At 43.7% G+C, this 61,238-nt stretch overlaps 1 protein-coding gene across 1 annotated transcript; it reads right to left on the bottom strand.

The window, feature by feature from the left end:
* Positions 1-8,407: 8,407 nt before the first annotated feature.
* On the bottom strand, positions 8,408-59,585 carry ERCC3 (ERCC excision repair 3, TFIIH core complex helicase subunit). The gene is made up of 15 exons (XM_065413259.1): positions 59,528-59,585; positions 55,659-55,864; positions 51,391-51,627; positions 44,423-44,472; positions 42,650-42,785; positions 42,300-42,458; positions 40,287-40,491; positions 37,560-37,874; positions 34,869-35,053; positions 29,480-29,682; positions 25,709-25,805; positions 25,397-25,514; positions 19,562-19,680; positions 10,197-10,349; positions 8,408-8,964 (listed from the first exon to the last, which is right to left on the bottom strand). Exons 1-15 carry the CDS (start codon positions 59,544-59,546, stop codon positions 8,830-8,832), a joined length of 2,337 nt encoding a protein of 778 aa, XP_065269331.1. The 5' UTR covers positions 59,547-59,585; the 3' UTR covers positions 8,408-8,829.
* Positions 59,586-61,238: the final 1,653 nt, after the last annotated feature.

Below are 61,238 nucleotides of genomic sequence, written 5' to 3'. Positions count from 1 at the left end.
CCACCAGTGTTCTGCAGCCCCATATGGTGAATTGCTGAGAGAGATATCTGATGCTGAATGCACTAATTCCATAATTGTGAGCTGTTTCTTGGCACAGAGGAGATAGAGTCCCTCCTTAAGGGTTTGTACAAAACATGGCAGTTGTGTTGTCTGTCATTAACTGAATAGACAGTCCATGTATTGGAGGTAAGGGCTCCATGAAAGCTTTACACACTACGGAGTTCTTGAATATTGAGTCTCCATTTGCCTTGTACCTGATTTGTGATCCAAGTGGGGTTCCTCTACCCAGTAACGAAGCATCAATCACTATGGTCTTGGTTGGGATAGGTGGGAGAAAGGGACTCCCATTCATACCTTGTTATGGTTCTTCTACAACAAAGAGAGTAGAGAATGTCTTGTGGCACCATCAGAGGTATGTCTAAGTTGTGCTAGCTCAGAATGTGCACTGATTTCAGCCAGTCCTGCATGCAACAAAAGTGCAGTCTAGCATGCAGCATGACAAAATGCAGGAGGCCATGTGACCCAGCAGATTTAGACAAGTTCTTAGTATGGTTTGAGGATTTGTCTGAAGCTGGGAGACAAGCATGGCCATAGTCTGGAACCTGCTGTAGGTTAAGCTCTGGCTGTCTTGGGTCTATAATGGTCCCTATAAATTCTTGCATTGGTGTAATAATGGCCTAAAAGTCAACAGAGAAGTCCAAGGGATATGAATAGCTAAAATATGCTTTGGATGGAGCTCTATACCTCTGATGAGCCGGTCATCCAGGTATAGAGAGACACTTATTCTCTGTCTCCTTAGGTGTACTGCTACTACTGCTAAGACTTTTGTACATACCCTTGGTGCTATAGAAAGGCCAAAGAGAACTCTATATTGGTAGTGGTTTTGATGTAACATATCTCAGGAATTTCTTGTGACCCGATGTATGGCGATATGAAAATAGATGTCCTGCAGGTTGAGAGCCGCAAACCAATTTCCTTCATCTGGAGATGGTATTATGCAGGCAAAGGTGTCCATTCTGAACTTTATTCAGTGGATAAAGATTTTAAGTGCTCTCAAATCCAGAATTGGCCCTTATCTCCCTTTCTTCTGGGTATGAGGATATAGTTTGATTAGACACCTTTCCCTCGGTTGTATAGGAATCTCTTCTATTGCTCCGAGAGACAGGAATGAATCTACTTTCTGGAGTAACAATCTCTCATGAAAGAGGTCTCTGAATAGGGATGGGGAAAGTGGAGAGGAGGCAGGTGTAGAATGATACAGGAATCCCTAAGTGTGAAAAGCATCATCTGTTTTCGTTCTGAACAAATCTGAACCCTCAAACAGAAAATTCTCCACTGTTGATTGCACTTCTCTTGGTATCCTGGAACTTTTCCCAGCATAGATGCATGCAAAACATCCAGTAACTTACGAAGAGCGCTCTGTACCTTCTCAAGCAGAATCTGAAGCGATTGGACTACTCTCATCATCTGTTTCTGGAAGCTTTTATAGTCATCCAGATGAGACTGCGCTAAAGGGATCACTGTCTCATCCAGAGACAAAGAAGAGTGGTTACTGGTGCCTGAATATCCTAATTTCTAGGCTGTTGTTCTTCCTCGAGATGCTGAGTATCATGAGGGGATGCTTGAGGTTGTACTGTTTCTTGCCTCTGAGTAGCTCTCTGAGACAGTACATGTGAGGTATGCCCATAATAAGGACCCCAGTGGTTCCAATATGGCCATACAGTAGCCAGAGTTGAAATGCTCAGATCCAATAGCTTTATCTCTACCCAAGAGGAGCCAGCAGCCAGTTCTGACATAGGTGGTACTGCACACACCTCAGTAGTCTCTGTATTTATTCAGACATACCTTCAATTAATGGTATTGGTCAGTAGTACACTCCCTTGAAGACCCTCTGGTACTCAACTCAGGCTGTGAAATCTCCTTGGATTGAGAATGAAGGGATTATTTTGATCTCTTCTTTACAGAGCTCTCTTGAGAAGAACTGCCTCTACTCCTTTCCATCTCAGTACTCAACAGGGACAGTCCTACCCAAATCCATGGAAGTCAAAGGAGCCCTGCAGCTAACGGATATTGAGCTCCCAGGGGCACATCTCTTTACCACAAACTGATGTACCAGGTACAAAGGCTGACCCAGGTCTGAGTCAGGCCACATGGAGAAGTTTAGAAGAAACATTTTAAGCCTTGCTCCTCTGGCTTTTAAAGTCCTTTTAGAAAAAGGGCTTGTGGACAATGCATTTACTGGGGATATGGGACTCCCCCAAACAAAACAACAACAAAAAGATACCTTGTGTGCCCATCAGTGTGACATGTCCTGGTAGCGGGAAGGTTCTGGTCAAAAATATATACAAGGGAAGGAAAGAATTTAAAACTTTCCAAAATCTAACTAAAGCTCATCAAAAAGGGGAGTGCCAATGGGCAACTACTAAATCTAAATAACTAAACTAGAAATTAGTGTATCCAGTGAGAGTGTAGCATGGACACTTGGAGCTTTGTCTCAAACCTGAAGGTGGGGAGAAAGAACTGTGTGGCGGTTGGTCCCGCACCACCTTTTATGCCCTTGGGATGGAGCATGAGGGCACTCAGGGCATGTCTGCACAGACCCAATGGACACTGCTGACCAAAAGATGCAATCTCAAGCTCATAGGGTGCATGTGTGCCGAGATTGGAAGGACTATATATATACACACACACACACACACACACACAAGATATATATAGTCCATATATATATGGACAAGCACTCGAAGAGCTGAATGTTTCTTCAACAGAGGCTGAAGAATTATTTTTCTATAGAAAATTCCACGAAGATTCAAAATGGCTGCTATCTCCCATTAATAGGACTGAAGCAACCACGGAGGAAGAAAACGGACATCCTTCTACTTTACAGACCTTTGGACACCAGAGGCTTCCTGTAAGAGAGAGTCTCTAATTAGGATTGAGCACTATCTGATTGTGGTAATGGAGTTCAGAAGAGTTTAGAGTTCACAAGACATCATCAGTTTGGGAGACTCCAACGTTAACACAGATCACAATATAAAACCTCCTGCCCTCTTCACTTTTGGTTTCACACAAGCAATGGACACACCCACCGACACAGGGGGACAAACCCAGGACTGGATATAGATATTAGCAATGCAAGAACTATCCTTCCTTCTTCAGGCAGAGATCAGTATTTCCCCCAGCACATAACAGGAAGCTATCATACCATCAGGTTTCAGAGTAGCAGCCGTGTTAGTCTGTATCCGCAAAAAGAACAGGAGTACTTGTGGCACCTTAGAGACTAACAAATTTATTAGAGCATAAGCTTTCGTGGGCTACAACCCACTTCTTCGGATGCATATAGAGTGAAACATATATTGAGGAGATATAAATACACACATACAGAGAGCATGAACAGGTGGGAGTTGTCTTACCAACTCTGAGAGGCCAATTAAGTAAGAGAAAAAAAAACTTTTGAAGTGATAATCAAGATAGCTCAGTACAGACAGTTTGATAAGAAGCAAGTGTGAAAATACTTACAAGGGGAGATAGATTCAATGTTTGTAATGGCTCAGCCATTCCCAGTCCTTATTTAATCCTGAGTTGATTGTGTCTAGTTTGCATATCAATTCCAGCTCAGCAGTCTCTCGTTGGAGTCTGTTTTTGAAGTTTTTCTGTTTTAAGATAGCCACCCGCAGGTCTGTCATAGAATGGCCAGACAGGTTAAAGTGTTCTCCCACTGGTTTTTGAGTATTATGATTCCTGATGTCAGATTTGTGTCCATTAATTCTTTTGCGTAGAGACTGTCCGGTTTGGCCAATGTACATGGCAGAGGGGCATTGCTGGCACATGATGGCATATATCACATTGGTAGATGTGCAGGTGAACGAGCCCCTGATGGTATGGCTGATGTGATTAGGCCCTATGATGATGTCACTTGAATAGATATGTGGACAGAGTTGGCATCGGGCTTTGTTACAAGGATAGGTTCCTGGGTCAGTGTTTTTGTTCAGTGATGTGTGGTTGCTGGTGAGTATTTGCTTTAGGTTGGGGGGTTGTCTGTAAGCGAGGACAGGTCTGTCTCCCAAGATCTGTGAGAGTAAAGGATCATCTTTCAGGATAGGTTGTAGATCTCTGATGATGCGCTGGAGAGGTTTTAGTTGGGGGCTGAAGGTGACAGCTAGTGGTGTTCTGTTATTTTCTTTGTTGGCCCTGTCTTGTAGGAGGTGACTTCTGGGTACTCGTCTGGCTCTGTCAATCTGTTTTTTCACTTCAGCAGGTGGGTATTGTAGTTTTAAGAATGCTTGATAGAGATCTTGTAGGTGCTTATCTCTATCTGAGGGATTGGAGCAAATGCGGTTATATCTTAGAGCTTGGCTGTAGACAATGGATCGTGTGGTGTGTCCTGGATGGAAGCTGGAGGCATGTAGGTAAGTGTAGTGGTCAGTAGGTTTCCGGTATAGGGTGGTATTTATGTGACCATCGCTTATTAGCACAGTAGTGTCCAGGAAATGGACCGCTTGTGTGGATTGATCTAGGCTGAGGTTGATGGTGGGATGGAAATTATTGTCCTCACCCACAACTATTTCACATTTGGGGACAATATATACCTTCAAGTCAGCGGCACTGCTATGGGTACCCGCATGGTCCCACAGTATGCCAACATTTTTATGGCTGACTTAGAACAACGCTTCCTTAGCTCTCGTCCCCTAACGCCCCTACTCTACTTGCGCTACATTGATGACATCTTCATCATCTGGACCCATGGAAAAGAAGCCCTTGAGGAATTCCACCATGATTTCAATAATTTCCATCTACAACCTATCCTGAAAGATGATCCTTTACTCTCACAGATCTTGGGAGACAGACCTGTCCTCACTTACAGACAACCCCCCAACCTAAAGCAAATACTCACCAGCAACCACACATCACTGAACAAAAACACTGACCCAGGAACCTATCCTTGTAACAAAGCCCGATGCCAACTCTGTCCACATATCTATTCAAGTGACATCATCATAGGGCCTAATCACATCAGCCATACCATCAGGGGCTCGTTCACCTGCACATCTACCAATGTGATATATGCCATCATGTGCCAGCAATGCCCCTCTGCCATGTACATTGGCCAAACTGGACAGTCTCTACGCAAAAGAATTAATGGACACAAATCTGACATCAGGAATCATAATACTCAAAAACCAGTGGGAGAACACTTTAACCTGTTTGGCCATTCTATGACAGACCTGCGGGTGGCTATCTTAAAACAGAAAAACTTCAAAAACAGACTCCAACGAGAGACTGCTGAGCTGGAATTGATATGCAAACTAGACACAATCAACTCAGGATTAAATAAGGACTGGGAATGGCTGAGCCATTACAAACATTGAATCTATCTCCCCTTGTAAGTATTTTCACACTTTCTTCTTATCAAACTGTCTGTACTGAGCTATCTTGATTATCACTTCAAAAGTTTTTTTTTCTCTTACTTAATTGGCCTCTCAGAGTTGGTAAGACAACTCCCACCTGTTCATGCTCTCTGTATGTGTGTATTTATATATCTCCTCAATATATGTTTCACTCTATATGCATCCAAAGAAGTGGGTTGTAGCCCACGAAAGCTTATGCTCTAATAAATTTGTTAGTCTCTAAAGTGCCACAAGTACTCCTGTTCTTTTATCATACCATCGCTCACCATTGGAAACTTGGGGCCCTGCTAAATTCCAAAAATTGCTCACAGAAAATTATTCAATTAAGAGCCTTGGGAGAATTAGTAAAACACTGCAACCAAATCCCTGAAAAGAGTCTTGGGCATCAAAGCAACCTTCCCACCACATTGCCCCTAAACATCTATCCACCCAGATTCTTATATTGACATCCATCACCTTAGTATCTGAGTTGAGTACGCCACTGACGTGTGATTTAAGGGTATTCTGCACCTTACAGGATGGGCGCAGAGCTGAAGCAATTCCACTGTTCCTTTCCAATCTTCTCAAATGAACTGAGCGTTTGGGTGCATGGCAGAGAAAACAGGAAAAAATTAAGATTATCTCCAACTATAGCAGAGATCATTATTCAAGAGCTGTTCATCATGCAGGTCAGCTGAACATCTGCATCAATAAACCAGGTACAGTACAGTCCAACCAGCCTTTGGTAACTACCCTATGGACCAGAAAAAGTAGGTTACACAATAAAAGCTGTCTTAAAGGATGAAGGAAATTACACTAGAAACTGCATGGGGATACTTTGAAGTGTTCACTTTAAAGATGTGGAAGAGTCACTTGAAGGTGATCTTTTAGTGAAGGTTTTTCTGTATATCAGTAAGTGACCTATGAATAGGCATTCTTCAGACTGTTCGTAACAAGAATTTTGAAAACTTGAAAGATTTGAGTAATCAGATTTGTGGAACATTAGCAGGCTATGATCCAGATACAGTTATGCGTAACTTTAAACAAGGGAACCTATTGTTTATTTTAAAACGTAGCAATGTTCTCTCTAAGCATAGTAGAATACACACTAGCTGTTCACCTCCGAAGACCTAGATTCTACTCTTGAAATGAGTGGCAGCGGTTTGCTTAATTCTTACCACACATGCAGTTGTGAGTACTATTTCTGTGCCGAGAACAGTCTGAACAGCAGAGATCTCCATGCATAGTGTCGTAGCAGGAGGGCTAGATGTCAGGACCAACATACATTATCAAAGCTGCAGAGCACATCTTTTGCTCTAGCCAGTGCTATAAATGCGTCATGAGGATTAATTTAGCTAGTAAATTATAGCCATCTTCACATCTGGCATATTACAGCTTTTTCAAAGTTTGTAACAGCAGAAAGTGGTTCTGAAGTGAGCATTAAAACTTGGCAGAGATAAGTGTCCCACTAGGAACATTGACAACATTGTCTGTTTAATGATCACATCATCCCACTTCGTCATTCTGTTCTGCTAAACAGATAATTCAACAGACTGCTTTGCGTAAGGCCCAAGACAAAGAGAGCAGATATGAGGAATGGGCAAATGTTCCAGTGCTGTGCCCTTGCTTATTGTCTAAGGAATTCAAAGGGGGAAAGGAATGAGCATTAAGATAGTACACACATTATTCCTATATAGATATCTTAACTCAAGCTACCCAAGAACCACCTTGACTGGTTCCAGGCTTGCCACGTGGAAGGAAGACACAGCAAAGGGGAGGGAGAATTGAGCATTGTGAGATGAAGTTGAGAGGACTAACAATGAAACAATTTGAATTGAACCTGTTGGGTTCAATTCTCAGATCTGTCTGGATCTGGTACAGTTATACAGATCCTGGGAATATTTGTGAAACATTAGAAGCATTTGTGTGAATGTGAACAGTTTGCATTCCAAGCACATTAACCAAAAATGGAAACACCAGCATTCACCGGGCTTTGGTGTTTATTTCCCGTAAGGAAATAAGTCCATCTCTTTGTTTTATTTCCTCAAAAGAGCCCCCTGCCCTGTAGCTACCTGAAGACTTAGCCCCTAATATACATCCCCATCCAGCATAGTAAGGCTAATCCTAGCCTTAATTTATGGAGATATGCCTATCTCATAGAACTGGAAGGGACCCCCAAAGGGTCACTGAGACCAGCCCCCTGCCTTCACTAGCAGGACCAAGTACTGATTTTTGCCTCAGATTCCTAAGTGGCCCCCTCAAGGATTGAACTCACAACACTGGGTTTAGCAGGCCAATGCTCAAACCACTGAGCTATCTCTCCCCCCTAGATCTGTGAACTGGTGGATCAAGGGCAGCATTACATTATAGGTTGTTTACAAAAATCCTACTCCTACTCACAGAAAGGAGCTAATAAATGCAATATCAAAAGTTTTGGTCTTATATCATTAATGGGCTGTTTGGTGGGTTTGTATTTAAAACAAATCTCAGGAGTTTCATGATTACATTTATTTTGACAGGCATTTTCGCAGTGGTAAAAGCAAATCCATCGTTGAATCAAATTAACAAGATTTCTTTGCCAGTATTGCCAATCAAAAATACCTGTGTTTTAAAAAAGGGCTTTCTCCATTGCAACCCAGCTTCCACCTCTCCCTGCAGCAAGTCAAAATGCTACCTTTTTATGCAAAACTAATTTCCATGGTAATATGCCAATGTTAAAGAGAGGATTATTTATGGGTGCAGTGTATGATGTATACAACAGAAGATAAACTGTAGTAAGAACCCCAAAAATACAGTTAAATGGATTGCTCATTAACTTCTAAATGTTTTTCCCAGGTTTACTCCAGTGACAAAGTCCCACTTCAGGTTTTTTCTCTTGAAGCTTCATGACATGTTGAGCTAGTTTGTTATAAATTTAAACTAGGTTAAATTAGGAGTACAAATTACTCAATTCTCCATATGTAAAAAATAAACATCATAAAATGTGTACAATAAATGATTTTTATTCAAGTTTTATTTAAGCTTTTCCTTCAAGCATTTTAGACTTGACTATTTTGTTTCAACTAGAATATTTATGATATAAATAAAATTTTAAACATTGGTACAAACTTGATATACAAAAAAAGATCACGTTTGCAGCATTTGCTTAAAAAGTGGTCTTTAAATTCACTTGATAAAAATAAAGGTTTTATTACCTTGGGAACACCACACAGGCATAACCAGGGTTCAGTCCTTCTATAACATCTTTCACTGTGGTCAGAGATAGTTCCTTCACTTTTTCAGCCTCACCCATTAGCATAGATATATTTCTAACTATTTATATATCTATATAGCCACACATTAAAGAGTCCTTTAAGGGTCTATAAGATATTTAGGCTCCATATTCCGCTGTATGGAAGGATAAATAAGTCCACAATTTGACAAAATGCTTCCATATATTACATCATTTCCTGAAACGTTTGAAAAGTGGATGGACATGTTTATTTGAAGATGCCTTGCTCCGTGAAGTGTGATATTCCATATAAACTGCATCATCTGCTCCAGACATAGAGCTCATTGTGCCAAAACGACGGGACACCTAGATTAAGAGAAATCGCAATTGTTCAGTTTAACTATATACATAATCTCCTTAACCCACTGATGCCAGAGTAGCTAGATACAATGCTGAATGATCAAATTAATATAGATATTATTAGGTTATATATATTTTAAATTAAATACTAAAACACTGGACACTTAGTGGATGATCAAGAATTCTGTATACCTAAGTGCATAGGTAAGTATACCCCTACTCCTGCACCAGGGATGCTCCTCAACCAAAGCACCTCACAACACACTACAAGAGTAATGTGCATCTCTAGTTAAAGTTGGTATAACAAAAGCAAAGAATCTATAGAAGAGATACCTCAACAGATTCAGAATTCAAAGGGCGTTCCAGCCCAATGCCACCACAGTTAATGGTCAAGCCTGAAGTCTGAGCTACAGTCCTATGATGTCCCCTTAACTCAATGTATTAGCAAGCCTTAGGATTGTCAATGCAGGGACGCTAAGGAAAATTAATCCATATTAATTTTGAAAGTGGATTAGTAAAACCGTATTAAATGCCTGTGGGAACACCCTCATTCAGACTAAAGTGGCCTTAATTCAGTTTAGCTTAATTAACTTCACAAGTGAATAACCAAATAAAGGCCACTTGAATTCTGAGTGAGGGTGTTCACACAGGGATTTAATGTGGTTTAACTAATCCACTAAAATTCACACGTTTGGTTAATTCATATTAATTTTCCTAGATCTCCCTATGTAGAAAAGCCTTTAGTTTCTAGTGTTTATTTTTAGGGAAACCATGTTTTATTTTCTATGAGTAAAAATAAAATAGCATACACAAAGATTGAATATCCTTAACAGTCAGCCCTATTTGAAGTACTATACTCTGGGGATGAAGTCCTGGAGCATGAAACCTTTCAATCAGTGTGACACTACAAATAAATTAACTGCACTAGGATATTTTTAATGTGTATTTCATAAAACTGATCTCTATAAAAGAAATTCGCCATCTGCTACCAATGTCCTAAAACATAAAAGGATACTGTAGCGGTCACACCTGTTCAAGTGTCTCATTTCTCTCTAGTACCTAAGCGAGCAGTTACTCTCATCATTAACTAGGTGTTATAGGAGCTGAAAGTAAAGAATTCTATTTTTCAACGTTCTGTGTATTGGCACTGTTATGCAGAAGCAAGACTAAGAAGTAAGGGTCCAGTTCTGTAGCATTTGTAGTCCACAGTTACCAGAAGCTAAGCGTTCTTCATTTACCTGAGTTGACTTTGAGCCATACTCTCCTGCTACCACCTCTTCCTCAGCATCCAGGTCAGATGCTTGCAGGACCTTCTGAAGAAGCTGCTGCTGCTCTTCTTTGGATGAAAATGAAAGTTGTTCTTCTTCCATTCCTGCAAGCTTTGTGATCACCTAGGAAGCAGAATGTGGTGGAGGATGCATTTTCTCAGTGTTCAGTTTAGTTTTTTTAAAATTAGCATCTCCCCATTTCCCAAGAAAATCAACTATGACCCTCCCCCCTCCCCCCCTCCCCCCAATGGGACCTTACTGCATTTATAGCGTATTAGCAGTCCATCACCTTTGGTTCACAGCTACCACAAATATACGTAGGCTTGGAAAGATTACATTTTTAAATTAGTGAATGTCGGTAAACTTCGATTCACCGCACACACAAACTGACATGCGTCTGAGGAAGTGGGCATTCACCCACGAAAGCTTATGACAGATCCAGACTAACACAGCTACCCCTCTGATACTAGACACCATGCAAGGCACTGCATTTAGCCGTATGGAATGGTAATCTATCAACCTCATGAAGCTCCAATACATCTATTAGTCTTAAAGGTGCCACAGGGGGAAAAAAAAAACTGACAGAAATATTTCCATCAATGATAATCGAAATTTACAGATGGGCAAGGGAAAAAAATGACGTTTCAGAATGTAGATTTAAGAATTTTGATTTAAGAATTTTACTTTGTATATTTTGACACGTGATGTTGACAGTTTGTGTTTTAACAGTTATAAAGCTTCTAATTTTTGACTCTCAACATCTACTGTCATTAAATTATTGTCTGACCCCTCCCCCCAATTTTATACAACTGAGAAAATTTAAATTGATAAAAATAGGGGGGGAAAAAGCTTAGAAATAAACCGATAACATCCATCAAAATTATTTAAAAAAAAATCGAATTCTGCCAAGTCTAAATACACAATACAAGGTGAATGATACCACACACCTGCCTTGTTACATTCTGTGCTAAAGGAACCGAATATAAAATGTCATTTAGATAAGAGGCTAGAACAAAAGCACATAGCTAAGGATGAAGGCAGGCTTATTTCAGAATGTTCAGCCAAACGCTTAACGTACCACATTGACAAGGAAATTGAGCAAAGCACATTTAGCTTAGTAATTATATTTGAGTTAATAATAAAGAGGGCAGAAAACTGCTTTTTTAGATTACAGTTTCTTCTTATGGACTGACCCACTTTTGTTTATTCCTCTAGCTTTCTTCACTATTCTACATTTTCATGAGGCACAATCCACCAGCTCTCACTATGAGAATTCTGACACGTGCATCCCACCCTTATTTGCCTTTACCACCAAGGATACAAGTACAGTTTAGCACATATTTTAGTCTCCTATTTAGTCAGATATCTGGGCAAGTATAGTAAATGTGCTATCTGCTGGTAATATATCACCACTCTACTTCAAAGTCCTCCTTTCCTAGAGAACTCCAAAGTCTCCCAGCTTCTGCTTCTTAGGGCTGGTCTACCCTGGGGGGGGGGGGGGGGGGAAATCGATCTAAGATACGCTATGAGAATAGCGTAGCTGAAGTAGATGTATCTTAGATCGACTTACCTCCTGTCCTCACGGCACGGGATCGACAGCCACAGCTCCCTCGTCGACTCCGCTTCCGCCTCTCGCTCTGGTGGAGTTCCGGAGTCGACAGGGAGCACGTTCGGGGATCGATTTATCACGTCTAGACGAGACGCGATAAATCGATCCCCGATAGATCGATCGCTACCCGCCAATCCGGTGGGTAGTGTGGACGTACCCTTAGTCTTAGTGAAAAAAGAATGTTTACAATATACGACCATTCACTGTAAATTCAGTTTCTTTCACAATCACTGAAACATCTCTCCCCTCAGTAGGGCTATCAGACTCAAAAACAATCTCTGTTTAAATCCAGAGTAGAAAGGAATCGACATTTTCCCCCCCATTTTGATTACTGATCCAAGTTGACTGCTTTAAAAAATTATGCTAGTCCTGAGTGCACTTATGACTTCCCAGTGTTTCCAGCCATGGCAGGTTTCAAGACAGACATTCAAACTGGGTCATACGGATTTATCATCTGGCTTTTTCCTCTCCCATTTCAATCTAGATATCCTCTGAACACCTGAGTTCTCTTGAACGTCAACAGTTAAGAGGTTAATGCTTGATACCATTGAGAAGCTAGGACACCAAACTGTGATCATATTTTATAAAGCTTTGGTTTATATAGCTGTTTAGAATATATAATTAATGCCAGTCACCATAGTTTATGGAAAATAGATCTTGTCAAACAATATTATATATACATATTTATGAAATTACAAAGGTATAGTGTTCATGTAATATATTTAGACTTCTATAAAGCATTTTGAATAAGAAACTGGAATGATAGAATATCAACATGGAACAAAAATGGATTAAAGACTGGCTAACAGACATGTCTCAAAATGTAAACAGAAATGGGGAATCATTATCAAGGGAGTGTATGTTTCTACTGAGGTTCCACAGGGATCGGTTTTTGGCACAGTCGACAAATACTTACACAGGGAACAAAACTTTGATAATGGGTTCTTCAATCTAGCAGACAAGGGTATAACAAGGGCCAATGGCTAGAAACTAGACAAATTCACACTAGAAATAAGGTGCACATTTTTAACAGTGAGGGTAATTAACCACTGCACAACTTACCAACAGTTGCAGTTGATTCTCCCTTACAGGAGGTTTTTTAAATCAAGATTGAATACTGGAGTGTATCTTTTAGAAAAACACCTAAACAGAAATTAATTCAAGGAAGTCCCTATGGCCTCTGTTACACAGGCCTACCTAGATCACAATTGTCCTTTCTGGTCTTACAATCTGTGAATCTATGAAAAATAGTATATGCTAAGATTGTGTCCAGCTTCTAACAGGAAAAAGTGTAGAAAGAAGAAAAATGATTTTAAGGTGTATTAAACTGTCCCTTGCGATGGTTTAAAAACAAAACGATGTGTACAACTAAAGAGAGACTCTTTGCTTTTCAACAGAATACAATACTTGTTTCAAGTTGGCCTGGATCAAGAAGTGTCAAATTTAGAAGTTATCACCGATTCTTTGGTACAGCAGGTTTTTCTGCCTTTGGTCCAAGATTTAATATAAAAGTCTTAGATTTGTAGAGCAATATTTTTCAAAGGGAATATACTTTAATAAGATAAAACATGAGACAATTACAGTTAACTCACTGGGTTCTGAGCAAGGAATCATGACAAGAGGGCTCTATTTAAAAAGCAACTGCACTACACAAAATAGCAAAAAGATGAAAAAAGCCACATTTTTTATCCATACAGACAGATATAACACATGGAACTATTTAATAAATGGCACATAAAACTATCCATACATAGCAAGTGTTTCCAGAAAACTAATTTTTTTTTTATTTTATTTCCCACGGTACCAGCCTTAAGTTTGGCACCAACCATTTGGCACTCATACTGTCCTAGTTATAATGCCAATTTAAGGCTCCTAAAACTAAGGATTACTTGCAAAAGGAAATCTCTCTGTTTTGGCCTTTTTTAATTAGTTCCATAATCCAAAGCATTCAAATACAAGTAAAGCAATTTCTTTGAGTCTTTTTGGCTATAACCACGTAGGCCTGTTCGCTATTAGATCAACACTAATCTGCAACTATTTGGGCAAACTTGATATGCCACAAAAAAGGCTTTCATATATAAAGACTGCAGTGAAATTATTTCAGTTGTGAGACCTGTTCTGAAGCAGTCCTCTTAACTGGCCATAGACTATGAAAAAAATGATTCTTCTAGATGTTTTATCCATGTAGATCCCACTCCAGATTGTGCATATACCTCATGTGTGCAAGGTCGGAATCTTTCAATAGTAGCGTCCATTGGGCTACACCTACTTCCCTCACCCGAGGACAAAGGGCAGAGCAGCCACAACCATCCCACAGTTCCCTCAATTCTTAATATCAATTAAAGACTCTGAAAAAGCAGGGATGGAGGGCGGATCATGGGCAAAACGCTGAAGAACCAGAGTTATTGTAAGACAAATATCAGGGGGTAGCCGTGTTAGTCTGTATCCACAAAAACAATGAGGAGTCTGGTGGCACCTTAAAGACTAACAGATTTATTTGGGCATAAGCTTTTGTGGGTAAAAAACCCACTTCTTCAGATGCATGTAACACAAATAATCATTTTTTCTCTGAGTATTTGATCCCATTTTAGGGCTCTGCTTATCAGTCACCATCTGGAAGGTGGGACCGAGGAGTCCGAGCTGCCACTAAATCAGGATAACACTCCCCCCCCCCTACCATATTTGGCACCTGATCTTTCCAACAAGTTGAGGGCATAATATTTAACCAACAGTAAAGGGGTTCTACAAGTGGCTGCCAGGCATATCTCATATGGAGAGGTTTGTAAAACAAGCTTGCGCTCTAGTGGAATGAGCTTTGACGTCTGGAGGAAGTATACCAGCCATGTGATAGCAGGCTGAAATACCCAAAATAGATAACTCAGTATATGTCTATGTTGCAATTCAGAAGTGTGAATATCCAAGCTAGATCAAAGATAACTAGAATAGCAGTATTAGAGAAGATGCAGCACCATGGGTGGTGGCCGCTTGAGTAGGTACCTCGAGTCCTGGGTGGGCAGGACTTCACTATTGTTACTTGAGCTAGCTATGATCTAACTACATCAAAGTTAGCTCAGGTATGTCTACAACCGCTGCAATTGCACCTCCCAATTGCAGTGTAGACATACACACAGATGTTCTCTGGAAAGAAGCCATTTGCCTCTTAGAAGCACTATTTATGGCAACAGTTTGGGAGTCTGTCTGAAGGGCTTTGTCCTATTAAGATACTACAGTAAGACCCTAGAAACATTTAAGGTGTTAAGTTTCTTTACCCCTGGAGAGAAATGGGGTTTTGGAAAGAAAATGGGGAGATAAATATTGTTTTAAATGAAAGTCTGACAACTTTGGGGATAAATGTGGGATGAGCTCTCAATGGAATGTTGTTTAAGGAGGGTCGCCCATTAGAGTTTGGAGTTTGCTGACCCTTCTGGCTGATGTCAAAAAGGTGATGGGGAAAAGCCACCATGAGGCTTGAAAGGACAATATTAAGATCCCACATTGCAGGGATTCCTTAATTGGTGGGGAAATATGGAGTAACCCCTTTCAAAATCTAGATACAGTGGGGTAAGAAAACTGACCGTGACTGGAAGAGGGTGTTGTCATGCCAAAAGCACTGCACGGTGGACCATAAAGGAACTGAATGAAAGTTCAAACTATTTCAAATGTAGCATATAATCAAGGATTTTAGGTATGGGGCCTCCAAAAGGTCACGGTTGTGCTGGGCTGCCCAAACAATTTTTTTTCCACTTTGTGGAATAAGTATGCCTTGTCAGAGCTTTCTGCTCTGCAGTAGAATTTCTCATATTTGCAGTGAGAAATTTCTGCTAATGGCATTCAATCAGTCAACATTCAGGCTGTAAGGTGCAGTGGTTTTTGGTGGGCCTGGGTGTAATATTTGCCCTTGGTTCGGTGTTGTGTCTAGACAGTCTGGAAGTGCTATCAGAGACTGAGTAGACATTCCGAGCTCTGTTAACCAGAGCTGTCTGGGCAAAGATAGAGCTATCAGAATCAATGGGGCTGTACCCCACGTATTTTTCCATATCATCCTGAGTATTAGTAAGATCCGTTGAAATGCCTAAGTGAGACATTGATCCCACAGTATAAAACGATGTCTTGTAAGGATCCCAGGGTCACATCTCCTCTAGAGCAAAAGACTGGACAGTATGTTTTCTTTTTGATAGGAAGCAAACCTATAATGGGATTTCCCCGCTGGTGAAATATCTGAGAAGGGAAGTCTTCAGGGACCGTTTGTGGTTGGTAATGGATTGTCCTCTTAGGAAGCCATCACTGCTGGCTCCTAGGAAATGAAAAGCTACTGGGGTTATTCCATGGAGTTGACATTATGTCCATAACTTGATTGCCTTCTACCACAGGGGTGATGAGCAGATACCGCCCTTGCTTGCTTACATAATACATTGCAGGTGTGTTGCCTGAGAGAATCCATACTATGGAATTTTTGAACAGGTTGGAATGCTATGGAAGCTAGTGAGATGACTTGTAATTCTAGAGCTATGTAAGGATTCATGTCCTTTTGGGACCATACCCCTATTCTATTCTATCTAGATTTGAATACCACATTCATCCCCACAGCATCTGAGCACCTTCCAATAGCAGATTAAGCAACATGAATACACATATCTCATGTGTTTGTTCTCTTATCCCATCCCCAGAGTGGGAAAGTCCCTGTATCTCAAGGTGGTCCAGGTTTGCACCCAGCCTGTTCCTGACTGATGTCTTATCGGTCTTTGTAGGAGGGGATGGAGAAGGATACCCCTCTTCTGAACTCTCTTGATGTAACTGAACTGGTGGTCAGATAACAGGATGTAAGCTAGAACCACAACGTGTGTGGTCATCTGATGTCTTGTGGGGTGATAAACTGACTTTAGCCAGCATTGCAACGGACATAGGTGAAATTTGACTAGTGGTGTCAGGTAGGTGCATGCTGACATGTGGCCGCTAAATCTGAGGCAAGTTCTGATTATGGCTGATGAGTTCACTTTGAAGTTGGTGATAACTGTCTAGAGAGAGTGAAATGTGTCCTTGGGAAAGTACGCTTTGGGTAACTTGGAATCAATTAGGGCTCCTATGAACTCTGTGATGGGTTGGGAGTTTTTCCCCATGAAGCCCTGCTGTCTACATAGGTGAAGGACACAGTTCTAGGCTGTGGTGACTTCTTGATGAGACCAGCCAATTGTCTAAATATGTATAGATGGGAAAGGTTTGTCTCCTTAGTTATGCTGCCGCAACAAGTAGGCATTTTGTGAAGACTACTGGTGCTGTGGAGAGAGACTGAACAGCAGTCTCTTGTATTGGATCATAATATTGAAGCGATGTCTTGGAGATCGACAGCCACAAACCAATCTTGAGCTAAAGGGAAGGGATGATGGCTGCAATCATTTTCAGCTTGAACCTGAAATGGCATAGATAGTTGTTCAGTCTGCTCAGGTCTAGGATAGGACAAAGATGCCCTTTTGTCTTCAGAATAAGGATATTTTGGGATCTGAAGCCTCTTGGCCTAAACTCCGCAGATAGTTTCTCAAGGACCCCTAGATGAAGCAGGGAAACTACTTCTTTTAGTTGGTTTTCCTGAGAAGGATCCCTGAAGAGGGATAGGAAGGGATTTGGGGGAGAGAGGGAGGATTTAAATAGGTTCTAGTATTCAGTGGAGACAACTTCCAGCACCCATTTGTCAATTGTTATTCCAGTTGGGCTTGGTAGAAAAGAGAAAGATGGCACCTGAAGGTGGAGTTTGGGGAGGACTCTCATCCAGTTTCAGTGTGGTTCTCAACTCCTGCGTTAAATCTGGTATCTGGCAGCTGGTGTAGTCTGAATAGTGAGTACCCTAGGTGGGTACTCAGAAGGCCGTTGTTGAGAGTAGCTGGGTGTCTTCTGTCTAGTTTGCCTTTTGTATCTGAATAGCTTGCAGTTTGGGGCTGAATGCCCACTGACCATAGTGTGACTCTGGAGTCTTTTAAGGGCATGTAAAGCATCATCATCAGGACATCATAGTAATAAATCTGTACCCAAAACTGAGAAGTCTACTGTATTCTGAGTCTCCCTAGGAATACCAGAGGCATGATGCTCTTTTACATAGTAACTGCAGTGGCCCTATGTCTAGCCATCGTGTCTGATGCATCCATGGCTGCCTGTAACTTCTTTGCCATTAGGTTTTTTTTTTTTTTAGTCATAATAGTTTTTAACTCCACTCTATAGAGTTTGGACAGAAAGAAAGATGTCCCAGGTTACATCATTCAATTTCGCAAACAAAGCTTTAGTTCACTATTTGTAGCTGAAGTGATGCTGATGAATAAGCCTTCCTCCCAAAGAGATCTATTTTCTTTAGGTTTTTTTCTCCTTTCAGGTACTCTTAGACCGTTTCATTTTTTCATGAACTGCAGAGTCCACTAAAGAATCCAATGTTGGGAGGGTGCATAATCGCTCAAAACCCTTTTGGCTACTTGGTAGCTTTTTTTCCTGCTCTTTTAGCTGTCAGCGGTAACGTTGCTTGCATTCGCCATAGAATTTTTGCTGTTCTAAAATGCCCTTGTTAATGGGCAATGCTATTATAGCAGAACCGAAAGAATATATTATGTCAAATAAATTTCCTTAGTCAATGAGGTCTCTATTTCTGGTTCATCAACAATCCAGGCAAAAAACTTCTGGAAGGGTCTAAAGTCATCAGGAGACAGTATAAGTGCCAAGACAACTGCCTTGTTGGGAGAAGATGATGAGTCTTGGGGACAGGATGAAGGATGTTGGTCAGGTGGTTCAAGATCTGTCTGTTGAATGGTGGGGAGAAGGTTCTCTTCTGAAAGATGGAGTAGACGTCTTCCAGTGGTGGTGCTAATCTTTGAGGCGATGTTGACACCAACCTGTTTTGGTTGGGAGAGTTATTGATAACTATGCCAGTCCTACTGGTGCCACTGGTCCAATGATAAGGAATCAGAACTGCTTCATTTACAAATTTTTGAGAGCTATCTTTGATAGTAAGGACTCAGAGATATTATTCTAAGTGTGGATGCTGAAAACAAGTCCTGAGAGAAAAGATACCAACCACTGAACCATTAATTTGGGCAATATGGTTTCAGGAATAAAGGCTGTTCAAACTGCAATTCAATTATGAAGCCTTTCATGACAGCATCAAGCAGAACTGATGAAGTGGAGGGAAGGAAAAGGTCACAAATGAAGAGGAAAAAAAAAAAAGAGAGTAGTGTTCTTAAGATATAACCAGAGGAAGTAAAATATACCAAGATATTCACTGGACTCTGATGTACACTATATACAATATCACCTACAGCAATGAGGACTTTGACCAACTGGGGACACAAAGCTAGTTTACTTGAGTCTCTATTCTCCACGCTCTCAAATGGGAGGGCTTCCAAAACTTACATGTTAAGGCCATCCCATTTTTGTGGAATCAGCCAATTTTTCCCATAAGTGTTGTTTCTCTGGCCCCACTCCCCAGTTGTTGCCTGCTATAAAGTCAGAATGCTTTGCCTTGTCAGATGCTGTAATTAATGCTACCTTAACCTGTCCTCTACACCAGTACAGGCACCACAATATAGTAATGTTACAGCAACAATAGTTGCCTGTAAGCACCAACTGATTAACCAATTGCACCTCTCATTATCTTCAGGAAGTATATGAGGTACATTAAGACTCCAAGATGTGCAAATCTGACATTAGACGCACAAGTCATCAGTGTTCCACATTAAAGGGACAAAATTACCTTGAAGCTGTAACCTTGATCTACCAGAAATCTTTGTCGTTTGGTTGAATATGCCATTTCCTGAGTATCTTGAGATACAAGGGAATAAAAGAAGGCATTGTATTCCTCTGCAACCGTCCCTAGGAGACAAGAGGTATTAGACAATTAGCCTATATGAGTAAATTGAAGGATAAAAAGAAAACATCCAGAGCAGGAATGTAAAGTTATTTTTTTAAAATTGCTTTTCTGAACATACTTTAAGTAAGTGATCATCTACATAGCATGGAAATTCTTGCTGAGAACTATTGATAGCTTGAAAAGAATATGGGAAGAGGCAACGGGAGATATTGGAGACCTAACTCTTGGAGGAAAATAGTGCTTGTTGAATTGTGTATTCCAAACAAGGGGAGAACAAAAAATTCCCAAGGGTGCTATGCAGGATAATCTTAAGAACAACTTAAATTGTGCTTGCGATACAAGTCAGGAAATAGGACAGCAGCAAGATACCAGAGGAAAAGTTTTATAAATGTAAATGTAGAGATTTACACTGACATGGCACAAAACCAGATGAGACAATAAGATATTTAGCTAGGAATTAGTAAGGCTATTCAAAATTCTGAATAACCTAGGCTATATAGTTGTATATGGATAATAGATTTTATGACTCAAACAGCACAAAGCAACTATGCGATAATCCAGCCCCTCTCCTCGCCACCAGCTAGTACAATAGTGCAAATGTTACATCTATTTCAGACATTTTCAAATCCATACTGTTCCATCGTGCAATCTAAGCAACAAGGAATCAAATTCTGAGTATGCACTAAGGGCTGCACTTTCTAATTTCAAACAGAAACAGTGCTCCAGGTAACTACTGTCTAAATACAAGGCAATTTAGGTATTTTTTCAAAAGCACTTAAGCACTGAGGAACACAAGTTCTGTTTTCAAAAGCAACCTAGGCACTTAGTCAATGGGACTTAGATGGTTTAAAAAATTAGATATGTGCATTTAGAGCAATGCTACAATAATTTATTTGTGGTATATTTTTACTAGGATTATCGGTCAGGAGAGCATTGAGGAACGAAAATGAATTAGAGGGAACTTTACTTGTAGATAAAAATGTGTATTACTTGGAGTCCACTTGGAAATTAGATACTGATTCTAATAGGGATTACCCAAATGAAAAGTAGCACAAATACATGCAGTATATTTCTTCTAATTTATAAAAATATATGCACCTATCCTATGCTTTGGGTGCCTAGACCATGAACTGAAGGGCACCTGATATAAAAGGAATACCCATAAATATGCAACTTGCCCATTTCTCCTCAGTAGCTGGAGGGGATGGGAGCTTTACAGCATGCCAGAAAGGATAAAAAACCACACTCTGCAGTCCGGTGTCCGGGAGTGAGATTCCAAGTCACTGACCTTCACAGAGAATGCCCTGACAGCACCTACTGTTCAACCACTACCAGTGACTTAACTGTGGTGGCCGGGCAAGGGAAGACAGGGATCTCAAGTAAGGAGGTCTCAAATTATTTAGGGCCTTACAAGGTACAACCAGCTCCTTGAATTCCACCTGGAAGCTTACTGCAAGCCCTGCAGATCCCAGGGCACTGATCTGACATGTTCCCCATGTGCAATTCCATTCACCGGAAAGGACTCAGCATTTTGCACTAGCTTCAGCCTCTAACTAGTCCCAAGATGTAGACCCACACCGAGTGCATTACAGCAATCTAGTTTCCAGGTGATAAAGGCATGGATAATTGTGGCGAGGTCTGCACTGAAGATAAGGTCATACTTCTTACATGGCAAGGATGGGAAAAGAAGCACTGTGCACACCACAGTCACTATCCAGGCATCCAAAAGCAGTCCCGGACATGACAACCATGGTGTTACAAATGGTTGCACTTTCTCAATGACGGCAGCCAACAAGTTCTACTAAAATTCTCCTGGCTGCCTCCCCCAGCCAATTAACATTCTCTCTCTCTCTCTCTCTCGGATTATGTTACAGTTGGCCCCAAGCTCTTCTTGGCACAGTGGTACCTTGCAGGAAAGAACCCCTGAAGTAAAGGAAGAATTGCCTCCAGCTACCGTTTAGGTTCTCCCAGAACAATACCAGAGCCATTCAAGAGCAGCTCAACCACTACTGCAAGGGTCCACAAGTGAATCTAAGTCTTACGCTCCAAACCATCCAAGGGAGCTTAAGAGAATAAGCATAATGTCTTCATCCACTGATAGGATAGCTCAGTGGTTTGAGCATTGGCCTGCTAAACCCAGGGTTGTGAGTTCAATCCTTGAGGGGGCCACTTAGGGATCTGGGGCAAAATCAGTACTTGGTCCTGCTAGTGAAGGCAAGGGAGCTGGTCTCGATGACCTTTCAGGGTCCCTTACAGCTCTATGAGATAGGTATATCTCCATATATTCTAGGCAATTCGTTTAACTGATGCAATCAGTGCAGTTTTGGCACTAGACTTGTAACCCAACTGACTTGAGGCCAAGGAAATCTGATCAATCAAGAAACCGAGCACTGCCCCACTACCACCTTCTCAATGACCTTCCCCAGATGCACGATGGATACCCAGTCACAGTTAGCCAGAATGTCAGTATCAAGAATTGGTTTCTTGAACTCTGGCCTCAATAGCTTAAGACCACTGGCATCTTTCCCACCACATAGGGAAACATCAACAAACACAAGCGAAAACCGACACAGTACTCTCCAGCTGGCCTTCACTCGAAAATTGTAGCACAAAAGCACTCCAGCACCTCTGTAACCTGAATGGCACCAGCTGTAATTCAAGCAAAGATGACAGCATTTTCCCCTGCTGGATGTGGTTCTATTTCTGCGTCAGCAGACAACTCATTCTGAATCAGAGCAAGTTTGTCTGCAAAACAACATTAAATTTTTCACATAAGTCAAGCTCAACCTGGGTGGTTACAGGCTTTATCAGGCCGTTGGTCACTTCAAACAGTTCTGTTGTGATGGAGGGAGAAAAACCCGTCTTTACTTCCTGCAAAGCCACAACATACAGTCTTAAAGTCTGCACATCATAATTGGTCAGATTCATATGAGACTTCCACCATCAATGCTCTAGTTGTCTCTCCTCTTCTTTCATTTGTTATGGGTCATCAGAACCACAGAGAGCTGTGAGGACAGAGTTGGTGGAGTGGATATTTAGGGACCACAGAACCAACAATGGTACACTGTGACCATCTAGGCCAAGCAGTAGTTAGATTCCTCTTCCTTAATTACGGAAGCCATCATTCCAGAACTGCAGCCAAAACTTAATAAGTTTTTTAATTTACATTTATTTGAAAAGGAAAGCCTTTCAGGACTGAAATAAATGTTCATTCTGATTTTCAACAGATTAGGTTTGAGGTGCAGAGTGATAAGTGTTAAGCACTGAGCTGCTTTGAGATCTGCCACTCAGAAATTTCTCAAATCAAAATCCACAGCTCAGAAAATGGCAATTTCAAGTACTAAGATTATGCAACTACAAAAAATATTTGAAAATATACTCTCATTGTCTTGCAAACATGTTTATCTGGTTTTTAAATGTGAAAATTATGCTGGTGGAAGGTACCAGTCAGTCGTCCATCTCGTGGTTGAAGAAGGGAGGGTATCTAAAGCGCTAAGATCTGGTTCATGAGTTTGGAGGGAGCCTCGAAAGTTATGTTCCATGAATGTGCCATGGTATGGGAGCAGGGGCTGAGCCTGCAGGTCCTCGTGCCATAGTGGCCTTCAGCTTTACTGGGAGCTAATCAGTACCCAGTGCTGCAGTAGATTCAAGCCACCAAAGCATTCTCCCACCAAGTATAAAATGGTGAGAAGCCCAAGATGTGTCAAGAAAAAGAGTCAATCCTAAAATTCTTTAAGTAGGAGGGAAGAGAACCAATTGAGACTCCTGCATCCTACCCCACCCAGAACCACATAGCTTGAAAAAAGCCCTTACCGAAGAGGGAGGAAGAATGAATAGAGGGTCCTACTCAGGAGATGGTGGGGAGGGAGAACAGTATGCTACACATCATGCCACCCAGAAGCCTGGAAGGGAGGCATAGGAGTGTATCAAGGGGAAAAAAAACAGGATTTGTTTGTTAGCCGTTTTCTGAAGTTTTGGTGGTTCCATGCCCATCCACACCTGTCCTCTACAGAACAAGCACCAAGCAGCACCAGTGCAAGCTTTCCCACGCCACCTTGCCAGCGTCTGACCGCTGCTCTAGAGCGGGGGTCTCAAACTCAAATGACCACGAGGGCCACATGAGGACTAGTGCATTGGCCCGAGGGCCGCATCACTGACACCTCCCCCCCACACCACTGCCCCCGGCCCCGCCCCCACTCCACCCCTTCCATGAGGCCCTGCCCCTGCCCAGTCTCTTCTCCACCTCCTCCCCTGAGCGTGCGGCTCCCTGCTCCTCCCCCCTCCCTCCTGGAAAGGGCTAAGCGCCACCAACAGTAATGCACCTCACTCAAAGGACAAAACACGCACTTAGTTAGATTTACTTCTGTTAAAGCCCCCCCACTGCACTGGGCTGCACCACCACTCCACCCCGCTCTGCCTCTTCCAGGGGTGGCAGGTTTGTAGAAATTTTGGTGGTGCCCAGAACCTGCCCCCCCCCCAAACTCCACCCCCACCTGCCTAAGGCTCTGGAAGGGAGTTTGGGTGTTGGGTGCAGGCTCCGGGCTGGGGCAGGGGTGCACGCTCTTGGATGGAGTTTGGGGATAGGAGGGGGTGCAAGGGTGAGGGCTGTGGGGCTGGGGATGAGGGGTTTGGGGCATTGGAGAGGCTCGGGCATTGGAGAGGCTCAGGACTAGGGCAGGGGAAGGGCAGCCTGCCCTGGCCCTAGTGGAGGGGGGCACTAGGACCCTGCGGCAGTAGGTGATGCTGGAAGCCGGCAGAGCAGAGCAGAGCAGTCAGCATGAACTGCAGGCTCCGGGGCGGTGAGGGGGCAGCAAGTGAGGCCGGGGGACACTCGGGGGAGGTGCATGGGGGTGGCAGGCGGGGCCGGGGGAGAGACCCAGCCCCAAACATTGGGGAGCAGCGAGCAGGGAGCTTAGCTGCCACATAAAATAACTGGGGGGGGGAGGTAAGGGGAGTTTGGCGGCAACAGGAAGTAACTGGGGGGGGGCGCGCGGGGAGCTTGGCGGGCCGCAGGGAAGAGCTCCGCGAGCCGCGAGTTTGAGACCCCTGCTCTAGAGGGACTATCTAGACAAGTGATAAGATAATTCGGTCTCCACACGCAGACAAATACTTGACCTCTGCAGATACTTTCAACAATATTATCAATTTGTGCTCATTTTGACAGTGGTGTTGGTAATGCTGACACTTGCTTGTTAGGAACTGCAATGAGACCCAATCTCCAGAATACTGATTAAATGTGTTTCAAGACAGCACTTTGCTGCTGCTCAGAATATGCACGTGAAGAAAATTTCCTGAAGAAAATGGACCTTAAGTTCTTAAAGGAAAGGAAAGGCAAAACAAAGAAAGAAGAAGAGAGAGCCAAGCAGGAACAAGGGGTGATCAAGTGTTCCAACAGGCAGATAGGAAAGGATAAGAGATAAGACCAAAAAAAATGAAACAGAGAAAGATAAATACATGGCTAATGGAAAGAAAAAGTCAGGATAAGAAGTAGAGAACATGAAAGAAGCAGAAAAGAGATGGTTCCTTAGTGTAGCACAGTTTAATAGCTACTCTTCAATTTTTATCTTACATGTAATCTTGGGTCAACAGTGGCCACTGCCGACTATGGCAATCTGCCTGCTTAGTTAAATGGATGCTTTGTGTTACACCAAAATTATTAAGAATTCCTAATCTCGTACCAGGACCCAAGACACAGAGCCCAAAAACAACCTCATTTACCTTTTTTGGCTCTCAGCACTCGTCCCAATCTTTGAGCCTCCTGTCTTCGAGACCCACCATGGGACGAAATCTGAATCAGAACATTGGCTTCTGGTAGATCAAACGATGTGTCACCTACCTACAATACAAATGCAGCCTCTGAGCAATAAGCTGTTTTTCCACATTAAGAAATGAAGACAATGAAAAATACAACTTTGGTGATGCAATAAGAAGTATGTCAAAAATAAGTTGGCACATGTAACTTACTGCATTTTTAAATTAAATTTGCACCCTTCAACCTGATGCAGTATCACAGTGAATGCCTTCACTTACCTTGGAAATAAAGATAGTGTTGATTTTTGGATTGTGCTTGAAGTTCTGTAGAATCTGCATTCTCTCTCCTTGTGCAGTAGGACCATATATGTAAGGTCTAAGATAGAACAAACATTGAAAGTAATCAGTTCTCAAGACTTCTCAGAACTATTTATCCTTAGGTTAGGATACCACAGAGGGGAGTGCAGTATAACCATTTAAAATTTCAGATCAGTCTATAAATAGGAGTGTTTTGATTTTGTTTAAAAAACAAAAAAGGTTGTGCTGCTCATCTTTAATCCTTTGGCTCTTTACTGTAACCCTGCCCAAATGTATACTGAATCACCACCTGGGGCAAACCCAAGCTGCCAGAGGCAGACATCTTTCCACTTTCTGCAGAAATAAATCCTGACAGCGGTAAATGCTTTTCATTTCATGTGCTCTGACTGAACTGCGGATCAGTGGACTGAAAACATTTGCTAATCCTAGATGAAAGGCTGAATGCAGCTGTTAAAATAAAAAGGTGGTTGGTTGGGTTTTTTTTTGATCAAATCCAATAAGCCAGCATATGGACAGCTGTGCCCTTCTCACTTCTTCCCACTTGAGTCCTTAAGAATCCAAGTTTCCCTTTTATTTAAATTCTCAGTGTCTCAAGCTAGCTGTTAGGTATTTTATCTGGAAACGATGTCTATGTTTTGAAGTCAACACCTTTCTCCTCCTCTCCAGTAACACCTGGACATACGGTTTGTGACCAGAATACGTCCACTGGGTTCTATGGAAAAGAACAGCACAACCCGGGATTTATAATGGTGGAGGAAGCTATGAGACTCTTTAGTGTACCTTGCAAGCCGACACTCAAAGGTTAAGATAGATGTGGTAAATTCTTACTTCTGTCTGCAATCTCAAGAGGACAGCAGTGAAGTTCAAACTGTACAGGTTATCTCCTTACAGAGTCCGAAGGGAAAGTGATAATACAGGAAGATTTTGTGGGGATGTTGTACATACCCTGACTTTGTACCTGTAGAGCTGGATTTCCCCTGGATCTCCTTCGTTCCACAGTCTCCCAACTACCTTATATTAGCAGCAGTTTTCCATAACACCGCATACAACTTGACCCCTTCATCGACCCCCTCCCACTTTAAAGTTTGCTGTGAATCTGCAGCATTTGCTGCAAACTCCAGGGCTGACTATAAATGCAAGAGAAACCTGCAATAATGTGCAGCTGCTGCTTTTCCATCTCTTCCCCATTCTTTGGAGAAGCTTGTTAACAAGCACCTTCGAAAACCAAGAGAAGCAAGTTTCATCATTCACGTTAAGAAGTTTTTTCCCTATTTTTTTTTAAAATAGGACCAAAAGTTTAGCTTAAGTTTACATACTGCACACATCACCATGGTATCTGAGCACAAGAACCCAACTCATAGTATGCCAAGACCTTCTACATCCCCTGGGTATTGGCGGTTAATGCCTTCGCTTACTGAAAACGTCATTCTAGTTTTTGTGCTGCCAAATCTCCTCTAATCCAATTCTTCTACTTGGTACATTTTAGTAACAGTCTTTTCCTAGCCAAAGCTGAAGTGGCTCATAGGAATGAGACACAAATGGTTTTAAACAATACTGTTGTTGTACAGCTAGTGAGACCTTGTAATGCTGCTGTAGTTATCAGTCTCCCAGTACTTCTATTTTTAGCCTTCATTTATCATTTCATTTTAGGATGTGAAGGTGATATTCATCCCAAACAAAATTAACACACAAAACATCTGCTGTTGATTGAACTAAAATTAAAAAACTTGTGAGAACTTCACATGTCCATCAGGAGCTGCTTCCAAGACTGTAAACAGAGCTTGTCAAGCATTTGCCTATATTGTTGTAGCTAAACCAAAAAAATGGGATGACCTAAAACTGTTGGGTGTTTAATCTCCCCTTGACTCCCATCAGTTGGGTTTATCGTGATGAACAAGTTAGAACACTTCCCTACCCAGAACAAACAAAAACCATCTAATAACTTGAAAACCAATCCTTCCTCCAACCAATGGGAAGATAATGAGCCTCAAGGATCAATACCTGTGTCGTCATAATCTGTCAAACCCAGGAAGGCTGGGCGTGTCTTCTATAAAGCAATGATTTAGATGTATTGATAAGCACCATGGCTGTAAGCAAAGAATGGCTTTCATACAAGCTATACTAGCTCTTGCTCTGGATGACGCACAGAATGATGGTCAAGATGCCAGGATCAGCTCTCAAGAGACTCCTAATCTCAACACTTAACATGAGCTTTAAGAAACTCCGCCTTTTCTGCCTCATGCCAATCCCCCATGACTGCCAAGCATTGCAATCCTGCCTTCCCTGTGGTACTGACAGTTGTGTAACCTTGGGCTCCACTCCAGAGCCAAAGAGAGCAATTTGGAAGATGGATTTTAAAAAAAGCAATTGCCGCCCCCCCCCCCCACATCCTCCCACAACTTAATAACTCTGCCAAAAACCTTTAGTAGTTTTACTTACAATGCTTCTCAAACATCTTTACCAGTCACTAAGTTACAGGACTGCCCCCTCCCGCCCATCTCTCATTTATTCTTTACTCAAAGACTCATTATATTCATTATCTTATATGGAACACCGAACACAGTTAACAACATTGCAGAAGCATCATTCTAGCTAATCTCTGTCCAGACAGGTTTAAGAATAATGATGAAAGAGAACATGAGTTCTGAATCTGGAAGTCATCCAGCACTGTTAGCCCAGCTTATTGTTTGAAGTCACAGTGAGCTGGTGTAGAATGGCTATTGCACTGCCATTCAAAACTCATCACAAATTTGGGAAAAAGAGATAAGGGAGTTTGTTTTTTTGTACGAAATACGTTGGAAACTCCTGGACAGCTGAAAAGGTTTAGAGGGCTAAATGCTCCTCACCATTTCTGCCAAGAGAGGGGAATAGAAAAGCCATGATTTCGACTCACGATTGAAAGGGTAAGGCTGGCTTCTCCACATGCTCCATGGAGGAAACCCTTCCATGAGTATCAGGCAGGGAAGAACCAATCTCCTTTACTATTTCCTCATTAATCCTGCAAGCACTTTGATGCTAATCCCTTGGCAAGTAAATTTTAACTTTTACCTCTGCTTTTGCAATTGAACCCCGCCCCAAAGAGCAATTCCAAGGCAGCGGAGGAGTCCAGAGGAGCGCCTACAGAAGCTGTGCTGCTGTTTATTAACTGTATTACAGTAGTGTGTAGAAGCACAATGTACTAGGCACTGTGTAGATATGTTGTAAAAGCCATTGCCCCAAAGAGCTTAAAATCTTAGTTTTAAGACAAGACTGCCACAGGCCTGGAAGGGGGCAGAAAGCAGGGAAGGCCATGGCTTTCTGTGGGCCCTGAAGGATCCAGGGGCTCCCTGGTACAAAATTTCCTTCTTATTTCACATGGGGGCAGGGACACTAGTCTGTTACCTGCACAGATAATTGACCATCCAAATAGCCCCTTATTTAGTCACTTGCCTACAGTGCTTTTATCCTCAGCTTATTTTATTGTGACTATCAGCTCTCTACATAAGTACTAGTTTAAAATTCCTCTGTAGCCACTACAGAAAATGCACATCTTATCTTATCTTAGAACGTTACACTTGGAAAAATATATTGCAATACACATTGAAATTTACTTGAAATGCTCTTCAATGTTTCCTATCTTTATTAAGTTTAATGTTTATTATAAAAATGCCTGAAGTGACTGAAATTTGTGAAACATATTCATTTTCCAGTAAGGAGAAGGAGACGGTGCCCTCCTCATTCACAAATACTTACTTCCCCAGTCTGATGGCATACTCCTTCAACGCAAACACATTGTCAGCAAATACAATGATCTTGTCATTCCTTCGCTCATGAAATTTGATCAGGAACTGGCATGCTCTGAATTTATTTGGGTTCATAGTGTAGAGCAATATCCGCTTCTTTGTTTTGATAGCCACATATTCTCTGTAAAACTCTGGAGACATTGGGCACCAAACCTAGAAATTTTGAAAAAAAAAGGAAAAAAAAAAGTATACACAGTAATAATGAGTCATTATTATTTTATGAGATTCCATTTGTAGTAGAAAACAGATATTCATAGATTTTTAAGGCCAGAAGGTACCATTATAATCATCTAGTCTGATTTCCAGCATAACCCAGGCCAGAGAATTTTACCCAATAATTCCTGCAACAAGCTCATAACTACTGGTTGAACTAGAGGATATATTTTAGACATCCAATCTTGGTATAAAGACAGTCTTCTTTTGGACTTCCCACCACTAGTTGAAATCATCTCTTAAATCACTGTCAGCTGAAAGAGACATTTCGTCTTCATTAGCGTATAAGTGTAGCAACTCACCAATCTGTTTTTAACATGTCCATGCCAAGTTCCATTTAATTTTAATTACTATTTTCCAGAGATTTTTTTCAAAAGGATCCATCTCTTCACTGGTGCACATGTAGATTCTGCAGCTCCTGAAGTGCTAGCTTCAACTAATACTGCTAGCTCAAATTAGTAGGGTTCTAGAGGCTTTCCCCATTTATGGTCTTTCCTTACAATATATTTTTTTAGCATTACATGATTTTATATTTAGTGAGAGACCTTTATTTACGGTCATATTATTGCATATAATTAACCAAATTTGAGGAACTTGCCACAAATGCAGTGGTATTATCTGTACACCACAGTTTAGAGTAGAAGTTCATCTTTTTTTTTTCCTAGTCTACATACCATGCTCATTACCATAGATTCCAAGCACCCAAGAACAGAACACTTGCAAATAAAGCTAAGAACAGATAACAACTACATTGTACATGAAAGCATAGTTTATAATAATTGTTTAATAAATCAAGTTTAAAAACATAAATCTGCCATTAATTTAAATGAACATTTGCATTATGGCATGGAAACAATATAGGAGACACTGCTGAACAATTACGTGCTTCCTTAGTGGTCATTATTATTTTCTTTTACTCAAATCCCATCTTCAGTGCACAGATTAAACAAGTGGACTATACAATGGGTTTAGAGGAGGTTTCCTTTCTCACCAGGTTAGAGTCTAACAATGGAACTACTCTGGATTAGGCTTCATAGCTCCCGCACATCCCCTACTTGAAAGGGGTAAGAAATTTTACATCAATGAGTATTTTCAGCTAGGACCAGCAGATGTGTGAGTTTGCTAGGGGAGAAAGAGGAAGATAGAAATAAAGGCTAATTCTTGACAACAGAATAATTTAAACCACAGGATTTAGGAATTACTGCCACAGAGTACACAGGATCTTTCCCACTAAGTGACTTATGCACTCGTTCAAGGGTAAAACTAGTAAAAATGCACTTCCATCCCCACTGATCTTTTAATTTTAAAATTTTGCATGGCATGCACTCCAAGGTATAAACCTGGTACAGAATCTGGGGACAAATTTACTGCAAATCAGAAACCTCTGGAAACAGAGCTAGTGGAAATATTAAAAATAATATTAGATAGGAGCAGCATTTACCTTTAACATGCTGCAGCTACTACCAATATAATTTTACATTCTGTAACTCACATACTGAAGCAGTGAATGAGCAAGCGATATATGCAGTGAATACGATCTGCTGTATCATTGGGTAGCACTGCCCTCTACTGCCACTTGGAAGAGCTGGATTCAGAAGCAACCAGGTTGCTTTCTCAGGCCAGAATAGATAAGGCAAGCTACGAAATGACACACTACATGAATGTGAATAAAGTTCATACCAATCACAGACGTTCGTTACTTCCCAGAAACCACCATTACTTGGTTGGTTGGTTGTTGAAATAACGTAGATTCTAAATTAAATGTCAAAAAAATCTAACACTCTCTTGAAGAACATGAACTCACACAAAGCTGCAAGTACCTAAGGCCTTGGCTACACTGGCGCTGTACAGCGCTGCAACTTGCTGCGCTCAGGGGTGTGAAAACGCCCCCCCCCCGAGCGCAGTGAGTGCAGCGCTGTAAGGCGCCAGTGTAATCAGCGCCTGCAGCGCTGCACGCTCCCTCGCAGCGCTGCAAGCTATTCCCCTCGGAGAGGTGGAGTACTTACAGCGCTGCGAGAGAGCTCTCACCGCGGCAGCGCTGTGAATCCCCAAGTGTAGCCAAGGCCTAAGAAAAGTTCACAACAGGGAACATTCTTTGTGAGTTGTATGCCATATTTAATGCACAGGAGGTCAGCTTAGATGATCATGATGGTCCCTTCTGACCTTAAAGTCTCTGAGTCTATGACAGGGGTGAGCAAACTTTTTGGTCCGAGGGCCACATCTGGGTCTGGAAATTGTATTGTGGGCCATGTATGTTCACGGAATTGGGGTTGGGGTCCAGGAGGGGGTGAGGGCTCTGGCTGGGAGTGTGGGCTCCGGGGTGGGGCCAGAAATAAGAAGTTCAGGGTGCAGGAGGGGGCTCCGGGCTGGGGCAGGGGGTTGAGGTGCGGGGGGGTGAGGGCTCCGGCTGGAGGTGCAGGCTCTGGGGTGGAGCTGGGGACGGGGGGTTTGGGGTGCAGGAGGGTGCTCCAGGCTGGGATCGAGGGGTTCAGAGGGTGGGGGGGGGGATCAGGGCTGGAGCTGAGGTTGGAGGCCGGGAGGGGGTCGGGGTGCAGGCTCCGGGCAGCGCTTACCTCAAGAGGCTCGTGGAAGCAGCAGCATGTTCCCCCTCTAGCTCCTACGCGGAGGCACGACCAGGCAGCTCTGTGTGCTGCCCCGTCCGCAGGCGCCGCCCCTGCAGCTCCCATTGGCCGCAGTTCCCGGCCAATGGGAGCTGCGGGGGCAGCGTGCGGCGCCCCCTGGCTTCCCCTATGCGTAGGAGCCGGAGGGGGGACATGCCGCTGCTTCTGGGAGCCACACGGAGCGCTCCCCAAGCCCGATCCGTGGCTGGAGCGTAGGAGTGGGGCAAGCCCCAGATCCCGCTCCCCAGTGGGATCTCGAGGGCCAGATAAAAATCGGCTGGCGGGCCGGATGTGGCCTGCAGGCCATAGTTTGCCCACCCCAGTCTATGAGCTATCAACAGTGTGTGCAATAGGGAAACCATACTCCTGAAATGGAATTGCCTAAAGTGGCTAATCATGGTTTCGTCAGCATGGATTTTCTGGTTTTGTGTTTTAGCTTGATCAATTTCCAGACATTCCAACTCCTGACAGAGCACCATCCACACAGTACGGCCTCAAAACAAAAACAAACAAAAAACGTAATTTGGATGAGACTTGAGATTTAGAAGGTTCTTTTTAGCAAGGCAAAATATTACTCATTCTTCGGGGAAAGGCGGCTGGAAAATGCTGACAAATGTAAGTAAAACTAAAACAAAACAAGGTTTTGGTAAGCTTGGGTGTTACTTGTAATTAAATGGGTACAAAGATAAGATGAAATTTTCAAATTGTTGTCCCTATAATACTGCAGTTTCAGTGCTAGTGTACATACACACGCATTTACCATGACAGCAGTTCTCCCAATAGCTCCATTGGAGGGACAAGATTAGTGGAAGCTCCATAGGACCAAGGGCAGGCGCACTATTATAGCTGAGAGGTTGGAAGTTCAATCTGTTTGGGGATTTATTTATTTTGTTTTGTTTTAAGGAAAACCAATTTGTCCCTAAGGAGACTGAGCTCACTCTCTAAGGCAGTGGAGTGGCTGCTATCAACTGAAAAGCTATGATCATTAGTCCTCCCACCTTACACATTTTTATTTAAGACAACACCATGGTTGATAACACAAAGCAACACTAAAGCAGGAGAAAAGCCTCTAAATTTGCACCTTTGGCAGTCATTCATTCTGGGACAACCCCTCACCTGCCAGCCACTCCCTGTATGGACACCCTGAATGGAACGGCAGAAGCACAGGCACCGACTCATTTTTCCAGGTGGGTGCTCCGCCCCAAGACCCCCCTCACTCCGCCCCTTTTCCCAAGGTGCCACCCTCTCTCCACCTCTCTCCACCCCAAGGCCCCGCCTCTTCCCAACCCTGCTTCCCCCCCCGCCCCCCAGCACTTCCCAACCAGCACCAAACAGCTGATCGGTGGGTGGCTGGGTGCTGAGCACCCGTTTGTTTTTTTTCCATGTGGATGCTCAGGGGCTGGAGCACCCACTGAGTCGACACTTATGGGCAGAAGGAGAACCCCAGAAGACTTCCATCTCACAGACATCACTGACACTGAACTCTATTCCTGTCTGGGGAATTGCTTTACTTTATTTCAATTATATCCTCAAAAGCCTGAGGGCTTAAAATGTGAGAGAAAGATTTTCCCTTCTCAGGCACCATAGTTTACACTAATCCTTTCCCTCCAATTGACTGACTAGAGGAGCAGATCACACATGGGCACATTTCAAAGGTATCACAAGAACCAGTGGCTGGAATTTACAGCCAAAGAAATCTGAACGTGGGGGAGGGATAGCTCAGTGGTTTGAGCATTGGCCTGCTAAACCCAGGGTTGTGAGTTCAATCCTTGAGGGGGCCACTTAGGGATCTGGGGCAAAATCAGTACTTGGCCCTGCTAGTGAAGGCAGGGGGCTGGACTCGATGACCTTTCAAGGTCCCTTCCAGTTCTAGGAGATAGGATATCTCCATTAATTTATTTATTTTGTTTATTTATTTATTTAAATAAGGCACACATTCGTAGCAGTCAGAATAATTAACCATTGGAAGAGCTTTCCCAAGGGCTGTTGGAGGTTCTCCATCACCTAAAGTCTTTAAATCAAGAGTGGGTGCCTTTCTAAAATAAAGGCTGTCATTCCACCACAAGTTACTGGGCTGGATACTAGGTGGCATTCCATGGTTTGTTATGCAAGAGAACAAAGGAGATGGTCATAATAGTCCCTTCTGACCTTAAAATCTATGATCAAAGCACTACACTAGTATTGAAGCCAGTGTGTGCATGTCTGAGGATGGGTCTACAGACAGCTAACCAAGTACCACAGTATCAGCAGTCAGCATTAGTGTCTCAACAGATGCATGTCCAGATACCATTATATGAGCATGCAATGACTGAGTCACAATATGGGATTTACCATGGATTTATGCTGATTACCGACAGTCTTGCCTGAAACGCACAGTATCTCAATATTGTTGCAGATCTATAAAGAAGATTGTTTGCCCTAATTAAACATACATGGGATTAGATAGTTCTGGCTGCAAGAAAATATAGACTCTAGCACTTGTGGTAGCAAAAAGCAGAGCATCACCTCAGCACACTGGACTTTAGCAATGTAGCCATTGTTCTGCAGCTCCATCCAGTTGGCTTCATAGAGTTTTGGTCCAATCAGGAAATTCAAGTCGACAATTTTGTCGTCTTCTCTGACGAGAGTAGCAGTCAGTCCCAGTTTGCAGTGAGCTTGCACAATGGTGAGCACACGTCTGAACATTTTGGCTAAGAAACACAAGGTGAGATTTCCTTTTGATTTCATAAATGGGTTAAAAAGACACACATTGCAAGTGGGTAAATTTTGTTGCATTAGCTGTACGCCAGAGATGAGCACAGTATAAATGGTTAAGCAAATACAGGATTCTAATCTAATATTACTCCTACATTAAAACCAAGCACTAGATTTGGTGCAGCTTTTGACTTATACTTAAGCACTTTTACTGCACTGTACATCTTCAAAGCACTGTACAAACCTTAAGTAGTCCTCAGACCGCAGTATTATCCATGTCAACTGCCCGGAGTGGCTCACAAACGCGGGTGCCAACCTCAGGGTAGACTGTTACAAACCAGGGTGCTAACACCAAACTGGCTGTGTTCTATAATTAGATTTCACCAACCCAGTAACAAATGTGAACTCCTCAAGCAATATAACAGCCTTAACATGGAGTCATAGAGAGTCCCCTTGGGCACCCCGGTCTATTTCCCCACCCAGGCAAGCCCACCTTTGTGACAGAAGGACCGGTACACCAAAAAACCACAACAATGTACAGGTTACTTCCAGTCCCAAACCACAGGTCAATTATACCTTAGATCTCTCACCAAAGACAATGCTAATAGCCAATCCTATATTAAGCTAACTAAAGGTTTGTTAACTAGGAAAACAATTAGAGTTATTTGTAATATTAAAGCAGGTAAACACACACACACACACACACACACATATATATCTATATATGCGTTACAGTCTTAGGTTTCAAAAAGTAATAGCAGCTACTGTAATATGCAGGCTCTAACCCAAACTAAGCATCTTGGGGATCCCCTTGCTTATGCTTTGAAATACTGCCCTGGCCAAATTCCAAGCAGCAGAGTGATATAGATCCTCCTGGTCAGGGATTTTTATTCCTTTCCCCCAGAGTTCAAACGGTGATGGGATGCAGATTTGTGCACATCCTCTCTTCATGGGTATGGGAGGAGCAATCAGCAAAGTCTTTTGTTCATTGATGTTCCACAGTAGTTTGTCTGGAGCCTAACACCTCTTGTGGCAAAACTAGTATTTTACGCTTGGTCGTGTTTCTCTCCTGATTGTGGGGGTTTCCAGTTTCATAAGAAACACTTTTATAGTAGTTACAAAGCAAACACTCCAATATTACCTTATAACATGGGATATGGATATAAGAAGTGATATTAATGCAGGCAGCAACTCACAAGCATTTTATAAAGTCCAAACACTAAACACAACTCTATAAATCTAATACCTATTTTAACAATACTAACACACAGGTGAGCCAGACTGGTTTCCAGCTATGCACTTGTCAGTGATCAGTGAGAATCTTGCCATGAGCTGGCACCTGGACTGCCAGCATCACAATCCCCGTTTACCCGATGGAAAAAAAGAGATATAGAGGCGTTAAGTGACTTGACCTAGGCCACATAGCATTTCAGAGCCAGGATTAGAATACAGGGGTTCTACCATTCCTAGGTTCAGTCCATTGGAGCACGATGGCATCATCTCTCTCAGGCATTTCTAGCACTCCCATCATCTTTCTAGTAGCATAAAGTAGGCCTTCTGCCTTATTTTTTATGACCAAGTCTAAGAAGCGATGATGGTAAGAAAACTGAGGCAACAGAACAGATCTTCGTTAAAGTGGCTGCCAATGAGCAATGGCTATTTCCATATTTTACCATTTCTCCCACTTCTGTTAATACTCAAAAATTACATGCAGAGACTTGGACTGGATTGGTGGGGCATTTCTAACCAGCATTATTTTCTGTAAACTGAAATGCTCCCATTCTTTCCTTCCAACACCATATATCCCTATCTGGAAGTCAACACACTTATCTCAAGTATCAACAATTATTTCAGAAACAAATTAGCATGGATATATTTCCTCCCAGTAAAATACATACATAGACAAAGGGATCCCTAACTTATTCATAGGGACCACACACTTCAAGAGATTGTATCAGGACACCTCCCTTCCCACTTAAGAGAATGCAGAACAACTCCTCTCCCACTTGTGGTGATGTAACAGCCACATGGCAACTTTAGCAACTTTTACATGAAAAGTAAATGGCTATTAAGTGTACTTCAGGAATCTTTTAGTGAAGTTTAAGCAGCTTCAGAAGAAAGCCTGCATCATGTGACCATCCATTCTCTGGACCAAAGCTCTAGAGAGGACACTTCTTACTACTGTAATTAGGAAAAAAAAAAGTACTAACATTACTATAATGCTTTCCCACTGGTATTAAGAATGGTAACACGTGTACCCTAATGAGTTGAGAGGTCTCTGGAAAGCAGTCTTCATATAAATACTGCAATACTGAAAAAACTTGTACCAGAGCCTATGATCGTCTACATGTATTAAGCCTCAAATACTAAGCTATGAATTTATTCTAGAACTTCAGAACAACATTATGAGAAAGCCAGAAAGAAACTGCATGGCAACAGTAGCGCAGCATTAACAATGGGTCTGGGGGGAGGGGACCATTTAAGAATTTGTACACTCCTTACCAGGTATGGTGTGCACCTCATCAAGTATCATAAGGCCCCACTCTTGACTTTTAAGCCATTCCATTACTCTCTCTGCCTCCCAAGACCTCTTAGTTGTGTGTCCCAACATAGAGTAGGTGCTAATGGCAACAGAGCAGCCGATAGGTTTGTCCTTGGCATCTGACGTGAATCGACAGATTTGGCTGTCATCTATGGTGGACCACATTTTGAACTGGGCTTTCCACTGCTCCACAGAGACAGAAGAGTTGCCAAGTACCAGGCAGCGCTTACGGACTGTACACGCAGCTGTAACTCCAACTAAAGACTTGCCGGCACCTGCATGAGGGGAGGAAAAATAAGAGCAACTGTCATCAGTAATCAACCCGACAGACAGACCCCATCATTCCTTGGATAAAAAGGGGGAGGGGAGGAAAACCACTGTGGAATGGTTGGCCAGGAATCCTAGAGGAGGGGAAATTTCTCAGTAGCCACAGCTTTAAGACTATAACAGAAACAGCAGCCTTTACATATTAGCATATGAAACCACACATCTGTGTTTGCTGCTTGTCATACGCTTATGAAGAATCTCAGCAAAATCACTGCAGTTAATGTTCTCTTTGCAGCAAAATGAACTGCTTCGAATAGTTTCTTTGTTCCAAAACTTAGGCCAGGTCTACACTACAAGCTTACATTGGTAGAACAGGGGTGTGAAAAATCCACTCCCCTAGTTACACCGACCTAACCCCTGGGTAGACAGTGCTATGTTGATGAGACAGCTTCTCCTGTCGACAGAACTACTGCCTCTCATGGAGATGGATTAACTACACCGACGGGAGAAGCTCTCCCGTCGGTGTAGAACCATCTTCACTGAAGCACTACAGCTGTACAGTACAGGGTCTTTGTTGCTTCTACAAGCTGAGCCATTGCACACTCCAGGGGCTCCTTGTATTCCTTTATTCCCCACCCCTACAAGCACCCTTTGTGACACCCTCATAAGAGCATAAGAACGGCCAGACTGGGTCAGACCAAAAGTCAATCTAGCCCAGTATCCTGTCTTCCAACAGTGGCCAATGCCAGGTGCCCCAGAGGGAATGAACGGAACAGGTAATCATCAAGTGATCCATCCCCTGTTGCCCATTCCCATCCCCTTCTATTTCAGAGAGTCCCTGGCAGTTTCCCACCCACCCCCACTGTCATGCCAGGGCTCTGTGTACTCCCAGACTCTCATGGATCACTAACTGGTTAAAAGACAGGAAAACAAGGAATAAATGGTTGGTTTTCAGACTGGAGAGAGATAAATAGTGGTGTCCCCCTGGGGTCTCTACTGGGCCCACTCCTATTCAACATATTCATAAATGATCTGGAAAAAGTGAGGTGGCAAAATTTGCAGAGGATACAAAATTACTCAAGATAGTTAAGTCCAAAGCAAAGGGTTACAAAAGTATCTCATTAAACTGGGTGACTGGGCAACGAAATGGCAGATGAAATTCAATGTTGATAAATGCAAATATATGCACATTGGAAAACATATGCCCAACTATAAATACAAAATGATGGGGTCTAACTTAGCTGTTACTACTTGCAGTGAGTCGGTGTGGCTCCCCGGCGCCCCAGAGGGGGAAGAGCCCATCCGGAGGCCGCAGTGGGCGGAGCCAGGGAGCTCTGAGCCCGCCCCTCCCGGGGTCAGGCGGCGACCCGGAAGTATAAAGGCTGGCCCTCAGAACTCAGTCAGGCCCCAGCCGCCGAAGAGACCAGACGTCTCTTGACTTAAAGACAAGGTACAGAGAAGGGCAATGCAAATGATTAAGGGGATGAAACAGCTTCCATACAAGGAGAGATGAAAAAGACAGGGACTTTTCAGCTTGGAAAAGAGACAACTAAGAGGGGATCTAATTGAAGTCTATAAAATCTTGACTGTTGTGGAAAAAATGAACAAGTAGTAAAAAATAACACTTTCACATAACACAAGAACCATGTGATGAAATTAATAGATAGCAGGCTTAAAACAAACAAAATGAAATAGTTCTTCATACTACACAGTCAACCTGTGGAATTCATTGCCAAGGGAAATTGTGAAGGTCAAAACTATAGCAGTGTTCAAAAATCAATGAGATAAGTTCATGGAGGACAGGTCTATCAATGGCTATTAGTTAAGATGGTCAGGGATACAACTCCATGCTCTGGGTGTTCCTAGCCTCTGACTGCCAGAAGATGGGAGTGGACACAGGGAATGAATCACTTAATGATTGTTCTCTGTTCTCTTCCTTCCCTTGGAAGCACCTGGCATTGGCCACGGTCAGAAGACAGGATACTGAGCTAGAAGGACCATTGGTCTGACCCAGTATGGCTGTTCTTACGTTTCTTGCTTTGCCATCCTTATTTCTTTTCTTTCTATTTGGAAGATAAATCATTCAGGGTGTCAACATTTTAAAACCCTATTGGAACAATCAGTAGAACTGAGTTGGGGGAGGTATTGTTATGCTGGAAGGTGTTAATGGCTGCCAGTGGTTGGCTCTTTGATCTATAGACATTTGCAGACCTAGCTGTTAACCAGATGCCAGTGGCTCTGTGTCGTCCCCCCCCCCCTTTTTTTCCCCACAAAAATCAACAGAGTTATGCCCAGAACATTCCTTGAAACTCTCTGGAATCGATCAGCTTTGGCAGTCAAAAATTGTGTTACAAACAGAGAAATGCCATCTAGTTGCGTGTAAGGCCTTGCTTCAGCTCAGGCAAAATCCAACTACTTACCACATGGCAGGACAATAACACCAGATCTAGCACGCCCATTCCCAAACATCTTCCTTAGACTTTTCTCCTGGTAAGGTCTGAGAACAGCTGTGGGCTTCAGGTCTATATTAATGTCAGGATTCACTGAATCATTTCTGAAGTCATACTCTGCCAGCAAGGGGTACTCCAAGTGGATGCAACGCTTCTGAAGCTCTTCAATCATTTCCTGGAAAGGAAACAAAGCTTCTAACAGCACATTCTAAATTTCTAAAACCTGCGGAGGATTTTTTTAAAATAGCCAGTTTATATATACACGAGCTGTATAAAGGCAAGTTAATTGTTCTTTTACACCCTTTGCTTGCTCTGTAATAGCAGGAGTTAAAACCTATTCCCAGAATTTTGCTGGTGATCAAAGCAGAAAACAGAACAATTTAAGTATTATTGTATATTAGAAACAAAGGGAGGAAATTGTTGACAAATGGAAAAAAGTGAGATATTCAAATCTCTGAAAGAGTGTTATTCTGTAGGGAAAGCCCTTGATAATGTCCTTTACAGGACTATTGACAAATCAACATTTTGAAGTAGCAAATCCCTTCTTCAAACACAAAAAATTCAAAATACAGCATATCTGGTCACTGTTTTGTAACTGAAGATCCACAAAAGCTACACATCTGGTAACTGAGAAATCTTCACTCCCCAGGAACAGTTACTCTACCACAACAGCATGTTGCTTTTAATTGCTATCGGAGACATTGAAAAAATGACTCGAATAGCCTGCCGATTTTCTTTGTTTCCAATAAGGCAACAAAAGACTTGCCAAGTCTAGGATAAAACTACAGAAACTTCACAAAAAAGCCTCATAAGTAAGTCTGATCTAATACAGTCTATTCATATACAGCACCTGCTACCTGTTAAGCATTGGTATGCTCCATTCTGTACATGACAGAAATATAAAAAGCATCTTTGTCCAAGGATTTAGACAAAACACTGCAAGAAACCCAGCAAAATCTGATTCAAACCCCTGCATGATCTCACACCTCACTACTTACACGCTCCTGGGATGGGGAAGGCACTTGACAAACCAATGAGCCTAACAGAAACAATAACATTAAAGGTTCCGCACCCGCAAACAGGAACAGTGAATCTCTTTACATAGGCCAGGTTTGCATAAGGAGTAAGAATGCTATTGTAGCTAAGGCACTAGAGTGGAACTTGTCCTTGGGCAAGTCACTTAAGCTCCTGGGACCTCAGCTCCCCATCTGCACGAGGGAATAAACAACGATCTCTACTTCACACAAGATTGGGTTTTTTGAGGATTGAGGTTGGGATTTTCAAATGTACCCAAGGAGTTAAGCACGCAACTCCCTTTTAACTTCCATACGCTCCTCTGAAAATCGCAGCCAAATTCACTAGTATTTGTGACATGCTCAGAAATTACAACAATGAGCACCAAAGAAAAGTCCACAAGATCTTACTAAGCTCCTCAAACATATGGGGTATGTATGCAAGCCACATTAACTACACTATTCAGCAAAAATTAACAGCCAACAAGATCAAGCAGACAAGGTAAATTTAAGGACAGTCTCACAATTGCCAGAAGCTGCTGGGGCTGGAAGGAGATGTGAAGTCACACAAAGCATCCAGGTGGATTTAGAGTCTGCCTTCACACTATATTAATATTTTCAAGTAATTAACTCTCTCAGGTTTGGTCAGCATAACAGTCCACCTAACGCAGAGTTAGCATGTTCAATCCTGCAGAAAGAGAACTCCCCATATGCCCTAGCAACTGCCCTATAGCCTGTCAACATCACTCACGCGTCAGCCAGGGAAGGGGCAGTGTCTTGTCCCTCCCACCAGGCTGGAGAGGAAGAATCTGTGATGTGGGACTTTCGGAGGTGGGGGAAGAAATCTTTGTGGCTCAGAGGGCCCCCCAATAGAAAAGCCTTAGAATATGGTATTTAGCAACCCCATATCCAATTGCTTGCAGTGGGACTCACCAGGAACATGGATGCCAAGGGGTTAACAGATATTTACCTGCTTGACTTCAAAAGATACAGTCTGCGTTTCTTCCTCCTCCTCCTCATCTTTGTCCATCTGCTCGTAAAACTCAAATAAGTCAGCCGGGACATCCGATTTATTCTGAGCATCTGTCCCTTGTGATGTTGAAGGACCTCCATCACTGGATTTGGAAATCTGAAAACAGGCATTTAACAGAAGCTATTAGAGATTCTCACTGAGCAATGGTTCATTAATAAGCACAGAGCACTTGCAACGTTTACAACAGAAGGAAGCATGCAATGACCACCACTGCAGATATTCAACAGCGTGTACAGCCTCACAACGAGGAATCCAGCATTAGATGGTGACCCTTGATCCCAACGTACTGCTGATTTACTCGTGAATGTCTCCGTGATGAGCTCTGTTTCTTCTCCCTCAGCGTTTCTCAGCCGACACTCTTTGATGACGTGGTCCTGAAGAAGCTGCTGGATGACTTCAGGGTGGGTGCTTTCTACAAAATACCTAGATGGAAAGAACAAACAAGCACTGTACAAGCAGCTCCCAACAAGTTTAAAGCACGTTATACCAATCAACAGAGAATCTGTCTGAGCACCTACCAGAACACTGGCATTGATGTTTCAATCTACCTGACAGGGATTCCAGATGGAGTCACTCAAGCTCTAGCATCTTTGCCATCGCTTGTGTGTGTGAAGGTTAAAACAATTGTTGCTACTACAGAGAACTTTTCACAGACACCCTCACAGCAAATATTTAGCTGCTAAAGATTCCCTTGCTTGAATAATCCATTTCAAAAATTAGATAAAACTAGAAAGACTCCAAAAACACCATTTAGATAACCCTGAAAATCTCCCCAATTTACAGTCCATCTCTAAAAGGAGTCAATTCTTTTGAAGCCTAATTGGGGTGGGGCCAGGAAAGGAATCTGAGTATGCGCAGTGAGCTGCCTGAGCCCTTAGTATTAAGGCAGAAGCTATGAAAACCTTATGCTGCGAGCCCTAGAAGTGTTTCTTCCCCTTGAAGCTTGCCAATAAAGATGCTCGTTGGAGAGTCTTGTTAAAATTTGAGCCTACAGAAGCTGAAAAAAGTTTGAACTGGAGAAGCAGAAGGTGGTTCAGGGAGGCCTCCTAAAACTGCTATAAAGAGTTTGCTAGTATTGAAAATAAGAACGGCCACACTGGGTCAGACCAAAGGTCCATCTAGCCACGTATCCTGTCTTCCGACAGTGGCCAGTGCCAGGTGCCCCAGAGGGAATGAACTGAACAGGCAATCATCGAGTGATCCATCCCCGTCGCCCATTCCCAGCTTCTGGCAAACAGAGGCTAGGGACACCATCCCTGCCCATCCTGGCTAATAGCCATTGATGGACCTATCCACCATGAATTTATCTAGTTCTTTTTTGAACCCTGTTATAGTCTTGGCCCTCACAACATCCTCTTGCAAAGAGTTCCACAGGTTGGTGGATCTCTGTTTTACCCAAAGGGGCAGGTTAAAAGGGAGGCAACAGGGACAGGGCACTGGGAATCAGGAGCCCTGGGTTCTATTCCTGGCTCAGCCACTGACATGCTGTGGCATCTCAGGCATGTCACTTCCCCTCTGACCCTTGGTTTCCTCATATGCAGATTAGAGAACAGATTTTAAGGCTAAAAGGGACCATTTAGATCATCTAGCCCAGTGGTGGGCAACCTGCGGCCTGGCTCATCAGTGTAATCCGCTGGCGGGCCACCAGACAGTTTGTTTACATTTGCACAGCTGCCCACAGCTCCCAGTGGCCACGGTTGGCCATTCCAGGCCAATGGGGACTGCAGGAAGCGGCAGCCAGCACGTCCCTGCAGCCCACGCCACTTCCCACAGTAAAGCAATCTAACGCAGTAAAACAAACATTGTCAGCTCAGCAGTCTGAGACCATAGATTGACCAATCAATTAATGTAAATCAGCGCTTTGGGTTTGAAGAGTCTTTCTAAAAAAAACAAAGCATCCCCATGCTAACACAATGACCACCACTCGAGTGAACACAGAACAGTCAAACTTAAAGCAAATAACTACTATACTAAAGCACTGCAAGCAGGGTGAATTAAAAAAAAAAAAATTGATATGCCTCCCACCCCACCCCCCAAAATAAAAGAGAAACGCTGCTTACCTGTTGTGTTTCAGCACTAGCTTTACCTTTCCATAGCTGACAGTACACAGCTACAAACAGACAAGAACATCCATTAGGAACAAGCAATTCAGATTCAGCATAATAAAGCAGTGGCTGATTTAGTGACAGCACATGTTTTTGTGTGTATACAGAAATACATACACACACCCCTGGCTGTGTAACCAGAATGGTTCACCAAGACGAGTACAGGATCAATAAGAGTCAGAACAAATGGGAAGTATAAGGGAGAACTGAAATCAGTCAAACTCTACACGCACAGGATTGCTGAGAGCTGCTGCAAAATTGATGGGTATCAAAGATGAGAGGTCTTCAAGAGATTTCACAGCCTATTACGGATTACGAAAAACAAACAAACAAACCCGTCTTAGTTACCATTAAGAACTGGATGCTTTGAAAAATCTGAGCAATTCCTCCCCTGGATACAGAAGAGATGGGAACTCATCTATCCCACAATATAGTGTCAGACTCCAGGACAACAGTCCCATTGTCAAGTCTGGAATCTTTGGTAATATCTGTCCAAATAGCAGCTTGTTCATAAATATTTAAGGCTACGCCATGATATCTTTCACACGCTTCTACACTCTCACAATCCATATCCAGAGAGACCTGGAGACCCAGACAGGTTATGGCTATTTGCTGATAACAAGACTGGTTACAGCAGGTGCCTCGCAATGCCCACAATAGTGTTTATTTGTATTATCATAGCACCTAGGAGTACAATTCAAGGACAAGGACCCTGCTGCTCTAGAGGTTATCCAAAAACAGAACAAAAAGACAGTCCCTGCTACTTGCTAAGGTTGAAAGGCACAGTCCTCACTAAGGAGCATATGCTTTTCTTGGCTTAAAAGAAATTACATTATCATTTTCAGAGAACTGCCTCCCGCCAACCAACGTATATTAATTTCCATTATTATGCAATAATAACTACAATATGTTTCATTAATGCAAAGCTATGATTGCTCAGTTAAAATAAGATTCTTATAGCAATGTTAACTCTGCCACACTGCATAGCTTGTATATTCTATGGAATACTTTCTATCAAAAATAATAAGGCCTGGTCTACACTACGAGTTTAGGTCGACTTTAGCAGCGTTAAATCGAATTAAGCTTGGACACGTTCACACGACGAAGCCCTTTCTTTCGACTTAAAGGGCCCTTTAAACCGGTTTCTTTACTCCACCTCCAACGAGGGGATTAGCGATAAAAATCGGCCTTAGCGGGTCGGAATTGGGGTAGTGTGGACGGAATTCGACGTTATTGGCCTCCGGGAGCTATCCCACAGTGCTTCATTGTGACCGCTCTGGACAGCACTCTCAACTCAGATGCACTGACCAGGTAGACAGGAAAAGGCCCGTGAACGTTTGAATTTCATTTCCTGTTTGCTCAGCGTGGAGAGCACAGGTGACCACGCAGAGCTCATCAGCACAGGTAACCGTGATGGAGTCCCAGGATCGCAAAAGAGCTCCAGCATGGACAGAACGGGAGGTACGGGATCTGCTCGCCATATGGGGAGATGAATCAGTGCTAGCTGAACTCCGAAGCAGTAAACGAAATGGCAAAATATTAGAAAAGGTCTCCGAGGCCATGAAGGACAGAGAAGGACAGAGGCCATAACAGGGACGCACAGCAGTGCCGCGTGAAAATTAAGGAGCTAAGGCAAGCCTACCACAAAGCCAGAGAAGCAAACGGAAGGTCCGGGGCAGAGCCGCAAACATGCCGCTTCTACGCGGAGCTGCACGCCATTCTAGGGGGTGCAGCCACCACTACCCCAACCGTGTGCTATGACTCCCTCACTGGAGAAACACACAGGGAAGCGGGTTCGGGGTACGAGGAAGATGAGGATGGAGATAATGTAGATAGCTCACAGCAGCAAGGAAGCGGAGAAACCGGTTTCCCCAACAGCCAGAATATGTTTATCACCCTGGACCTGGAACCAGTAACCCCCGAACTCACCCAAGGCGTGCTCCCAGACCCTGAGGGCACACAGGGGACCTCTGGTGAGTGTACCTTTGTAAATATTACACATGGTTTAAAAGCAAGTGTGTTTAATGATTAATTTGCCCTGGCAATCGCGGCCAGTACAGCTACTAGAAAAGTCTGTTAACGTGTATGGGGATGGAGCGGAAATCCTCCAGGGACATCTCCAGAAAACTCTCCTTCATGTACTCCCAAAGCCTTTGCAAAAGGTTTCTGGGGAGGGCTGCCTTATCCCGTCCGCCATGGTAGGACACTTTACCACGCCAGGCCAGTAGCACGTAGTCTGGAATCATTGCATAACAAAGCATGGCAGCGTATGGTCCCGGTGTTTGCTGGCATGCAGACAACATCCATTCCTTATCGCTCTTTGTTATCCTCAGGAGAGTGATATCATTCACGGTCACCTGGTTGAAATGGGGCGATTTTATTAAGGGGACATTCAGAGGTGTCCCTTCCTGCTCTGCTGAACAGAAATATTCCCCGCTGTTAGCCACGCGGTGGGGGGGAGGGGTGAAGTGATCATCCCAGAGAATCGGGGGGGGGGGGGGGGAGTTAGTTGGGTTTGCGGAAACCGCAGCCCCTCCTTTTACATTGCAAACCCATTTTAAATGTCCAACCCAACGGGTGCTTGGTATGGGAAATGAGAGCGCTACATGTTAAGAAGGTTAAAAAAGCCAAAAGACTGTGTCTTACCATGGCTGCCTGCAAGCCGAAATCTGTTGCCTGGCACTGCGTGAGTGATCTCTCACACCAAACCGGCAGGCCCTCAATATAAGAGGAAAAATGCGACCTTGTAACGAAAGCACATGTGCTGTGTAATGTGAACAGCAAAATTTAACGTGAAAGAGTGTACCCATTGTTCTCTAAAATGTGTCTTTTAACCACCTCTCCCTTCTCCTCCACCAGCTGCAAATGTTTCTCCTTCACAGAGGCTAGTGAAGATTAGAAGGAGAAAACGGAGGACGCGGGACGATATGTTCACGGAGCTCTAGATGTCCTCCCACGCTGACAGAGCACAGCAGAATGCGTGGAGGCAGTCAATGTCAGACTACAGAAAAGCACAATATGAACGAGAGGAGAGGTGGCGGGCTGAATCGCGGGATGAACAGAACAAGTGGCGGGCTGAAGATGATAGGTGGCGTCACCTTGCAGACAGAAGGCAAGAGTCGATGCTCCGGCTGCTGGAGCATCAAACTGATATGCTCCAGCGTATGGTTGAGCTGCAGGAAAGGCAGCAGGAGCAGAGACCGCCGCTACAGCCCCTGTGTAACCAGAGCCCTCCTCCCCAAGTTCCATAGCCTCCTCACCCAGACGCCCAAGAACACGGTGGGGGGGCCTCCGGCCACCCAGTCACTCCACCCCGGATGATTGCCTGAGCATCAGAAGGCTGGCCTTCAATAAGAGTTAAAGTTTTAAACTGCAGTGTGTCCTTTTCCTTCCCTCCTCCCCCACCCATCCCGGGCTACCTTGGCAATTATCCTCCTAGTTGTGTGATGAATTAATAAAGAATGCATGAATGTGAAGTAACAATGACTTTATTGCCTCTGCAAGTGGTGCTCGAAGGGGGGAGGGGAGGGTGGGGTGGTTGGTTTACAGGGAAGTAGAGTTAACCGGGGGGGGGGGGGGGGGGGGCGGAGGGTTCATCAAGGAGAAACAAACAGAAGTTTCACACCATAGCCTGGCCAGTCACAAAACTCGTTTTCAAAGCTTCTCTGATGCGCACCGCGCCCTGCTGTGCTCCTCTAACCGCCCTGGTGTCTGGCTGCGCGTAATCAGCGGCCAGGCGATTTGCCTCAACCTCCCACCCCGCCATAAATGTCTCCCCCTTACTCTCACAGATATTGTGGAGCGCACAGAAAGCAGCAATAACAATGGGGATATTCTTTTCGCTGAGGTCTGAGCGAGTCAGTAAGCTCCGCCAGCGCGCTTTTAAACGTCCAAATGCACATTCCACCACCATTCGGCACTTGCTCAGCCTGTAGTTGAACAGGTCCTGACTCCTGTCCAGGCTGCCTGTGTACGACTTCATGAGCCATGGCATTAAGGGGTAGGCTGGGTCCCCAAGGATCACGACAGGCATTTCAACATCCCCAACGGTTACTTTCTGGTCCGGGAAGAAAGTCCCTTCCTCCAGCTTTCGAAACAGAGCAGAGTGCCTGAAGACGCGAGCATCATGTACCTTTCCCGGCCATCCCACGTTGATGTTGGTGAAACGTCCCTTGTGATCCACCAGGGCTTGCAGCAGCATTGAAAAGTACCCCTTGCGGTTTATGTACTCGGTGGCTTGGTGCTCCGCTGCCAAGATAGGGATATGGGTTCCGTCTATGGCCCCACCACAGTTTGGGAATCCCATTGCAGCAAAGCCATCCACTATGGCCTGCACGTTTCCCAGAGTCACTACCCTTGATATTACCAGGTCTTTCATTGCCCTGGCAACTTGGATCACAGCAGCCCCCACAGTAGATTTGCCCACTCCAAATTGATTCCCGACTGACCGGTAGCTGTCTGGCGTTGCAAGCTTCCACAGGGCTATCGCCACTCGCTTCTCAACTGTGAGGGCTGCTCTCATCCTGGTATTCTGGCGCTTCAGGGCAGGGGAAAGCAAGTCACAAAGTTCCATGAAAGTGCCCTTACGCGTGCGAAAGTTTCGCAGCCACTGGGAATCGTCCCACACCTGCAGCACGATGCGGTCCCATCAGTCTGTGCTTGTTTCCCGGGCCCAGAATCGGCGTTCCACGGCATCAACCTGCCCCATAACACCATGATTTCCACATTGCTGGGGCCTGTGCCTTGAGAGAGGTCTATGTCCATGTCAATTTCCTCATCGCTCTCGTCGCCGCGCTGCAATCGCCTCCTCGGCTGGTCCTGGTTTTGCTTTGGCATGTCCTGGCTCTGCATATACTCCAGGACAATGCGTGTGGTGTTCATAGTGCTCATAATTGCCGCGGTGATCTGAGCGGGCTCCATGATCCCAGTGCTAGCTATGGCGTCTGGTCTGAAAAAAGGCGCGAAACTAGTATCTGACGGACCAGGGGAAGGAGGGAGGGAGGGAGGGGCGAGTGACGACATGGCGTACAGGTACAGGGAATTAAAATCAACAAAGGTGGCTGTGCATCAGGGAGAAACACAAACAACTGTCACACAGAATCCCCCCCCCCCCCCCCCCGAGATTGAACTCCTAAGCCTGGGTTTAGCAGGCCGTTGATTTCACGGAGGGAGGGGGAAGCAAATGAATACAGAACAAATCTATTTTTTACATCTTAAGCTGGCAGACGATGGTGCAGCATGACTGATAGCCCTCGGCATCTTCTGGGTGCTTGGCAGAAAATACTGGGCGCTTGGCAGAAAATAGCATACTACGACTGATAGCCATCATCGTCAAGACAGTTCGATAGGACTGAGCATGTCTGCCCAGGTGCCCATGATTGACAGCCACTGCAGTACGATGACGACGGATACCAATCGTAATATACCATCTTCTACCAAAAGGCAAGGAGCTGCTGCTGTGTAGCAATGCAGCCCCACGTCTGCCAGCACCCAGATCGCCCTCGGCCTCTTCTGGGTGCTTAGCAGAAAATATTGGGCGCTTGGCAGAAAATAGCATACTACGACTGATAGCCATCATCGTCAAGACAGTTCAATAGGACTGAGCATGTCTGCCCAGGTGCCTCTGATCGAACCGCAATATGACGACGATGGATACCAGTCGTAATATACCATCTACTGCCAAAAGGCAAAAGGCAAGGGGCTGGTGCAATGCAGCCCCACGGCTACCAGTCATGCTGCACCGTCTACCGCCAAAAGGCAGTTAGCTGCTGTTGCTGTGTAGCAATGCAGTACCACGTCTGCCGGCACCCAGATGACATATGGTGACGGTGAGCTGAGCTGAGCGGGCTCCATGCTTGCCGTGGTATGTTGTCTGCACAGGTAACCCAGGTAAAAAGGCGCGAATCTATTGTCTGCCGTTGCTCTGACGGAGGGGGAGGGGCCTGACGACATGTACCCAGAACCCCCCGCGACACTGTTTTGCATCATTCAGGCATTGGGATCTCAACCCATAATTCCAATGGGCGGCGGAGACTGCGGGAACTGTGGGATAGCTACCCATAGTGCAATGCTCCGGAAGTCGACGCTAGCTTCGGTACTGTGGACGCGGTCCGCCGACTAGAGCACTTAGAGCATCTTATGTGGGGACACACACAATCGGCTGTATACAACCGATTTCTATAAAACCGGCTTCTATAAATTCGACCTAATTTCGTAGTGTAGACATACCCTAAGACTTAGTTCCTAATTCCTGATTAAGAGTGTATTTTCTACACTACTTTTATGGTTAAATGTGTAAATTACTGTATTTCTGTTAATATAAAAAACACATTCCAAAAAACATACAGGATGTACAACACAGGTGTGTTAATACATCTGTTGGAACCTTGACTATGGCATTTCTGACTTTGATTTTAATAGAGCAACCTCACCTATGCATTAACTTACTATTAAATGCAAAAAAAAATGTAAGCAACTCAGACACTATTCAATAGTGCAGGTTTGTACCTTTTGACAATGTGAAGTTTTAATGCATATAGCAGGGGTGATTACAGATTTGGGGTCAGATGCTGCAGCACTTACCGACTCCAATTAAATTATTTACATGAACAATGGTTACAAGATCAGACCTTTACATGAAATTTTCTGTTTGTGGATCAAACCTATTTATAAGGTATTTTCAGTATTTAGGACATGCATACATGTTGCATGGAGAAACCCATCAGAAACATGCAATTTTGTTGTCCAGTTCCAATCTGTCACAGCCTGAAAGCTATGTTTCTCACACTATCCTAAGGGTAAAGGAAGAAGATAGGATGAAGAGCGTGCTTCCTTGAATTCTGAAACAGAGCAATAGAAGAGAACAGGAATATTAGAGACATGAAAAGACAATGGAGAATGACTCTCCACTGAAATGGTCTTACCTTGATAAACTGAATTATTCCATCTGGAACACCAGTCTTGCTCAGCTTTTGCAAATATTCAGTGATGTCACTTGTTTGTAAACCAACACTGACAGCAGCATAAAGCGAGTAAGCAGTGAGTTTGTATTCGTGTATATGGGTTGGCCTGCACACAGGCTCAGCAATAGCAACCAGAAAATCCTGAGCATATTTGTAAACAGGAGAAAAGGCTTCCAGGAAAACATGGCCATCAGGAGCCTATAAGACAGCAAAGGAAAAATATGTTAAAGAAATAATGAGGGTGTGTGAGAAAGGTAGAAAGCCCTCTCTACTACTAGGATTAAGGACACACTATGCAAAGAGACCATTGTTATTTAACTGACAGTACATCATGGGGCATCAAAAAAGTGCTGCTGTCTCCGTGTGAGAGCCACATATGGAAGAAAACTAATCTTAAATTCAAGACGCAAACAAAAAAAAAATCAGCAACAAACTCGAGGTCACCTTGAGGTTCATCTAATCAGTTACACGATTACCAATTTCCCCATCATAGAGCACCAAGTGAGAGAAAAGAGCTGTTTAAAAATAGAAACATGAGGCTGTAAAAGGGTGAATAAAATTGATGATTTAAAAAGTCAGATCTTTTAAAATTAAATACAGGTTTATTGTTAAAATAATAAACCTATTTAAAATTGGAAATTTATGTTAAGGCCTAAACCTATCAATCTGTTAAAATCATTTAACGAAATACAATAAACAACGTTTGCTGCCAACTTTTTAAGAAAATCCAACCGCTGAACTGGTGGAAGTCATTGGCTAAGCATCTGGAACCACAGTTTGCTGAAGTGTTAAACCAGTTTTGGACAGCAGTAGCAGAGTGAATATTTTCTTCATTTCAGTTTATTCAACTAGTTCAGTTCAATGACTAGTTCTTTCAAAATTAAGAAACCAATGGGAGCTGAAAAAGCAAGAATGCTTGTTATCCTCTTCCAGTCTATGAATAAAACCTGGGATGAGATCTACTAATTCTAAAGGCTTGAAGGATATATTTCAGAGTAGCAGCCGTGTTAGTCTGTATCCGCAAAAATAACAGGAGTACTTGTGGCACCTTAGAGACTAACAAATTTATTAGAGCATAAGCTTTCGTGGGCTACAACCCACTTCTTCGGATGCATCCGAAGAAGTGGGTTGTAGCCCACGAAAGCTTATGCTCTAATAAATTTGTTAGTCTCTAAGGTGCCACAAGTACTCCTGTTATTTTTGAAGGATATAGTGACCAGAAACAATCAGTTCAATTCGCTAACTAGAGATCATAGTTCCTTTGCTTAATAAATCAGTTTTAAAAATAAAATCTGTTTTGATAAACTTTTTTCCTATGTATCCAGCACATTTAAAGTAGTTTAATTTAATAAAACAAAATAAAATGTTGTTTTGGCCCTTTTTTAATTGAATTTGAATTTCCATCCAAATAGGGCTTGACACAAATCATAAGTAAAAAGTTAATTGTCTACTAAATAAGAAATACATCATTCACCATTTCTTAACATAATACAAAAATTAAAACTGAGAATGCGAATACATGCAAGTTAAACTGTATAACTGCTTAAATAAATGTGTATAGATACAGTGTATCCTGGTTAGCAACAAGAAGCACCCAGTGTAGTGGAAAGGCTAGATTAGTTGCCAATCAATACGGTTACCAACCAATAAAAATAAACTTTTCTTTAGGAAAATAACTCAAACGTACAAATGCAAAACATGATTAAAATCGATGATTTAAATCAAGGTTTCCTGCTTGCTGATTTAAATCGTGTTGACTTACATCAATTCACCCTGGGCTGTAAAACCACAAAAACTGACAGGGGACTCAGCTAGGTATAGTACCAGAAGCTACTTTTAACTCATTTTCTGCAAGTGACCACATATTAATTTGTCAGTGTCTTTTTAATGCATTCAAGCGTAAACACCACTAGAACTGATGAGGTTTTTTTCAGTCTGACATTCATTTTCTGATAAGACCACATACTAACTCTTCGGGAGGAGTCATTATGCTAATCAAAGTTCTGAATCATAACAGCAATACACACTGACTCATGGGATAAGAAGGATGGTCCTCTCATGGATCAGTAACTGGTTGAAAGACAGGAAACCAAGGGTAGGACTAAATCATCAGTTTTCACAGTGTAGAGAAGTAAACAGAGAGTGGTCCCCAAAGAATCTATATTGGGACCAGTGCTGTTCAACATATTCAATCTAGAAAAAGGGGTAAACAGTGAGGTGGCAACGTTTGCAGATGATACAAAATTACACAATATAGTTAAATCCAAAGCAGACTGCAAAGGGTTACAAAGGGATCTCACTAAACTAGATGACTGGGCGACAAAATGGCAGATGAAATTCAATGTTGATAAATGCAAAGTAAACATTAAAAAACATAATCGCAACTATACATACAAAATGACTGGGTCCAAATTAGTTGTTACCACTCAAGAGATCTTGGATATTTCTCTGAAAACATCTGCTCAACATTCAGGGGCAGTCAAAGAAGCTAACAGAATATTAGGAACCATTAGGAAAGGGACAGATGATAAAATATCATAATACCACTATATAAATCTATGGTGCGCTCACACCTTGAATACTAGGTGCAGTTCTGGTCGCCTCATCTCACAAAAGATATATTAGGATTGGAAAAGACCAAAAAAAATGATTAGGGGTATGGAACACCTTGCATATGAGGAGAGATTTAAAAAGACAGGGATCGTTCAGCTTGGAAAAGAGACGACTGGTGGGGTATATGAAACAGGTCTACAAAATCATGAATGGTGTGGATAAAGTAAATAAGGAAGTGTTATTTACACCTTCACATTATACAAGAACCAGGTGTTACATAATGAAATTAATAGGCAGCAGGTTTAAAACAAACGCAAGGAAGTATTTCTTCACACAACACACAGTCAACCTGTGCCAGAAGACACTGTGAAGCCCAAAATCATAACTGGACTCAAAAGAGAATTAAATAAGTTAATGGAGGACAGGTCCATCAATGGCTATTAGCGAAGATGGTCATGGAGGCAACCCCATGCTCTGGGTGTCCTGAAACCCCTGACTGCCAGAAGCTTGGACTGCATGACAGGGGATGGCTCACTTGATAAATTGCCCTTTTCTGTTCATTCCCTCTGAAGCACCTGGCACCGGCCACTGTTGGAAGACAGGATACTGGGCTAGATGGACCATTTATCTGACCCAGTCTGGCCATTATTACATTCTTACTGAGGAAAGCAAACTTTATGTTTCAGGGCATAAACAGATGGCCTGCAAGAGTTGGTTGGAAGGTTCTCCCACCAAATACCCTTGCACAACTAACCAAAATTGGTCATATTTCTTTGTGTTCCCCTTTACACAGAGGAAACAAGCTGCTGCCAGAGGCAGGGTATCAACTATACTATACTAATTCTGCTTTATTCCAATGTAGGGAATCAAATTACTGTGTCACTTAAAAAAAAAATCACATTCTATTTGCTTCTATTATCCTAATTTGATTTGTTTCTTCTGTTGTTTACACTGAAATGCACAGATTCTTCCAGAATGCTGCCCTGCTTCACCCACACCTTCTCTTAAAGTGACATTATCAACCCCTTAATTCTACCTACTTCAGGAGTTTTCTACAGGATTAACTCTGCAGATCCCTGAAATGACATCCCCCTACACACACATCCTCTCACGCCATTCTAAACTAGGACTGTATCGAACTTTAAAGTTTGCTCAGAAGGTTTTATACGGGCAAACTCACACCAAGGTTTCTATCTACCCGCAGACACACAATACGTTTTGTTTTCCCCCCCACACTATGCCTCTCTACTAGATTGCAGGAAGCAAAGCATATTTTGAAATGGCTACGAATCGTCCTGTATTCCCAGCTTTTCTCTGGGGAAAAAATATTGAAGGGGCCTTCCAGTTTTAACTTTTTACCTCAAACCTCATTTGTACCATATTACAGAGAAAGGCATTTGTCTAGATAACATGAATCCCTCCACTAGATCTCCAGTGCATCTTGTCCTATGTCTGTTAGCAATCTAGGGCAGAGACTGTCTCACTGCCTATGTTTTCCACAGCATCTGTCCGTATTGCTGGGTCTTAAGCAAAATTTTTCTCCTCACAGTGTCCCTTTCTAAGTCTATCTAATTCAAACTCACACCTAAGCCACTGCACAATACTATACTTCATTCTCCTTTGTTATTTGCCACAAACAAAAGAAGTCTTTTACAAAGCTGTTTGATGGGACTTACCACCCAGAGTGGACGTGAGGAATGATCACCCTTTAGAAGCATCTGGAGTCTGTAGTCTTTTGCTCCATACTCATCCACTTTGATCCCAGATTCTTCCACTTGCTTCCCTGCTGCAGATGGAACGGCTTCCTGAGACTCTCTACCAGGAGTTTCATCTTCATCATCATCGTCATCATCGTAATGACGTTTCTTAGATTTCTTCTTATCTGAAAACAGAGTCACAAAAATTAAAATATAAATGTATCTACACCTTGATCAGTTAAGGTCCATCAAGAAGAAATACACAGACAGCACAAAGCACTGTCCAGATCTGTAGCCAAGCGAGGCAGACATCTGTTAAAAAAACCCTACGTTAAGAGGTTATTGATATGATAGGCATCATGGAAACTTGGTGGAATGAGGATAATCAAGGAGACACAGTAATACAAAATATATGGAACGACAGGTCATGCTGGTGAGGGAGTGGCACTACATGTGAAAGAAAGCAGAGTCAAATAAAGTAAAAATCTTAAATGAATCAAACTGTATCACAGAATGTCTATGGATAGAAATCCCATGCTTGAATAATAAGACTATAGCAGTAGGTATACACTACTGACCACCTGACCAGGATGGTGATTGTGAAAAGTTCAGGGAGATTAGAGCCTACAAAGGCAGAAAACGCAGAAAGAATCTGAAGAGAAACTAGCAGGAGACACAAAAACTAACACCAAAAATACTTTTTAAGTACATCCGAAGCAGGAAGCCTGCCAAACAATCAGTGGGGTCACTGGAAAATCGAGGTGCTAAAGGAGCACTCAAGGAAGACAAGGCTGTTGCGGAGAAGCTAAATGAATTATTTGCATCGATCTTCATAGCAGAGGATGCGGGGGAGATTCCCACATCTGAGCCATTCTTTTTAGATGACAAATCTGAAGAACAGTCTCAGACTGAGGTGTCGGTAGAGGAGGTTTTGGAACAAGCTGACAAATTAGACAGAAAAAAGTCACCAGGACCAGATGGCATTCACCCAAGAGTTCTGAAGGAACTCAAATATGAAACTGCAGAATTACTAACTGTGGTATGTAACCTATCACTTAAATCAGACTCTGTATCAGATGACTGAAGGGTAGCTAATGTAACACCTACTTTTAAAAGAGGATCCAGAGGCAATCCTGGCAATTACAGGCCAGTAAACCTAACTCTGTACCAGGCAAATTGGTTGAAACTATAGTAAATTACATAATTATCAGACACATAGACAAACAATTTATTGGGGAAAAGTCAACATAGCTTTTGTAAAGGGAAATCATGCCTCCTAATCTACTACAGTTCTTTGAGGGGGTTAAACAGACATATGGACAAGAATGATCCAGTGGATATAGTGTGCTTGGACTTTCAGAAAGTCTTTGACAAGGTCCCTCACAAAAGGCTCTCAAACAAAGTAACAAGTCATAGGATAAAAGGGAAGGTCCTCTCATGGATGAGTAACTGGTTAAAAGATAGGAAACAAAGGCTAGGAATAAATCATCAGTTTTCACAATAGAGAGGTAAATAAAAGGGTCCCAAAGGATCTGTACTGGAACCTGTGCTATTCAACACGTTCATAAATGGTGTGGAAAAAGGGGTGAACACTAAGGTGGCAAAGTTTGCAGACAATACAAAATTACTCAAGACAGCAAGAGTTACAACAGGATCTCACTAAATTGGATAAGTGGGTGACAAGATGGCAGATGAAATTCAATGTTGATGAACGCAAAGTAATGCACACTGGAAAACATAACCCAACTACACAAACACAATGATGGAGTCTAAATGAGCTATTATAACTCAAGAAATAAATTTTGGAGTCATTATGGATAGTTCCCTGAAAACATCCACTCAATGTGCAGCAGCAGTCAAAAAAAACCTAACCGAATGTTAAGAACCATTAGGAAAGGGATAGATTAAAAAAACAGAAAACATAATGCCACTATACAAATACGTGGTACACCCACACTTTGAATACTGCGTACAGTTCTGGCTGCCCCATCTTAAAAAGAAGATATATTTGAATTGGGAAAAGTACAGCGAAAAGAGAAGGGCAACAAAAATGATTGGGGGTACGGAACAGCTTCCAAACAAAGAGAGACTAAAAAGACTGGGGCTGTTCAGTTTAGAAAAGAGATGTCTAAGGGGGGATATGATACAAGTCTTTAAAATCATCCATGGTGTGGAGAAAGCAAATAGGGAAGTGTTATTCATCCCTTCACATAATACAAGAATTAGGGGTCCCCTGCCAAAATTAATAGGCATCAAATTTAAAACAAACTTAAGGAAGTACTTCTTCCCACAATGCACAATCCACTTGTGGAACTCGTTGCCAGGGGATGTTTTAAAGGTCAAAAGCATAACAGCGTTCAAACAAGAAATGGATAAGTTCACAGAGAATAGGTCCATCAATGGTTATTAGCCAAGATGGTCAGAGAGGCAACCCCATATAACTGGGTTGTGTCCCTAAACTTCCAGCTGCCAGAAGCTGAGACTGGACAACAGAGGTTAAATCACTCGAAATTGCCCTCTTCTGTTCATTTTTTCTGAACCATATGGCACCGGCCACTGTCAGAAGACAGGATACTGGTCTAGATGGAACACTGGTCTGACCCAATATGGCCATTCTTATAGCTTAGCTCCTGGTTGGCAGATGAAGAGGGACCTGCATGTAGGCCTCTTTGGCAGGAAGACCTGAGATAGGAATTTAGAAGTGGGGGAAAGGAAAATTCTATTCGGATTATTTTGTAAACATAGGGTATGCCTACACTACAAGTGCTACAGCAGCACAGCTGCAGTCATGCCACTGTAGTATAAACACTAAAGCCACAAAAGGGGGGTTTCCATTGCTGTAGTAAATTCACCCACTCCAGAGGTGTTAGCTAGGTTGAGGAGAGAATTTTTCTATTGACCTAGTAGTGTCTACACTGGGGCTTAGGTCAGTTTAACAATATCTCTTTTCACATGCCTGAGCAACATAACTAGGTGGACCTAAGTATTAGATGTACACCAGGTCTTAGCTTTCACAAGTACAGATCCCTCAACTTCCCCAACTGCTCTTAGCTCCCTGTATTTCACACTGATAGTTACAAGGGCACCAAGCACAACAAGGTTATTTGATGAGTGTACTACAGTAATGACCAAACTCGCACACCAATAATGGGGCTCCCTTATGCTAAGCGGTGCATGGATGCGCACATGCAAGGCATGCACAGACACATGCCATGCACCCGCACACACTTACCTGCCACATACACAGACACACGTGCACCTGCCACACGCTCACACTCATCCACCATGAGCATACATGCACAGACACACGTGCACCTGCCACACGCTCACACTCATCCACCATGAGCATACACACACAGACATGCCCACACCTGCCACATGCCCACACAGACAGACACACACACAGACCTGCCACACGCACAGACACGCACGCACATACAGACACACACCTACCCCTGGCACACCTACCCCACACACACGCACGCACACACCTGCCCCACGCACACACACACGCACACACAGACACACACCTGCCCCACGCACACACACACCTGCCCCACGCACACACAGACACACGCACGCACACACCTGCCCCACGCCCAGTCTAAGAGTTACAGCTCCGGGGCCCGGTTTCCAGACGCGGCCCTTCCTGCTGGTGGCGGCCGGAGCCCGGGGCGAGGCCGGGCGGGGGGCAGCTCCCATCGCCCCGCGCCCGCTCGGCCCGGAGCCGGGCGCGTTCAGGCTGCGCGGCGGGTCCCCACAGGCCGAGCGGGAGCCCCGGGCTGCGCCCGGACCCGGGGGGGGACTGGCGGGCGCTCACGGGGAGCGGAGCCGCGGGGGGATCTCACCTCGCTCCCGCCGGCCCATCGTCACAGCCCCCTCACCGCCCGGCCGCCACCATCCCCGCGAGCCCCGCCCACCCGGCGCCTGCCCCGCACGTCACTTCCGGGACGAGAGCCCCCGTGCCCCGTCACTTAGCAACCCCCGCCCCATATAGCCCCTCCCATCACCAGTCCCTCACTCACAGCCTGATCCCTCAAATACCCCCCAACCCCGGCCCTCCCACCATCCCACCCCCACCCTCATGTTCCCCCCCTTTGATCCCCGGGCCCCCCCCCCGTACAAACCCCAGCAGCCCCCACTCCCCGGGCCCCCCCCCCGTGCAAACCCCAGCAGCCCCCACTCCCCGGACCCCCCCCCCCGTACAAACCCCAGCAGCCCCCACTCCCCGGACCCCCCCCCCCCGTACAAACCCCAGCACCCCCCACTCCCCGGACCCCCCCCCGTGCAAACCCCAGCACCCCCCACTCCCCGCCCCCCCCGCAAATCCCAGCAGCCTCCACTCCCCCCCCCCGTGCAAACCCCAGCACCCCCCCTCCCCGGGCCCCCCCCCCGCCGTGCAAACCCCAGCAGCCCCCCCCCCGCCGTGCAAACCCCAGCAGCCCCCACTCCCCGGCCCCCCCCCCGCCATGCAACCCCCAGCACCCCCCACTCCCCGGCCCCCCCCCTACAAATCCCAGCAGCCTCCCCACCCCATGCAAACCCCAGCGGGCCCCCCCTCCCCGGCCATGCAAACCCCAGCGGGGCCCCTCCCGGCCGTGCAAGCCCCAGCAGCCTCCACTCCCCGGGCCCCCCCTGTGCAAACCCCAGCAGCCCTCAGCACCCCCCACTGCCCAGGCAGCCCCTGTACAAACCCCAGCAGCCCTCAGCACCCCCCACTGCCCGGGCACCCCTCCAGCCCCTCAACAGGGGACAGCAGACATCTATTTTAAAAAGCCTTTGAAATGTGTAGGGACCATCCATTGTGCAAATTGTTCACCCCCAGTCCTAATGATTATTTCCATTATCCTCAGCCCCAGCGCATTTTGTCAGGCACCAGGGTGCTGAAACAATTTGTAGGGGGGGCTGCTGAGAGCTATTGAACCAAACAGTAAACCCTGTATATGATGGAAACCATTTCAAGCCAGCGGGTGCAGGAGCACCCCCAGCTCCAGCAACTATCTCAGTCATGCTCAGTGCATTGCATTCCATTGAAAGCTCTTCCAGGTACAGCCCATGTGGCCTTTCATCTTTGTACAGCACCTAGCACCAGAGGGCACTTCCCAGAAACAGCTCTTGTCTGACTTACAGCAGAGCTTTTTAGAAAAAGCTAACATCTTGATTTTAAAATGGCCAGCGATAGAGAATCCACCCCCACCGTTGGTAAATTGTTCTAGTGGTTAATTACCCTCCATGTTAACAGTTCACACCTTCTTTCCAGTCTGAATTTGTCTAACTTCAGATTTAAACCATTAAAATAGGATATTTATATTATTTATTTTATCTCCTAGACCGGGAAGGGACCTTGAAAGGTCATTGAGTCCAGCCTTCACTAGCAGGACCAAGTACTGATTTTGTCCCAGATCCCTAAGCGGCCCCTTCAAGGATTGAACTCACAACTCTAGGGCCTGGTCTACACTAGGAGTTTATGTCGAATTTAGCGCCGTTACATCGAATTAACCCTGCACTCGTCCACACCACGAAGCTATTTAGTTCGACATAGAGCTCTCTTAAATTCGA

Source organism: Emys orbicularis, chromosome 11, assembly GCF_028017835.1.
Source record: "Emys orbicularis isolate rEmyOrb1 chromosome 11, rEmyOrb1.hap1, whole genome shotgun sequence".
NCBI classification, from domain to species: domain Eukaryota; kingdom Metazoa; phylum Chordata; order Testudines; family Emydidae; genus Emys; species Emys orbicularis.
The sequence above is the reverse complement of the archived record's forward strand: the minus strand, read 5'-3'. Positions and strand labels throughout refer to the sequence as shown.

Coding starts and splice junctions, on each gene's coding strand:
- ERCC3 (XM_065413259.1), bottom strand. Junction 40,492..42,299: donor TATCTTTTGAAGTCAAGCAG/GTAAATATCTGT, acceptor TTTCCTTTCCAG/GAAATGATTGAAGAGCTTCA. Junction 35,054..37,559: donor TGAGGTGCACACCATACCTG/GTAAGGAGTGTA, acceptor TGTGTTTCTTAG/CCAAAATGTTCAGACGTGTG.